The 70,872-nt window shown below is 44.4% G+C and overlaps 13 non-coding genes across 13 annotated transcripts; all 13 read right to left on the bottom strand.

Moving 5' to 3' along the window:
- Positions 1–1,285: 1,285 nt before the first annotated feature.
- On the bottom strand, positions 1,286–1,390 carry LOC138570792 (U6 spliceosomal RNA). The gene has a single exon (XR_011303820.1). It is a non-coding gene; the product is annotated as a U6 spliceosomal RNA (small nuclear RNA).
- A 5,478-nt stretch (positions 1,391–6,868) lies between these two features.
- On the bottom strand, positions 6,869–6,973 carry LOC138570793 (U6 spliceosomal RNA). The gene has a single exon (XR_011303821.1). It is a non-coding gene; the product is annotated as a U6 spliceosomal RNA (small nuclear RNA).
- A 5,487-nt stretch (positions 6,974–12,460) lies between these two features.
- Positions 12,461–12,565, bottom strand: LOC138570794 (U6 spliceosomal RNA). Its single transcript, XR_011303822.1, has one exon. It is a non-coding gene; the product is annotated as a U6 spliceosomal RNA (small nuclear RNA).
- Positions 12,566–18,034: 5,469 nt separating this feature from the next.
- LOC138570795 (U6 spliceosomal RNA) lies at positions 18,035–18,139 on the bottom strand. The gene has a single exon (XR_011303823.1). It is a non-coding gene; the product is annotated as a U6 spliceosomal RNA (small nuclear RNA).
- A 5,481-nt stretch (positions 18,140–23,620) lies between these two features.
- Positions 23,621–23,725, bottom strand: LOC138570796 (U6 spliceosomal RNA). Its single transcript, XR_011303824.1, has one exon. It is a non-coding gene; the product is annotated as a U6 spliceosomal RNA (small nuclear RNA).
- A 5,483-nt stretch (positions 23,726–29,208) lies between these two features.
- Positions 29,209–29,313, bottom strand: LOC138570797 (U6 spliceosomal RNA). Its single transcript, XR_011303825.1, has one exon. It is a non-coding gene; the product is annotated as a U6 spliceosomal RNA (small nuclear RNA).
- Positions 29,314–34,788: 5,475 nt separating this feature from the next.
- Positions 34,789–34,893, bottom strand: LOC138570798 (U6 spliceosomal RNA). Its single transcript, XR_011303826.1, has one exon. It is a non-coding gene; the product is annotated as a U6 spliceosomal RNA (small nuclear RNA).
- Positions 34,894–40,378: 5,485 nt separating this feature from the next.
- On the bottom strand, positions 40,379–40,483 carry LOC138570800 (U6 spliceosomal RNA). Its single transcript, XR_011303827.1, has one exon. It is a non-coding gene; the product is annotated as a U6 spliceosomal RNA (small nuclear RNA).
- Positions 40,484–45,956: 5,473 nt separating this feature from the next.
- Positions 45,957–46,061, bottom strand: LOC138570802 (U6 spliceosomal RNA). Its single transcript, XR_011303828.1, has one exon. It is a non-coding gene; the product is annotated as a U6 spliceosomal RNA (small nuclear RNA).
- A 5,508-nt stretch (positions 46,062–51,569) lies between these two features.
- On the bottom strand, positions 51,570–51,674 carry LOC138570803 (U6 spliceosomal RNA). The gene has a single exon (XR_011303829.1). It is a non-coding gene; the product is annotated as a U6 spliceosomal RNA (small nuclear RNA).
- Positions 51,675–57,172: 5,498 nt separating this feature from the next.
- On the bottom strand, positions 57,173–57,277 carry LOC138570804 (U6 spliceosomal RNA). The gene has a single exon (XR_011303830.1). It is a non-coding gene; the product is annotated as a U6 spliceosomal RNA (small nuclear RNA).
- Positions 57,278–62,780: 5,503 nt separating this feature from the next.
- LOC138570805 (U6 spliceosomal RNA) lies at positions 62,781–62,885 on the bottom strand. The gene has a single exon (XR_011303831.1). It is a non-coding gene; the product is annotated as a U6 spliceosomal RNA (small nuclear RNA).
- Positions 62,886–68,361: 5,476 nt separating this feature from the next.
- LOC138570806 (U6 spliceosomal RNA) lies at positions 68,362–68,466 on the bottom strand. Its single transcript, XR_011303832.1, has one exon. It is a non-coding gene; the product is annotated as a U6 spliceosomal RNA (small nuclear RNA).
- Between the last annotated feature and the right edge of the window lie 2,406 nt (positions 68,467–70,872).

A 70,872-nucleotide genomic window follows, 5' to 3' on the forward strand; every position in this document is an offset into this window, starting at 1 on the left:
GTGAGGCAGTGTGCAGTCACCCCGACCCTTCACGGCCCTGATCGGCCACGATCGGCCAAGGACCTCTCTATGAGAGCTGAGGGTGGAATTTTTCTGGACCTCGGTAACTTAGGGAGACATGGCTAAAGGGTTCCTCAATCAACGGCCCAGCCTTTGCTTTGTGGCCTGTCCGAATATTTCTGTTCTCCAAATTATGTGCCGCTGCTCGGGTGTCATTTGGTGGGATGGAATGACCTCCCAGGAATGATCCTGGCAGATGATTTGCATAGGCACACCCCTTCTCCCTCTCTCTTAGCCCTGCTTTCTGCACAGTAGCAAGTATCTGGGGAAAATATAGTGGTCGAGGTAGGGTAGCAGTAACTAGCAACTCTGAGAAAGTAAATCTGGGGAGCTTGGCGACTTGTGGGGAACAACTGCAGAGCTCAGGTACTTTGTGGCACACGGAGGAGGTCTGTGGGATTTCAGTAAATTAGAGACATGCAACCTGGTCGGGAGTGCTTCAGGTCACCTTTGTTGCATGTTCCAAGCAACTCAACAAAGCATCAACAGGCTGAGATACCAGCCACAGAGCCTCTTTCCACTTGATTAAAAGCCTAAAATCTTTTCCATGTAAAAACATAGCCCCCCCCGAATACCATATTTTCTTTGTTTTTTCTCTCTCTCTCTCTCTCTCTCTCTCTCTCTCTCTCTCTCTCTCCCTCCTTAACCTTCCCCCCTCCCGCCCGCTCTCTTTCTCCCCCCGCCCCCTCCCTCCCCCTCTCACAACCATTTATTTTAAGTTTTCATGCACTGTAGCACATTCTGACAACGGTATTTCACAATGGGACTCTTTGAAAGTTACAGAAATCAAAAAAGAAACCAACCAACTAAAAGCAGCCAAAGCCAGAGTACACTGCTTAGCCCCAATTAAAGATTAAGGCCTAGAAGCAAGTAAAGCTGTAGTTCAGAACAATGTTTGCAAATAGCACCTTAAAGCAGTTTACGCTGGAGTGCACAACAAGGTGGAAACTGATAATACCGAGTTTGGTAAAATGGGATAAAAAAACAAAAGAAGCGTGCCACTTCTAAAAGTACAAGTCAAGAAATTGAAGGAGAGGGGGCTGTTCATTCAGTCAATAGGACTCACAAGTAAAAGGCTCCTGAGGCATGAGTGTTGAATTTGGCGCAAAATGTATTGTGTTGTCGTGTAATATGTATGAACATACAATTTCAATCTTCATTAAAAAAACATGTATTAAAAAATAAAGACTTGCAAATTAAGAAAGTTTCTGTCCTGTCATGTGCCAAAAATAGTGAATGCTTTACGAATGTGCGTGTCATCCTTTAGAGCAGGGGACAATTTAATGTTCACATTATCATTCCAATATTAGTACATGTGTTGCTGAAGCAAGTGCAAAGGGAGAGTCAATCAAACCATTGATTAGGACATCTAGTCAAAGGTTTGCCATACCAAATGTCCTTATGTCAGAGGGTAGAAAGTCCAAACACCATTTAAATATCGGGTGGTATGAAATGAAGAGGGAAACAACAATGAATAAGCATTCTTTGCTGCTGTATTGATCTGGTCCTAAAGGGTTTGGTTTAATGCCAATTATATTTGAAGATATACAGATTCATGCTCCAGGGTGCTTGCAAAATGACACCCCTCCCCATCACAATGGCTGGGTGATGCAAGCCTGAGAGCATCACAATAGACCCATAGACATGAGAAAAACTCTGTACCACTGAGTGTATGTGGGCCCATGGCTGTATCAAGGACAAGGCAACAACAGGAGGTGGCTTAAGGCATCAGTGCCAGAAGCTGTCCGATTGAGCCCTGTAAGCAATAGATGTTGGACCATCCTTGAAGAGATTCTGAGGCTGATTTCAATGTTAACTTTACTGCTGATTTAAGGATTGCTGAACCTTCGACCCACGTCTAGTTTGCTCGGATAAGGCCTGGAAATCTTTTACAGCTTGTATTGGGGGGAGATGATGTGAGTTTATCAAGAGCAACGGGATATGAGGCATGTGTGCCACAAAAAGCAGGTCTAGGATTTTTTATAAGAAAGCCGCTTTAAGAAGAGAACTTTGGACAACCCTACTGAGAGCAAAAGTCTTACACAAAAGGTAAGGGGGTCAGTGGGTCAACGGATAGCACATTTGACTGTGAGTCCGTCTTTTGTAAGTCCAAATACTACCTGGTTCGACATTTTCCAGGCTTTTTGTTTCATTTCTTAACAGATCCATTCCTATGTACCTCTGTGCTTTCAACAGAGTTTTCATTGTAAGGGAGGGACATACAATATGCCTTAAACATTCCTGGGCAGGGAAGACTCTATGTAAAAGAAAGAGTAGCAGACAGTTTAATAAATCATCAGCAGGACCCTCTAGATCTTCCCCAAAAAACATAACATTATTTCTCTGCATGTATGTGTGTTGAACAGCGCAAGTAGTTTGACATTTATCCACTGACATTAACCACTTTCCCACAGCGCAGAACAAAATCACTTGTACTGGCCCCTTCTGCAAAAGCATTACCACTGTAGAAAGCAGTGAAAAGGTGAGGCAGTGTGCAGTCACCCCCGACCCTTTACTCCCCTGATCGGCCACGATCGGCCAAGGACCTCTCTATGAGAGCTGAGGGTGGAATTTTTCTGGACCTCGGTAACTTAGGGAGGCATGGCTAAAGGGATCCTCAATCAACGGCCCAACCTTTGCTTTGTGGCCTGTCCGTATATGTCTGTTCTCCAAATTACCTGCCGCTGCCCAGGTGTCAGCTGGTAAGATGGAATGACCTGCCAGGTAGGATCCTGGCAGATGATTTGCATAGGCAAACCCCCTCTCCCTCTTTATTAGCCCTGCTTACTCCACAGTAGCAAGTATCTGGGGAAAATATAGTGGTCGAGGTGGGGTAGCAGTCACTAGCAACTTTGAGAAAGTAAATCTGGGGTGCTTTGCGACTTGTGGGGAACTACAGAGCTCAGTGCCCAGAACTTTGTGGCACAGGGAGGAGGTCTGTGGGATTTCAGTAACTTGGAGACATGCAACCTGGTTGGGAGTGCTTCAGGTCTCCTTCCTTGCATGTTCCAAGCAACTCAACAAAGCATCAACAGGCTGAGATACCAGCCACAGAGCCATTTCCACTTGATTAAAAGCCTAAAATCTTTTCCATGTAAAAACATAGCCCCCCAACCCCCGAATACCATATTTTCTTTGTTTCCTCTCTCTCTGTCTCTCTCTCTCTCTCCCTTCCTCCTTCCCTCCCTCCTTCCTCCCTCCCGCCCGCTCTCTTTCTCCCCCCGCCCCCTCCCTCCCCCTCTCCCTCTCCCAACCATTTATTTTAAGTTTTCATGCACTGTAGCATATTCTGACAATGGTATTTCACAATGGGACTCTTTGAAGGTTACAGAAATCAAAAAAGAAATCAACCAACTAAAAGCAGCCAAATCCAGAGTACACTGCTCAGCCCCAATTAAAGATAAAGGCCTAGAAGCAAATAAAGCTGTAGTTCAGAGCGATGTTTGCAAATAGCACCTTAAAGCAGTTTACGCTGGCGTGCACAACAATGGGGAAAGTGATAATACTGAATTTGGTCGAATGGGAACCGTGCCACTTCTAAAAGTACAAGTCAAGAAATTGAAGGGGACGGGGCTGTTCATTCAGTCACTAGGACTCACAAGTAAAAGGCTCCTGAGGCATTAGTGTTGAATTTGGCGCAAAATGTATTGTGTTGTTGTTTAATATGTATGAATAATATTTCTGTTCTCCAAATTGCCTGCCGCTGCCCAGGCGTCAGCCCCTATGAACATACAATTTCAATCTTCATCAAAAAAGATGAATTAAAAAATAAAGACTTGCAAATTAACAAAGTTTCTGTCCCGTCATGTGCTAAAAATAGTGAATGCTTTACAAATGTACGTGTCATCCTTCAGAGCAGGGGCCAATTCAATGTTCCCATTATCATTCCAATATTAGTACATGTGTTGCTGAGCTACATAGGAATGGATCTGTTAAGAAATTAAACAAAAAGCCTGGAAAAATGTTGAAACAGGTAGGATTTGGACTAACAATAAACTGACTCACAGTCAGATGTGCTATCCCTTGACCCACTGACCCCCTTATCTTTTGTGTAATCCTTTTGCTCTCAGCAGGGCTGTCCATCCAAAGTTCCCTACTTAAAGGGGCTTTCTTATTAAAAGAAAATCCCAGAGCTGTTTTTTATGGCCCACATGCCTCATATCCCGTTGCTCTCGATAAACTCACATCATCTCCCACCAATGCAAGCTGTAAAAGATGTCAAGGGCATAGCCAAGGAAACTAGACGTGGGTCGAAGGTTGAGCAATCGTTAAATCAGCAGCAAAAATAACATTGAAATCAGCCTCAGAATCTCTTAAAGGATGGGTCAACATTGGTTGCTTTCAGGGCGCAATCGGGCAGCCTCTGGTGCTGGCGCCTTAAGGCAAGCGCAAAGGGAGAGCCAACCAAACCATTGATTAGGACCTCTGAACTTTCTGCCTGTGACATAAGGACATTTGATATGGCAAATCATTGACCAAACACCATTTATATGTTGGATGGTATGAAATTAAGAGGCAAACAGCAATACATCAGCATTCTTTTTCTGCCGTATTGATCCGGTCCTAAAGGGTTTGGTTTAATAGCAATTATATTTAAAGATAAACAGATTCATGCTGCAGGGTGCTTGCAAATTGACACACCCTCCCCATCACGAAGGCTGGGTGATGCAAGCGTGAGAGCATCACGGCAGACCCATAGACACGAGAAACACTCTATTCCTCTGAGTGCATGTGGGCCCATGGCAGGATCAAGGACAAGGCAAGAACAGGAGCTGGCTTAAGCTGTCAGCACCCAGGCTGCCCCATTGCGTGCTGCAAGCAACAGATGTTGGACCATCCTTTAAGAGATTCTGAGGCTGATTTCAATGTTAACTCTGCTGCTGATTTAAGGATTGCTTAACCTTCGACCCAAGTCTAGTTTGCTTGGCTAAGCCCTGAAAACCTTTTACAGCTTGTATTGGTGGGAGATGATGTGAATTTATAAAGAGCAACGGGATATGAGGCTTGTGTGCCACAAAATGCAGGTCTATGATCTTTTATATGAAAGCCACTTTGGAAAATCCTATTGAGAGCAAAAGGATTACACAAAAGGAAAGGGGGTCAGTGGGTGAAGAGATACAATTAACTGACTCACAGTCAGATGTGCTAAGTCCAAATCCTACCCGTTTCGACATTTTGTCCAGGTTTTTCGTTTCATTTCTTAACAGATCCATTCCTATGTACCTCTGTGCTTTTAACAGAGTTTTCATTGTAAGGGAGGGATATACAGTATGCCTTAAACATTCCTGGGCAGGGAAGACTCTCTGTAAAAGCAAGAGTAGCGTACAGCTTCATAAATAATCAGCAAGACCCTCTAGACCTTCCCCAAAAAACATGAAATGATTTCTCTGCATGTATGTGCGTTGAGCAGCGCAAGTCGTTTGGTTAATGCCAGTGGTTAAATGTCACTTTCCCACAGCGCAGAATAAAATCACTTGTACAGGTCCCTTCTGCAAAAGCATTACCGCTGTAGAAAGCAGTGAAAAGGTGAGGCAGTGTGCAGTCACCCCGACCCTTCACGGCCCTGATCGGCCACGATCGGCCAAGGACCTCTCTATGAGAGCTGAGGGTGGAATTTTTCTGGACCTCGGTAACTTAGGGAGACATGGCTAAAGGGTTCCTCAATCAACGGCCCAGCCTTTGCTTTGTGGCCTGTCCGAATATTTCTGTTCTCCAAATTATGTGCCGCTGCTCGGGTGTCATTTGGTGGGATGGAATGACCTCCCAGGAATGATCCTGGCAGATGATTTGCATAGGCACACCCCTTCTCCCTCTCTCTTAGCCCTGCTTTCTGCACAGTAGCAAGTATCTGGGGAAAATATAGTGGTCGAGGTAGGGTAGCAGTAACTAGCAACTCTGAGAAAGTAAATCTGGGGAGCTTGGCGACTTGTGGGGAACAACTGCAGAGCTCAGGTACTTTGTGGCACACGGAGGAGGTCTGTGGGATTTCAGTAAATTAGAGACATGCAACCTGGTCGGGAGTGCTTCAGGTCACCTTTGTTGCATGTTCCAAGCAACTCAACAAAGCATCAACAGGCTGAGATACCAGCCACAGAGCCTCTTTCCACTTGATTAAAAGCCTAAAATCTTTTCCATGTAAAAACATAGCCCCCCCCGAATACCATATTTTCTTTGTTTTTTCTCTCTCTCTCTCTCTCTCTCTCTCTCTCTCTCTCTCCTCCCTCCTTAACCTTCCCCCCTCCCGCCCGCTCTCTTTCTCCCCCCGCCCCCTCCCTCCCCCTCTCACAACCATTTATTTTAAGTTTTCATGCACTGTAGCACATTCTGACAACGGTATTTCACAATGGGACTCTTTGAAAGTTACAGAAATCAAAAAAGAAACCAACCAACTAAAAGCAGCCAAAGCCAGAGTACACTGCTCAGCCCCAATTAAAGATTAAGGCCTAGAAGCAAGTAAAGCTGTAGTTCAGAACAATGTTTGCAAATAGCACCTTAAAGCAGTTTACGCTGGAGTGCACAACAAGGTGGAAACTGATAATACCGAGTTTGGTAAAATGGGATAAAAAAACAAAAGAAGCGTGCCACTTCTAAAAGTACAAGTCAAGAAATTGAAGGAGAGGGGGCTGTTCATTCAGTCAATAGGACTCACAAGTAAAAGGCTCCTGAGGCATGAGTGTTGAATTTGGCGCAAAATGTATTGTGTTGTCGTGTAATATGTATGAACATACAATTTCAATCTTCATTAAAAAAACATGTATTAAAAAATAAAGACTTGCAAATTAAGAAAGTTTCTGTCCTGTCATGTGCCAAAAATAGTGAATGCTTTACGAATGTGCGTGTCATCCTTTAGAGCAGGGGACAATTTAATGTTCACATTATCATTCCAATATTAGTACATGTGTTGCTGAAGCAAGTGCAAAGGGAGAGTCAATCAAACCATTGATTAGGACATCTAGTCAAAGGTTTGCCATACCAAATGTCCTTATGTCAGAGGGTAGAAAGTCCAAACACCATTTAAATATCGGGTGGTATGAAATGAAGAGGGAAACAACAATGAATAAGCATTCTTTGCTGCTGTATTGATCTGGTCCTAAAGGGTTTGGTTTAATGCCAATTATATTTGAAGATATACAGATTCATGCTCCAGGGTGCTTGCAAAATGACACCCCTCCCCATCACAATGGCTGGGTGATGCAAGCCTGAGAGCATCACAATAGACCCATAGACATGAGAAAAACTCTGTACCACTGAGTGTATGTGGGCCCATTGCTGTATCAAGGACAAGGCAACAACAGGAGGTGGCTGAAGGCATCAGTGCCAGAAGCTGTCCGATTGAGCCCTGTAAGCAATAGATGTTGGACCATCCTTGAAGAGATTCTGAGGCTGATTTCAATGTTAACTTTACTGCTGATTTAAGGATTGCTGAACCTTCGACCCACGTCTAGTTTGCTCGGATAAGGCCTGGAAATCTTTTACAGCTTGTATTGGGGGGAGATGATGTGAGTTTATCAAGAGCAACGGGATATGAGGCATGTGTGCCACAAAAAGCAGGTCTAGGATTTTTTATAAGAAAGCCGCTTTAAGAAGAGAACTTTGGACAACCCTACTGAGAGCAAAAGTCTTACACAAAAGGTAAGGGGGTCAGTGGGTCAACGGATAGCACATTTGACTGTGAGTCCGTCTTTTGTAAGTCCAAATACTACCTGGTTCGACATTTTCCAGGCTTTTTGTTTCATTTCTTAACAGATCCATTCCTATGTACCTCTGTGCTTTCAACAGAGTTTTCATTGTAAGGGAGGGACATACAATATGCCTTAAACATTCCTGGGCAGGGAAGACTCTATGTAAAAGAAAGAGTAGCAGACAGTTTAATAAATCATCAGCAGGACCCTCTAGATCTTCCCCAAAAAACATAACATTATTTCTCTGCATGTATGTGTGTTGAACAGCGCAAGTAGTTTGACATTTATCCACTGACATTAACCACTTTCCCACAGCGCAGAACAAAATCACTTGTACTGGCCCCTTCTGCAAAAGCATTACCACTGTAGAAAGCAGTGAAAAGGTGAGGCAGTGTGCAGTCACCCCCGACCCTTTACTCCCCTGATCGGCCACGATCGGCCAAGGACCTCTCTATGAGAGCTGAGGGTGGAATTTTTCTGGACCTCGGTAACTTAGGGAGGCATGGCTAAAGGGATCCTCAATCAACGGCCCAACCTTTGCTTTGTGGCCTGTCCGTATATGTCTGTTCTCCAAATTACCTGCCGCTGCCCAGGTGTCAGCTGGTAAGATGGAATGACCTGCCAGGTAGGATCCTGGCAGATGATTTGCATAGGCAAACCCCCTCTCCCTCTTTATTAGCCCTGCTTACTCCACAGTAGCAAGTATCTGGGGAAAATATAGTGGTCGAGGTGGGGTAGCAGTCACTAGCAACTTTGAGAAAGTAAATCTGGGGTGCTTTGCGACTTGTGGGGAACTACAGAGCTCAGTGCCCAGAACTTTGTGGCACAGGGAGGAGGTCTGTGGGATTTCAGTAACTTGGAGACATGCAACCTGGTTGGGAGTGCTTCAGGTCTCCTTCCTTGCATGTTCCAAGCAACTCAACAAAGCATCAACAGGCTGAGATACCAGCCACAGAGCCATTTCCACTTGATTAAAAGCCTAAAATCTTTTCCATGTAAAAACATAGCCCCCCAACCCCCGAATACCATATTTTCTTTGTTTCCTCTCTCTCTGTCTCTCTCTCTCTCTCCCTTCCTCCTTCCCTCCCTCCTTCCTCCCTCCCGCCCGCTCTCTTTCTCCCCCCGCCCCCTCCCTCCCCCTCTCCCTCTCCCAACCATTTATTTTAAGTTTTCATGCACTGTAGCATATTCTGACAATGGTATTTCACAATGGGACTCTTTGAAGGTTACAGAAATCAAAAAAGAAATCAACCAACTAAAAGCAGCCAAATCCAGAGTACACTGCTCAGCCCCAATTAAAGATAAAGGCCTAGAAGCAAATAAAGCTGTAGTTCAGAGCGATGTTTGCAAATAGCACCTTAAAGCAGTTTACGCTGGCGTGCACAACAATGGGGAAAGTGATAATACTGAATTTGGTCGAATGGGAACCGTGCCACTTCTAAAAGTACAAGTCAAGAAATTGAAGGGGACGGGGCTGTTCATTCAGTCACTAGGACTCACAAGTAAAAGGCTCCTGAGGCATTAGTGTTGAATTTGGCGCAAAATGTATTGTGTTGTTGTTTAATATGTATGAATAATATTTCTGTTCTCCAAATTGCCTGCCGCTGCCCAGGCGTCAGCCCCTATGAACATACAATTTCAATCTTCATCAAAAAAGATGAATTAAAAAATAAAGACTTGCAAATTAACAAAGTTTCTGTCCCGTCATGTGCTAAAAATAGTGAATGCTTTACAAATGTACGTGTCATCCTTCAGAGCAGGGGCCAATTCAATGTTCCCATTATCATTCCAATATTAGTACATGTGTTGCTGAGCTACATAGGAATGGATCTGTTAAGAAATTAAACAAAAAGCCTGGAAAAATGTTGAAACAGGTAGGATTTGGACTAACAATAAACTGACTCACAGTCAGATGTGCTATCCCTTGACCCACTGACCCCCTTATCTTTTGTGTAATCCTTTTGCTCTCAGCAGGGCTGTCCATCCAAAGTTCCCTACTTAAAGGGGCTTTCTTATTAAAAGAAAATCCCAGAGCTGTTTTTTATGGCCCACATGCCTCATATCCCGTTGCTCTCGATAAACTCACATCATCTCCCACCAATGCAAGCTGTAAAAGATGTCAAGGGCATAGCCAAGGAAACTAGACGTGGGTCGAAGGTTGAGCAATCGTTAAATCAGCAGCAAAAATAACATTGAAATCAGCCTCAGAATCTCTTAAAGGATGGGTCAACATTGGTTGCTTTCAGGGCGCAATCGGGCAGCCTCTGGTGCTGGCGCCTTAAGGCAAGCGCAAAGGGAGAGCCAACCAAACCATTGATTAGGACCTCTGAACTTTCTGCCTGTGACATAAGGACATTTGATATGGCAAATCATTGACCAAACACCATTTATATGTTGGATGGTATGAAATTAAGAGGCAAACAGCAATACATCAGCATTCTTTTTCTGCCGTATTGATCCGGTCCTAAAGGGTTTGGTTTAATAGCAATTATATTTAAAGATAAACAGATTCATGCTGCAGGGTGCTTGCAAATTGACACACCCTCCCCATCACGAAGGCTGGGTGATGCAAGCGTGAGAGCATCACGGCAGACCCATAGACACGAGAAACACTCTATTCCTCTGAGTGCATGTGGGCCCATGGCTGGATCAAGGACAAGGCAAGAACAGGAGCTGGCTTAAGCTGTCAGCACCCAGGCTGCCCCATTGCGTGCTGCAAGCAACAGATGTTGGACCATCCTTTAAGAGATTCTGAGGCTGATTTCAATGTTAACTCTGCTGCTGATTTAAGGATTGCTTAACCTTCGACCCAAGTCTAGTTTGCTTGGCTAAGCCCTGAAAACCTTTTACAGCTTGTATTGGTGGGAGATGATGTGAATTTATAAAGAGCAACGGGATATGAGGCTTGTGTGCCACAAAATGCAGGTCTATGATCTTTTATATGAAAGCCACTTTGGAAAATCCTATTGAGAGCAAAAGGATTACACAAAAGGAAAGGGGGTCAGTGGGTGAAGAGATACAATTAACTGACTCACAGTCAGATGTGCTAAGTCCAAATCCTACCCGTTTCGACATTTTGTCCAGGTTTTTCGTTTCATTTCTTAACAGATCCATTCCTATGTACCTCTGTGCTTTTAACAGAGTTTTCATTGTAAGGGAGGGATATACAGTATGCCTTAAACATTCCTGGGCAGGGAAGACTCTCTGTAAAAGCAAGAGTAGCGTACAGCTTCATAAATAATCAGCAAGACCCTCTAGACCTTCCCCAAAAAACATGAAATGATTTCTCTGCATGTATGTGCGTTGAGCAGCGCAAGTCGTTTGGTTAATGCCAGTGGTTAAATGTCACTTTCCCACAGCGCAGAATAAAATCACTTGTACAGGTCCCTTCTGCAAAAGCATTACCGCTGTAGAAAGCAGTGAAAAGGTGAGGCAGTGTGCAGTCACCCCGACCCTTCACGGCCCTGATCGGCCACGATCGGCCAAGGACCTCTCTATGAGAGCTGAGGGTGGAATTTTTCTGGACCTCGGTAACTTAGGGAGACATGGCTAAAGGGTTCCTCAATCAACGGCCCAGCCTTTGCTTTGTGGCCTGTCCGAATATTTCTGTTCTCCAAATTATGTGCCGCTGCTCGGGTGTCATTTGGTGGGATGGAATGACCTCCCAGGAATGATCCTGGCAGATGATTTGCATAGGCACACCCCTTCTCCCTCTCTCTTAGCCCTGCTTTCTGCACAGTAGCAAGTATCTGGGGAAAATATAGTGGTCGAGGTAGGGTAGCAGTAACTAGCAACTCTGAGAAAGTAAATCTGGGGAGCTTGGCGACTTGTGGGGAACAACTGCAGAGCTCAGGTACTTTGTGGCACACGGAGGAGGTCTGTGGGATTTCAGTAAATTAGAGACATGCAACCTGGTCGGGAGTGCTTCAGGTCACCTTTGTTGCATGTTCCAAGCAACTCAACAAAGCATCAACAGGCTGAGATACCAGCCACAGAGCCTCTTTCCACTTGATTAAAAGCCTAAAATCTTTTCCATGTAAAAACATAGCCCCCCCCGAATACCATATTTTCTTTGTTTTTTCTCTCTCTCTCTCTCTCTCTCTCTCTCTCTCTCTCTCTCTCTCTCTCTCCCTCCTTAACCTTCCCCCCTCCCGCCCGCTCTCTTTCTCCCCCCGCCCCCTCCCTCCCCCTCTCACAACCATTTATTTTAAGTTTTCATGCACTGTAGCACATTCTGACAACGGTATTTCACAATGGGACTCTTTGAAAGTTACAGAAATCAAAAAAGAAACCAACCAACTAAAAGCAGCCAAAGCCAGAGTACACTGCTTAGCCCCAATTAAAGATTAAGGCCTAGAAGCAAGTAAAGCTGTAGTTCAGAACAATGTTTGCAAATAGCACCTTAAAGCAGTTTACGCTGGAGTGCACAACAAGGTGGAAACTGATAATACCGAGTTTGGTAAAATGGGATAAAAAAACAAAAGAAGCGTGCCACTTCTAAAAGTACAAGTCAAGAAATTGAAGGAGAGGGGGCTGTTCATTCAGTCAATAGGACTCACAAGTAAAAGGCTCCTGAGGCATGAGTGTTGAATTTGGCGCAAAATGTATTGTGTTGTCGTGTAATATGTATGAACATACAATTTCAATCTTCATTAAAAAAACATGTATTAAAAAATAAAGACTTGCAAATTAAGAAAGTTTCTGTCCTGTCATGTGCCAAAAATAGTGAATGCTTTACGAATGTGCGTGTCATCCTTTAGAGCAGGGGACAATTTAATGTTCACATTATCATTCCAATATTAGTACATGTGTTGCTGAAGCAAGTGCAAAGGGAGAGTCAATCAAACCATTGATTAGGACATCTAGTCAAAGGTTTGCCATACCAAATGTCCTTATGTCAGAGGGTAGAAAGTCCAAACACCATTTAAATATCGGGTGGTATGAAATGAAGAGGGAAACAACAATGAATAAGCATTCTTTGCTGCTGTATTGATCTGGTCCTAAAGGGTTTGGTTTAATGCCAATTATATTTGAAGATATACAGATTCATGCTCCAGGGTGCTTGCAAAATGACACCCCTCCCCATCACAATGGCTGGGTGATGCAAGCCTGAGAGCATCACAATAGACCCATAGACATGAGAAAAACTCTGTACCACTGAGTGTATGTGGGCCCATGGCTGTATCAAGGACAAGGCAACAACAGGAGGTGGCTTAAGGCATCAGTGCCAGAAGCTGTCCGATTGAGCCCTGTAAGCAATAGATGTTGGACCATCCTTGAAGAGATTCTGAGGCTGATTTCAATGTTAACTTTACTGCTGATTTAAGGATTGCTGAACCTTCGACCCACGTCTAGTTTGCTCGGATAAGGCCTGGAAATCTTTTACAGCTTGTATTGGGGGGAGATGATGTGAGTTTATCAAGAGCAACGGGATATGAGGCATGTGTGCCACAAAAAGCAGGTCTAGGATTTTTTATAAGAAAGCCGCTTTAAGAAGAGAACTTTGGACAACCCTACTGAGAGCAAAAGTCTTACACAAAAGGTAAGGGGGTCAGTGGGTCAACGGATAGCACATTTGACTGTGAGTCCGTCTTTTGTAAGTCCAAATACTACCTGGTTCGACATTTTCCAGGCTTTTTGTTTCATTTCTTAACAGATCCATTCCTATGTACCTCTGTGCTTTCAACAGAGTTTTCATTGTAAGGGAGGGACATACAATATGCCTTAAACATTCCTGGGCAGGGAAGACTCTATGTAAAAGAAAGAGTAGCAGACAGTTTAATAAATCATCAGCAGGACCCTCTAGATCTTCCCCAAAAAACATAACATTATTTCTCTGCATGTATGTGTGTTGAACAGCGCAAGTAGTTTGACATTTATCCACTGACATTAACCACTTTCCCACAGCGCAGAACAAAATCACTTGTACTGGCCCCTTCTGCAAAAGCATTACCACTGTAGAAAGCAGTGAAAAGGTGAGGCAGTGTGCAGTCACCCCCGACCCTTTACTCCCCTGATCGGCCACGATCGGCCAAGGACCTCTCTATGAGAGCTGAGGGTGGAATTTTTCTGGACCTCGGTAACTTAGGGAGGCATGGCTAAAGGGATCCTCAATCAACGGCCCAACCTTTGCTTTGTGGCCTGTCCGTATATGTCTGTTCTCCAAATTACCTGCCGCTGCCCAGGTGTCAGCTGGTAAGATGGAATGACCTGCCAGGTAGGATCCTGGCAGATGATTTGCATAGGCAAACCCCCTCTCCCTCTTTATTAGCCCTGCTTACTCCACAGTAGCAAGTATCTGGGGAAAATATAGTGGTCGAGGTGGGGTAGCAGTCACTAGCAACTTTGAGAAAGTAAATCTGGGGTGCTTTGCGACTTGTGGGGAACTACAGAGCTCAGTGCCCAGAACTTTGTGGCACAGGGAGGAGGTCTGTGGGATTTCAGTAACTTGGAGACATGCAACCTGGTTGGGAGTGCTTCAGGTCTCCTTCCTTGCATGTTCCAAGCAACTCAACAAAGCATCAACAGGCTGAGATACCAGCCACAGAGCCATTTCCACTTGATTAAAAGCCTAAAATCTTTTCCATGTAAAAACATAGCCCCCCAACCCCCGAATACCATATTTTCTTTGTTTCCTCTCTCTCTGTCTCTCTCTCTCTCTCCCTTCCTCCTTCCCTCCCTCCTTCCTCCCTCCCGCCCGCTCTCTTTCTCCCCCCGCCCCCTCCCTCCCCCTCTCCCTCTCCCAACCATTTATTTTAAGTTTTCATGCACTGTAGCATATTCTGACAATGGTATTTCACAATGGGACTCTTTGAAGGTTACAGAAATCAAAAAAGAAATCAACCAACTAAAAGCAGCCAAATCCAGAGTACACTGCTCAGCCCCAATTAAAGATAAAGGCCTAGAAGCAAATAAAGCTGTAGTTCAGAGCGATGTTTGCAAATAGCACCTTAAAGCAGTTTACGCTGGCGTGCACAACAATGGGGAAAGTGATAATACTGAATTTGGTCGAATGGGAACCGTGCCACTTCTAAAAGTACAAGTCAAGAAATTGAAGGGGACGGGGCTGTTCATTCAGTCACTAGGACTCACAAGTAAAAGGCTCCTGAGGCATTAGTGTTGAATTTGGCGCAAAATGTATTGTGTTGTTGTTTAATATGTATGAATAATATTTCTGTTCTCCAAATTGCCTGCCGCTGCCCAGGCGTCAGCCCCTATGAACATACAATTTCAATCTTCATCAAAAAAGATGAATTAAAAAATAAAGACTTGCAAATTAACAAAGTTTCTGTCCCGTCATGTGCTAAAAATAGTGAATGCTTTACAAATGTACGTGTCATCCTTCAGAGCAGGGGCCAATTCAATGTTCCCATTATCATTCCAATATTAGTACATGTGTTGCTGAGCTACATAGGAATGGATCTGTTAAGAAATTAAACAAAAAGCCTGGAAAAATGTTGAAACAGGTAGGATTTGGACTAACAATAAACTGACTCACAGTCAGATGTGCTATCCCTTGACCCACTGACCCCCTTATCTTTTGTGTAATCCTTTTGCTCTCAGCAGGGCTGTCCATCCAAAGTTCCCTACTTAAAGGGGCTTTCTTATTAAAAGAAAATCCCAGATTATGGCCCACATGCCTCATATCCCGTTGCTCTCGATAAACTCACATCATCTCCCACCAATGCAAGCTGTAAAAGATGTCAAGGGCATAGCCAAGGAAACTAGACGTGGGTCGAAGGTTGAGCAATCGTTAAATCAGCAGCAAAAATAACATTGAAATCAGCCTCAGAATCTCTTAAAGGATGGGTCAACATTGGTTGCTTTCAGGGCGCAATCGGGCAGCCTCTGGTGCTGGCGCCTTAAGGCAAGCGCAAAGGGAGAGCCAACCAAACCATTGATTAGGACCTCTGAACTTTCTGCCTGTGACATAAGGACATTTGATATGGCAAATCATTGACCAAACACCATTTATATGTTGGATGGTATGAAATTAAGAGGCAAACAGCAATACATCAGCATTCTTTTTCTGCCGTATTGATCCGGTCCTAAAGGGTTTGGTTTAATAGCAATTATATTTAAAGATAAACAGATTCATGCTGCAGGGTGCTTGCAAATTGACACACCCTCCCCATCACGAAGGCTGGGTGATGCAAGCGTGAGAGCATCACGGCAGACCCATAGACACGAGAAACACTCTATTCCTCTGAGTGCATGTGGGCCCATGGCAGGATCAAGGACAAGGCAAGAACAGGAGCTGGCTTAAGCTGTCAGCACCCAGGCTGCCCCATTGCGTGCTGCAAGCAACAGATGTTGGACCATCCTTTAAGAGATTCTGAGGCTGATTTCAATGTTAACTCTGCTGCTGATTTAAGGATTGCTTAACCTTCGACCCAAGTCTAGTTTGCTTGGCTAAGCCCTGAAAACCTTTTACAGCTTGTATTGGTGGGAGATGATGTGAATTTATAAAGAGCAACGGGATATGAGGCTTGTGTGCCACAAAATGCAGGTCTATGATCTTTTATATGAAAGCCACTTTGGAAAATCCTATTGAGAGCAAAAGGATTACACAAAAGGAAAGGGGGTCAGTGGGTGAAGAGATACAATTAACTGACTCACAGTCAGATGTGCTAAGTCCAAATCCTACCCGTTTCGACATTTTGTCCAGGTTTTTCGTTTCATTTCTTAACAGATCCATTCCTATGTACCTCTGTGCTTTTAACAGAGTTTTCATTGTAAGGGAGGGATATACAGTATGCCTTAAACATTCCTGGGCAGGGAAGACTCTCTGTAAAAGCAAGAGTAGCGTACAGCTTCATAAATAATCAGCAAGACCCTCTAGACCTTCCCCAAAAAACATGAAATGATTTCTCTGCATGTATGTGCGTTGAGCAGCGCAAGTCGTTTGGTTAATGCCAGTGGTTAAATGTCACTTTCCCACAGCGCAGAATAAAATCACTTGTACAGGTCCCTTCTGCAAAAGCATTACCGCTGTAGAAAGCAGTGAAAAGGTGAGGCAGTGTGCAGTCACCCCGACCCTTCACGGCCCTGATCGGCCACGATCGGCCAAGGACCTCTCTATGAGAGCTGAGGGTGGAATTTTTCTGGACCTCGGTAACTTAGGGAGACATGGCTAAAGGGTTCCTCAATCAACGGCCCAGCCTTTGCTTTGTGGCCTGTCCGAATATTTCTGTTCTCCAAATTATGTGCCGCTGCTCGGGTGTCATTTGGTGGGATGGAATGACCTCCCAGGAATGATCCTGGCAGATGATTTGCATAGGCACACCCCTTCTCCCTCTCTCTTAGCCCTGCTTTCTGCACAGTAGCAAGTATCTGGGGAAAATATAGTGGTCGAGGTAGGGTAGCAGTAACTAGCAACTCTGAGAAAGTAAATCTGGGGAGCTTGGCGACTTGTGGGGAACAACTGCAGAGCTCAGGTACTTTGTGGCACACGGAGGAGGTCTGTGGGATTTCAGTAAATTAGAGACATGCAACCTGGTCGGGAGTGCTTCAGGTCACCTTTGTTGCATGTTCCAAGCAACTCAACAAAGCATCAACAGGCTGAGATACCAGCCACAGAGCCTCTTTCCACTTGATTAAAAGCCTAAAATCTTTTCCATGTAAAAACATAGCCCCCCCCGAATACCATATTTTCTTTGTTTTTTCTCTCTCTCTCTCTCTCTCTCTCTCTCTCTCTCTCCCTCCCTCCTTAACCTTCCCCCCTCCCGCCCGCTCTCTTTCTCCCCCCGCCCCCTCCCTCCCCCTCTCACAACCATTTATTTTAAGTTTTCATGCACTGTAGCACATTCTGACAACGGTATTTCACAATGGGACTCTTTGAAAGTTACAGAAATCAAAAAAGAAACCAACCAACTAAAAGCAGCCAAAGCCAGAGTACACTGCTCAGCCCCAATTAAAGATTAAGGCCTAGAAGCAAGTAAAGCTGTAGTTCAGAACAATGTTTGCAAATAGCACCTTAAAGCAGTTTACGCTGGAGTGCACAACAAGGTGGAAACTGATAATACCGAGTTTGGTAAAATGGGATAAAAAAACAAAAGAAGCGTGCCACTTCTAAAAGTACAAGTCAAGAAATTGAAGGAGAGGGGGCTGTTCATTCAGTCAATAGGACTCACAAGTAAAAGGCTCCTGAGGCATGAGTGTTGAATTTGGCGCAAAATGTATTGTGTTGTCGTGTAATATGTATGAACATACAATTTCAATCTTCATTAAAAAAACATGTATTAAAAAATAAAGACTTGCAAATTAAGAAAGTTTCTGTCCTGTCATGTGCCAAAAATAGTGAATGCTTTACGAATGTGCGTGTCATCCTTTAGAGCAGGGGACAATTTAATGTTCACATTATCATTCCAATATTAGTACATGTGTTGCTGAAGCAAGTGCAAAGGGAGAGTCAATCAAACCATTGATTAGGACATCTAGTCAAAGGTTTGCCATACCAAATGTCCTTATGTCAGAGGGTAGAAAGTCCAAACACCATTTAAATATCGGGTGGTATGAAATGAAGAGGGAAACAACAATGAATAAGCATTCTTTGCTGCTGTATTGATCTGGTCCTAAAGGGTTTGGTTTAATGCCAATTATATTTGAAGATATACAGATTCATGCTCCAGGGTGCTTGCAAAATGACACCCCTCCCCATCACAATGGCTGGGTGATGCAAGCCTGAGAGCATCACAATAGACCCATAGACATGAGAAAAACTCTGTACCACTGAGTGTATGTGGGCCCATTGCTGTATCAAGGACAAGGCAACAACAGGAGGTGGCTGAAGGCATCAGTGCCAGAAGCTGTCCGATTGAGCCCTGTAAGCAATAGATGTTGGACCATCCTTGAAGAGATTCTGAGGCTGATTTCAATGTTAACTTTACTGCTGATTTAAGGATTGCTGAACCTTCGACCCACGTCTAGTTTGCTCGGATAAGGCCTGGAAATCTTTTACAGCTTGTATTGGGGGGAGATGATGTGAGTTTATCAAGAGCAACGGGATATGAGGCATGTGTGCCACAAAAAGCAGGTCTAGGATTTTTTATAAGAAAGCCGCTTTAAGAAGAGAACTTTGGACAACCCTACTGAGAGCAAAAGTCTTACACAAAAGGTAAGGGGGTCAGTGGGTCAACGGATAGCACATTTGACTGTGAGTCCGTCTTTTGTAAGTCCAAATACTACCTGGTTCGACATTTTCCAGGCTTTTTGTTTCATTTCTTAACAGATCCATTCCTATGTACCTCTGTGCTTTCAACAGAGTTTTCATTGTAAGGGAGGGACATACAATATGCCTTAAACATTCCTGGGCAGGGAAGACTCTATGTAAAAGAAAGAGTAGCAGACAGTTTAATAAATCATCAGCAGGACCCTCTAGATCTTCCCCAAAAAACATAACATTATTTCTCTGCATGTATGTGTGTTGAACAGCGCAAGTAGTTTGACATTTATCCACTGACATTAACCACTTTCCCACAGCGCAGAACAAAATCACTTGTACTGGCCCCTTCTGCAAAAGCATTACCACTGTAGAAAGCAGTGAAAAGGTGAGGCAGTGTGCAGTCACCCCCGACCCTTTACTCCCCTGATCGGCCACGATCGGCCAAGGACCTCTCTATGAGAGCTGAGGGTGGAATTTTTCTGGACCTCGGTAACTTAGGGAGGCATGGCTAAAGGGATCCTCAATCAACGGCCCAACCTTTGCTTTGTGGCCTGTCCGTATATGTCTGTTCTCCAAATTACCTGCCGCTGCCCAGGTGTCAGCTGGTAAGATGGAATGACCTGCCAGGTAGGATCCTGGCAGATGATTTGCATAGGCAAACCCCCTCTCCCTCTTTATTAGCCCTGCTTACTCCACAGTAGCAAGTATCTGGGGAAAATATAGTGGTCGAGGTGGGGTAGCAGTCACTAGCAACTTTGAGAAAGTAAATCTGGGGTGCTTTGCGACTTGTGGGGAACTACAGAGCTCAGTGCCCAGAACTTTGTGGCACAGGGAGGAGGTCTGTGGGATTTCAGTAACTTGGAGACATGCAACCTGGTTGGGAGTGCTTCAGGTCTCCTTCCTTGCATGTTCCAAGCAACTCAACAAAGCATCAACAGGCTGAGATACCAGCCACAGAGCCATTTCCACTTGATTAAAAGCCTAAAATCTTTTCCATGTAAAAACATAGCCCCCCAACCCCCGAATACCATATTTTCTTTGTTTCCTCTCTCTCTGTCTCTCTCTCTCTCTCCCTTCCTCCTTCCCTCCCTCCTTCCTCCCTCCCGCCCGCTCTCTTTCTCCCCCCGCCCCCTCCCTCCCCCTCTCCCTCTCCCAACCATTTATTTTAAGTTTTCATGCACTGTAGCATATTCTGACAATGGTATTTCACAATGGGACTCTTTGAAGGTTACAGAAATCAAAAAAGAAATCAACCAACTAAAAGCAGCCAAATCCAGAGTACACTGCTCAGCCCCAATTAAAGATAAAGGCCTAGAAGCAAATAAAGCTGTAGTTCAGAGCGATGTTTGCAAATAGCACCTTAAAGCAGTTTACGCTGGCGTGCACAACAATGGGGAAAGTGATAATACTGAATTTGGTCGAATGGGAACCGTGCCACTTCTAAAAGTACAAGTCAAGAAATTGAAGGGGACGGGGCTGTTCATTCAGTCACTAGGACTCACAAGTAAAAGGCTCCTGAGGCATTAGTGTTGAATTTGGCGCAAAATGTATTGTGTTGTTGTTTAATATGTATGAATAATATTTCTGTTCTCCAAATTGCCTGCCGCTGCCCAGGCGTCAGCCCCTATGAACATACAATTTCAATCTTCATCAAAAAAGATGAATTAAAAAATAAAGACTTGCAAATTAACAAAGTTTCTGTCCCGTCATGTGCTAAAAATAGTGAATGCTTTACAAATGTACGTGTCATCCTTCAGAGCAGGGGCCAATTCAATGTTCCCATTATCATTCCAATATTAGTACATGTGTTGCTGAGCTACATAGGAATGGATCTGTTAAGAAATTAAACAAAAAGCCTGGAAAAATGTTGAAACAGGTAGGATTTGGACTAACAATAAACTGACTCACAGTCAGATGTGCTATCCCTTGACCCACTGACCCCCTTATCTTTTGTGTAATCCTTTTGCTCTCAGCAGGGCTGTCCATCCAAAGTTCCCTACTTAAAGGGGCTTTCTTATTAAAAGAAAATCCCAGAGCTGTTTTTTATGGCCCACATGCCTCATATCCCGTTGCTCTCGATAAACTCACATCATCTCCCACCAATGCAAGCTGTAAAAGATGTCAAGGGCATAGCCAAGGAAACTAGACGTGGGTCGAAGGTTGAGCAATCGTTAAATCAGCAGCAAAAATAACATTGAAATCAGCCTCAGAATCTCTTAAAGGATGGGTCAACATTGGTTGCTTTCAGGGCGCAATCGGGCAGCCTCTGGTGCTGGCGCCTTAAGGCAAGCGCAAAGGGAGAGCCAACCAAACCATTGATTAGGACCTCTGAACTTTCTGCCTGTGACATAAGGACATTTGATATGGCAAATCATTGACCAAACACCATTTATATGTTGGATGGTATGAAATTAAGAGGCAAACAGCAATACATCAGCATTCTTTTTCTGCCGTATTGATCCGGTCCTAAAGGGTTTGGTTTAATAGCAATTATATTTAAAGATAAACAGATTCATGCTGCAGGGTGCTTGCAAATTGACACACCCTCCCCATCACGAAGGCTGGGTGATGCAAGCGTGAGAGCATCACGGCAGACCCATAGACACGAGAAACACTCTATTCCTCTGAGTGCATGTGGGCCCATGGCTGGATCAAGGACAAGGCAAGAACAGGAGCTGGCTTAAGCTGTCAGCACCCAGGCTGCCCCATTGCGTGCTGCAAGCAACAGATGTTGGACCATCCTTTAAGAGATTCTGAGGCTGATTTCAATGTTAACTCTGCTGCTGATTTAAGGATTGCTTAACCTTCGACCCAAGTCTAGTTTGCTTGGCTAAGCCCTGAAAACCTTTTACAGCTTGTATTGGTGGGAGATGATGTGAATTTATAAAGAGCAACGGGATATGAGGCTTGTGTGCCACAAAATGCAGGTCTATGATCTTTTATATGAAAGCCACTTTGGAAAATCCTATTGAGAGCAAAAGGATTACACAAAAGGAAAGGGGGTCAGTGGGTGAAGAGATACAATTAACTGACTCACAGTCAGATGTGCTAAGTCCAAATCCTACCCGTTTCGACATTTTGTCCAGGTTTTTCGTTTCATTTCTTAACAGATCCATTCCTATGTACCTCTGTGCTTTTAACAGAGTTTTCATTGTAAGGGAGGGATATACAGTATGCCTTAAACATTCCTGGGCAGGGAAGACTCTCTGTAAAAGCAAGAGTAGCGTACAGCTTCATAAATAATCAGCAAGACCCTCTAGACCTTCCCCAAAAAACATGAAATGATTTCTCTGCATGTATGTGCGTTGAGCAGCGCAAGTCGTTTGGTTAATGCCAGTGGTTAAATGTCACTTTCCCACAGCGCAGAATAAAATCACTTGTACAGGTCCCTTCTGCAAAAGCATTACCGCTGTAGAAAGCAGTGAAAAGGTGAGGCAGTGTGCAGTCACCCCGACCCTTCACGGCCCTGATCGGCCACGATCGGCCAAGGACCTCTCTATGAGAGCTGAGGGTGGAATTTTTCTGGACCTCGGTAACTTAGGGAGACATGGCTAAAGGGTTCCTCAATCAACGGCCCAGCCTTTGCTTTGTGGCCTGTCCGAATATTTCTGTTCTCCAAATTATGTGCCGCTGCTCGGGTGTCATTTGGTGGGATGGAATGACCTCCCAGGAATGATCCTGGCAGATGATTTGCATAGGCACACCCCTTCTCCCTCTCTCTTAGCCCTGCTTTCTGCACAGTAGCAAGTATCTGGGGAAAATATAGTGGTCGAGGTAGGGTAGCAGTAACTAGCAACTCTGAGAAAGTAAATCTGGGGAGCTTGGCGACTTGTGGGGAACAACTGCAGAGCTCAGGTACTTTGTGGCACACGGAGGAGGTCTGTGGGATTTCAGTAAATTAGAGACATGCAACCTGGTCGGGAGTGCTTCAGGTCACCTTTGTTGCATGTTCCAAGCAACTCAACAAAGCATCAACAGGCTGAGATACCAGCCACAGAGCCTCTTTCCACTTGATTAAAAGCCTAAAATCTTTTCCATGTAAAAACATAGCCCCCCCCGAATACCATATTTTCTTTGTTTTTTCTCTCTCTCTCTCTCTCTCTCTCTCTCTCTCTCTCTCTCCCTCCCTCCTTAACCTTCCCCCCTCCCGCCCGCTCTCTTTCTCCCCCCGCCCCCTCCCTCCCCCTCTCACAACCATTTATTTTAAGTTTTCATGCACTGTAGCACATTCTGACAACGGTATTTCACAATGGGACTCTTTGAAAGTTACAGAAATCAAAAAAGAAACCAACCAACTAAAAGCAGCCAAAGCCAGAGTACACTGCTCAGCCCCAATTAAAGATTAAGGCCTAGAAGCAAGTAAAGCTGTAGTTCAGAACAATGTTTGCAAATAGCACCTTAAAGCAGTTTACGCTGGAGTGCACAACAAGGTGGAAACTGATAATACCGAGTTTGGTAAAATGGGATAAAAAAACAAAAGAAGCGTGCCACTTCTAAAAGTACAAGTCAAGAAATTGAAGGAGAGGGGGCTGTTCATTCAGTCAATAGGACTCACAAGTAAAAGGCTCCTGAGGCATGAGTGTTGAATTTGGCGCAAAATGTATTGTGTTGTCGTGTAATATGTATGAACATACAATTTCAATCTTCATTAAAAAAACATGTATTAAAAAATAAAGACTTGCAAATTAAGAAAGTTTCTGTCCTGTCATGTGCCAAAAATAGTGAATGCTTTACGAATGTGCGTGTCATCCTTTAGAGCAGGGGACAATTTAATGTTCACATTATCATTCCAATATTAGTACATGTGTTGCTGAAGCAAGTGCAAAGGGAGAGTCAATCAAACCATTGATTAGGACATCTAGTCAAAGGTTTGCCATACCAAATGTCCTTATGTCAGAGGGTAGAAAGTCCAAACACCATTTAAATATCGGGTGGTATGAAATGAAGAGGGAAACAACAATGAATAAGCATTCTTTGCTGCTGTATTGATCTGGTCCTAAAGGGTTTGGTTTAATGCCAATTATATTTGAAGATATACAGATTCATGCTCCAGGGTGCTTGCAAAATGACACCCCTCCCCATCACAATGGCTGGGTGATGCAAGCCTGAGAGCATCACAATAGACCCATAGACATGAGAAAAACTCTGTACCACTGAGTGTATGTGGGCCCATGGCTGTATCAAGGACAAGGCAACAACAGGAGGTGGCTTAAGGCATCAGTGCCAGAAGCTGTCCGATTGAGCCCTGTAAGCAATAGATGTTGGACCATCCTTGAAGAGATTCTGAGGCTGATTTCAATGTTAACTTTACTGCTGATTTAAGGATTGCTGAACCTTCGACCCACGTCTAGTTTGCTCGGATAAGGCCTGGAAATCTTTTACAGCTTGTATTGGGGGGAGATGATGTGAGTTTATCAAGAGCAACGGGATATGAGGCATGTGTGCCACAAAAAGCAGGTCTAGGATTTTTTATAAGAAAGCCGCTTTAAGAAGAGAACTTTGGACAACCCTACTGAGAGCAAAAGTCTTACACAAAAGGTAAGGGGGTCAGTGGGTCAACGGATAGCACATTTGACTGTGAGTCCGTCTTTTGTAAGTCCAAATACTACCTGGTTCGACATTTTCCAGGCTTTTTGTTTCATTTCTTAACAGATCCATTCCTATGTACCTCTGTGCTTTCAACAGAGTTTTCATTGTAAGGGAGGGACATACAATATGCCTTAAACATTCCTGGGCAGGGAAGACTCTATGTAAAAGAAAGAGTAGCAGACAGTTTAATAAATCATCAGCAGGACCCTCTAGATCTTCCCCAAAAAACATAACATTATTTCTCTGCATGTATGTGTGTTGAACAGCGCAAGTAGTTTGACATTTATCCACTGACATTAACCACTTTCCCACAGCGCAGAACAAAATCACTTGTACTGGCCCCTTCTGCAAAAGCATTACCACTGTAGAAAGCAGTGAAAAGGTGAGGCAGTGTGCAGTCACCCCCGACCCTTTACTCCCCTGATCGGCCACGATCGGCCAAGGACCTCTCTATGAGAGCTGAGGGTGGAATTTTTCTGGACCTCGGTAACTTAGGGAGGCATGGCTAAAGGGATCCTCAATCAACGGCCCAACCTTTGCTTTGTGGCCTGTCCGTATATGTCTGTTCTCCAAATTACCTGCCGCTGCCCAGGTGTCAGCTGGTAAGATGGAATGACCTGCCAGGTAGGATCCTGGCAGATGATTTGCATAGGCAAACCCCCTCTCCCTCTTTATTAGCCCTGCTTACTCCACAGTAGCAAGTATCTGGGGAAAATATAGTGGTCGAGGTGGGGTAGCAGTCACTAGCAACTTTGAGAAAGTAAATCTGGGGTGCTTTGCGACTTGTGGGGAACTACAGAGCTCAGTGCCCAGAACTTTGTGGCACAGGGAGGAGGTCTGTGGGATTTCAGTAACTTGGAGACATGCAACCTGGTTGGGAGTGCTTCAGGTCTCCTTCCTTGCATGTTCCAAGCAACTCAACAAAGCATCAACAGGCTGAGATACCAGCCACAGAGCCATTTCCACTTGATTAAAAGCCTAAAATCTTTTCCATGTAAAAACATAGCCCCCCAACCCCCGAATACCATATTTTCTTTGTTTCCTCTCTCTCTGTCTCTCTCTCTCTCTCCCTTCCTCCTTCCCTCCCTCCTTCCTCCCTCCAGCCCGCTCTCTTTCTCCCCCCGCCCCCTCCCTCCCCCTCTCCCTCTCCCTCTCACAACCATTTATTTTAAGTTTTCATGCACTGTAGCATATTCTGACAATGGTATTTCACAATGGGACTCTTTGAAGGTTACAGAAATCAAAAAAGAAATCAACCAACTAAAAGCAGCCAAATCCAGAGTACACTGCTCAGCCCCAATTAAAGATAAAGGCCTAGAAGCAAATAAAGCTGTAGTTCAGAGCGATGTTTGCAAATAGCACCTTAAAGCAGTTTACGCTGGCGTGCACAACAATGGGGAAAGTGATAATACTGAATTTGGTCGAATGGGAACCGTGCCACTTCTAAAAGTACAAGTCAAGAAATTGAAGGGGACGGGGCTGTTCATTCAGTCACTAGGACTCACAAGTAAAAGGCTCCTGAGGCATTAGTGTTGAATTTGGCGCAAAATGTATTGTGTTGTTGTTTAATATGTATGAATAATATTTCTGTTCTCCAAATTGCCTGCCGCTGCCCAGGCGTCAGCCCCTATGAACATACAATTTCAATCTTCATCAAAAAAGATGAATTAAAAAATAAAGACTTGCAAATTAACAAAGTTTCTGTCCCGTCATGTGCTAAAAATAGTGAATGCTTTACAAATGTACGTGTCATCCTTCAGAGCAGGGGCCAATTCAATGTTCCCATTATCATTCCAATATTAGTACATGTGTTGCTGAGCTACATAGGAATGGATCTGTTAAGAAATTAAACAAAAAGCCTGGAAAAATGTTGAAACAGGTAGGATTTGGACTAACAATAAACTGACTCACAGTCAGATGTGCTATCCCTTGACCCACTGACCCCCTTATCTTTTGTGTAATCCTTTTGCTCTCAGCAGGGCTGTCCATCCAAAGTTCCCTACTTAAAGGGGCTTTCTTATTAAAAGAAAATCCCAGAGCTGTTTTTTATGGCCCACATGCCTCATATCCCGTTGCTCTCGATAAACTCACATCATCTCCCACCAATGCAAGCTGTAAAAGATGTCAAGGGCATAGCCAAGGAAACTAGACGTGGGTCGAAGGTTGAGCAATCGTTAAATCAGCAGCAAAAATAACATTGAAATCAGCCTCAGAATCTCTTAAAGGATGGGTCAACATTGGTTGCTTTCAGGGCGCAATCGGGCAGCCTCTGGTGCTGGCGCCTTAAGGCAAGCGCAAAGGGAGAGCCAACCAAACCATTGATTAGGACCTCTGAACTTTCTGCCTGTGACATAAGGACATTTGATATGGCAAATCATTGACCAAACACCATTTATATGTTGGATGGTATGAAATTAAGAGGCAAACAGCAATACATCAGCATTCTTTTTCTGCCGTATTGATCCGGTCCTAAAGGGTTTGGTTTAATAGCAATTATATTTAAAGATAAACAGATTCATGCTGCAGGGTGCTTGCAAATTGACACACCCTCCCCATCACGAAGGCTGGGTGATGCAAGCGTGAGAGCATCACGGCAGACCCATAGACACGAGAAACACTCTATTCCTCTGAGTGCATGTGGGCCCATGGCTGGATCAAGGACAAGGCAAGAACAGGAGCTGGCTTAAGCTGTCAGCACCCAGGCTGCCCCATTGCGTGCTGCAAGCAACAGATGTTGGACCATCCTTTAAGAGATTCTGAGGCTGATTTCAATGTTAACTCTGCTGCTGATTTAAGGATTGCTTAACCTTCGACCCAAGTCTAGTTTGCTTGGCTAAGCCCTGAAAACCTTTTACAGCTTGTATTGGTGGGAGATGATGTGAATTTATAAAGAGCAACGGGATATGAGGCTTGTGTGCCACAAAATGCAGGTCTATGATCTTTTATATGAAAGCCACTTTGGAAAATCCTATTGAGAGCAAAAGGATTACACAAAAGGAAAGGGGGTCAGTGGGTGAAGAGATACAATTAACTGACTCACAGTCAGATGTGCTAAGTCCAAATCCTACCCGTTTCGACATTTTGTCCAGGTTTTTCGTTTCATTTCTTAACAGATCCATTCCTATGTACCTCTGTGCTTTTAACAGAGTTTTCATTGTAAGGGAGGGATATACAGTATGCCTTAAACATTCCTGGGCAGGGAAGACTCTCTGTAAAAGCAAGAGTAGCGTACAGCTTCATAAATAATCAGCAAGACCCTCTAGACCTTCCCCAAAAAACATGAAATGATTTCTCTGCATGTATGTGCGTTGAGCAGCGCAAGTCGTTTGGTTAATGCCAGTGGTTAAATGTCACTTTCCCACAGCGCAGAATAAAATCACTTGTACAGGTCCCTTCTGCAAAAGCATTACCGCTGTAGAAAGCAGTGAAAAGGTGAGGCAGTGTGCAGTCACCCCGACCCTTCACGGCCCTGATCGGCCACGATCGGCCAAGGACCTCTCTATGAGAGCTGAGGGTGGAATTTTTCTGGACCTCGGTAACTTAGGGAGACATGGCTAAAGGGTTCCTCAATCAACGGCCCAGCCTTTGCTTTGTGGCCTGTCCGAATATTTCTGTTCTCCAAATTATGTGCCGCTGCTCGGGTGTCATTTGGTGGGATGGAATGACCTCCCAGGAATGATCCTGGCAGATGATTTGCATAGGCACACCCCTTCTCCCTCTCTCTTAGCCCTGCTTTCTGCACAGTAGCAAGTATCTGGGGAAAATATAGTGGTCGAGGTAGGGTAGCAGTAACTAGCAACTCTGAGAAAGTAAATCTGGGGAGCTTGGCGACTTGTGGGGAACAACTGCAGAGCTCAGGTACTTTGTGGCACACGGAGGAGGTCTGTGGGATTTCAGTAAATTAGAGACATGCAACCTGGTCGGGAGTGCTTCAGGTCACCTTTGTTGCATGTTCCAAGCAACTCAACAAAGCATCAACAGGCTGAGATACCAGCCACAGAGCCTCTTTCCACTTGATTAAAAGCCTAAAATCTTTTCCATGTAAAAACATAGCCCCCCCCGAATACCATATTTTCTTTGTTTTTTCTCTCTCTCTCTCTCTCTCTCTCTCTCTCTCTCTCCCTCCCTCCTTAACCTTCCCCCCTCCCGCCCGCTCTCTTTCTCCCCCCGCCCCCTCCCTCCCCCTCTCACAACCATTTATTTTAAGTTTTCATGCACTGTAGCACATTCTGACAACGGTATTTCACAATGGGACTCTTTGAAAGTTACAGAAATCAAAAAAGAAACCAACCAACTAAAAGCAGCCAAAGCCAGAGTACACTGCTCAGCCCCAATTAAAGATTAAGGCCTAGAAGCAAGTAAAGCTGTAGTTCAGAACAATGTTTGCAAATAGCACCTTAAAGCAGTTTACGCTGGAGTGCACAACAAGGTGGAAACTGATAATACCGAGTTTGGTAAAATGGGATAAAAAAACAAAAGAAGCGTGCCACTTCTAAAAGTACAAGTCAAGAAATTGAAGGAGAGGGGGCTGTTCATTCAGTCAATAGGACTCACAAGTAAAAGGCTCCTGAGGCATGAGTGTTGAATTTGGCGCAAAATGTATTGTGTTGTCGTGTAATATGTATGAACATACAATTTCAATCTTCATTAAAAAAACATGTATTAAAAAATAAAGACTTGCAAATTAAGAAAGTTTCTGTCCTGTCATGTGCCAAAAATAGTGAATGCTTTACGAATGTGCGTGTCATCCTTTAGAGCAGGGGACAATTTAATGTTCACATTATCATTCCAATATTAGTACATGTGTTGCTGAAGCAAGTGCAAAGGGAGAGTCAATCAAACCATTGATTAGGACATCTAGTCAAAGGTTTGCCATACCAAATGTCCTTATGTCAGAGGGTAGAAAGTCCAAACACCATTTAAATATCGGGTGGTATGAAATGAAGAGGGAAACAACAATGAATAAGCATTCTTTGCTGCTGTATTGATCTGGTCCTAAAGGGTTTGGTTTAATGCCAATTATATTTGAAGATATACAGATTCATGCTCCAGGGTGCTTGCAAAATGACACCCCTCCCCATCACAATGGCTGGGTGATGCAAGCCTGAGAGCATCACAATAGACCCATAGACATGAGAAAAACTCTGTACCACTGAGTGTATGTGGGCCCATTGCTGTATCAAGGACAAGGCAACAACAGGAGGTGGCTGAAGGCATCAGTGCCAGAAGCTGTCCGATTGAGCCCTGTAAGCAATAGATGTTGGACCATCCTTGAAGAGATTCTGAGGCTGATTTCAATGTTAACTTTACTGCTGATTTAAGGATTGCTGAACCTTCGACCCACGTCTAGTTTGCTCGGATAAGGCCTGGAAATCTTTTACAGCTTGTATTGGGGGGAGATGATGTGAGTTTATCAAGAGCAACGGGATATGAGGCATGTGTGCCACAAAAAGCAGGTCTAGGATTTTTTATAAGAAAGCCGCTTTAAGAAGAGAACTTTGGACAACCCTACTGAGAGCAAAAGTCTTACACAAAAGGTAAGGGGGTCAGTGGGTCAACGGATAGCACATTTGACTGTGAGTCCGTCTTTTGTAAGTCCAAATACTACCTGGTTCGACATTTTCCAGGCTTTTTGTTTCATTTCTTAACAGATCCATTCCTATGTACCTCTGTGCTTTCAACAGAGTTTTCATTGTAAGGGAGGGACATACAATATGCCTTAAACATTCCTGGGCAGGGAAGACTCTATGTAAAAGAAAGAGTAGCAGACAGTTTAATAAATCATCAGCAGGACCCTCTAGATCTTCCCCAAAAAACATAACATTATTTCTCTGCATGTATGTGTGTTGAACAGCGCAAGTAGTTTGACATTTATCCACTGACATTAACCACTTTCCCACAGCGCAGAACAAAATCACTTGTACTGGCCCCTTCTGCAAAAGCATTACCACTGTAGAAAGCAGTGAAAAGGTGAGGCAGTGTGCAGTCACCCCCGACCCTTTACTCCCCTGATCGGCCACGATCGGCCAAGGACCTCTCTATGAGAGCTGAGGGTGGAATTTTTCTGGACCTCGGTAACTTAGGGAGGCATGGCTAAAGGGATCCTCAATCAACGGCCCAACCTTTGCTTTGTGGCCTGTCCGTATATGTCTGTTCTCCAAATTACCTGCCGCTGCCCAGGTGTCAGCTGGTAAGATGGAATGACCTGCCAGGTAGGATCCTGGCAGATGATTTGCATAGGCAAACCCCCTCTCCCTCTTTATTAGCCCTGCTTACTCCACAGTAGCAAGTATCTGGGGAAAATATAGTGGTCGAGGTGGGGTAGCAGTCACTAGCAACTTTGAGAAAGTAAATCTGGGGTGCTTTGCGACTTGTGGGGAACTACAGAGCTCAGTGCCCAGAACTTTGTGGCACAGGGAGGAGGTCTGTGGGATTTCAGTAACTTGGAGACATGCAACCTGGTTGGGAGTGCTTCAGGTCTCCTTCCTTGCATGTTCCAAGCAACTCAACAAAGCATCAACAGGCTGAGATACCAGCCACAGAGCCATTTCCACTTGATTAAAAGCCTAAAATCTTTTCCATGTAAAAACATAGCCCCCCAACCCCCGAATACCATATTTTCTTTGTTTCCTCTCTCTCTGTCTCTCTCTCTCTCTCCCTTCCTCCTTCCCTCCCTCCTTCCTCCCTCCCGCCCGCTCTCTTTCTCCCCCCGCCCCCTCCCTCCCCCTCTCCCTCTCCCAACCATTTATTTTAAGTTTTCATGCACTGTAGCATATTCTGACAATGGTATTTCACAATGGGACTCTTTGAAGGTTACAGAAATCAAAAAAGAAATCAACCAACTAAAAGCAGCCAAATCCAGAGTACACTGCTCAGCCCCAATTAAAGATAAAGGCCTAGAAGCAAATAAAGCTGTAGTTCAGAGCGATGTTTGCAAATAGCACCTTAAAGCAGTTTACGCTGGCGTGCACAACAATGGGGAAAGTGATAATAGTGAATTTGGTCGAATGGGAACCGTGCCACTTCTAAAAGTACAAGTCAAGAAATTGAAGGGGACGGGGCTGTTCATTCAGTCACTAGGACTCACAAGTAAAAGGCTCCTGAGGCATTAGTGTTGAATTTGGCGCAAAATGTATTGTGTTGTTGTTTAATATGTATGAATAATATTTCTGTTCTCCAAATTGCCTGCCGCTGCCCAGGCGTCAGCCCCTATGAACATACAATTTCAATCTTCATCAAAAAAGATGAATTAAAAAATAAAGACTTGCAAATTAACAAAGTTTCTGTCCCGTCATGTGCTAAAAATAGTGAATGCTTTACAAATGTACGTGTCATCCTTCAGAGCAGGGGCCAATTCAATGTTCCCATTATCATTCCAATATTAGTACATGTGTTGCTGAGCTACATAGGAATGGATCTGTTAAGAAATTAAACAAAAAGCCTGGAAAAATGTTGAAACAGGTAGGATTTGGACTAACAATAAACTGACTCACAGTCAGATGTGCTATCCCTTGACCCACTGACCCCCTTATCTTTTGTGTAATCCTTTTGCTCTCAGCAGGGCTGTCCATCCAAAGTTCCCTACTTAAAGGGGCTTTCTTATTAAAAGAAAATCCCAGAGCTGTTTTTTATGGCCCACATGCCTCATATCCCGTTGCTCTCGATAAACTCACATCATCTCCCACCAATGCAAGCTGTAAAAGATGTCAAGGGCATAGCCAAGGAAACTAGACGTGGGTCGAAGGTTGAGCAATCGTTAAATCAGCAGCAAAAATAACATTGAAATCAGCCTCAGAATCTCTTAAAGGATGGGTCAACATTGGTTGCTTTCAGGGCGCAATCGGGCAGCCTCTGGTGCTGGCGCCTTAAGGCAAGCGCAAAGGGAGAGCCAACCAAACCATTGATTAGGACCTCTGAACTTTCTGCCTGTGACATAAGGACATTTGATATGGCAAATCATTGACCAAACACCATTTATATGTTGGATGGTATGAAATTAAGAGGCAAACAGCAATACATCAGCATTCTTTTTCTGCCGTATTGATCCGGTCCTAAAGGGTTTGGTTTAATAGCAATTATATTTAAAGATAAACAGATTCATGCTGCAGGGTGCTTGCAAATTGACACACCCTCCCCATCACGAAGGCTGGGTGATGCAAGCGTGAGAGCATCACGGCAGACCCATAGACACGAGAAACACTCTATTCCTCTGAGTGCATGTGGGCCCATGGCTGGATCAAGGACAAGGCAAGAACAGGAGCTGGCTTAAGCTGTCAGCACCCAGGCTGCCCCATTGCGTGCTGCAAGCAACAGATGTTGGACCATCCTTTAAGAGATTCTGAGGCTGATTTCAATGTTAACTCTGCTGCTGATTTAAGGATTGCTTAACCTTCGACCCAAGTCTAGTTTGCTTGGCTAAGCCCTGAAAACCTTTTACAGCTTGTATTGGTGGGAGATGATGTGAATTTATAAAGAGCAACGGGATATGAGGCTTGTGTGCCACAAAATGCAGGTCTATGATCTTTTATATGAAAGCCACTTTGGAAAATCCTATTGAGAGCAAAAGGATTACACAAAAGGAAAGGGGGTCAGTGGGTGAAGAGATACAATTAACTGACTCACAGTCAGATGTGCTAAGTCCAAATCCTACCCGTTTCGACATTTTGTCCAGGTTTTTCGTTTCATTTCTTAACAGATCCATTCCTATGTACCTCTGTGCTTTTAACAGAGTTTTCATTGTAAGGGAGGGATATACAGTATGCCTTAAACATTCCTGGGCAGGGAAGACTCTCTGTAAAAGCAAGAGTAGCGTACAGCTTCATAAATAATCAGCAAGACCCTCTAGACCTTCCCCAAAAAACATGAAATGATTTCTCTGCATGTATGTGCGTTGAGCAGCGCAAGTCGTTTGGTTAATGCCAGTGGTTAAATGTCACTTTCCCACAGCGCAGAATAAAATCACTTGTACAGGTCCCTTCTGCAAAAGCATTACCGCTGTAGAAAGCAGTGAAAAGGTGAGGCAGTGTGCAGTCACCCCGACCCTTCACGGCCCTGATCGGCCACGATCGGCCAAGGACCTCTCTATGAGAGCTGAGGGTGGAATTTTTCTGGACCTCGGTAACTTAGGGAGACATGGCTAAAGGGTTCCTCAATCAACGGCCCAGCCTTTGCTTTGTGGCCTGTCCGAATATTTCTGTTCTCCAAATTATGTGCCGCTGCTCGGGTGTCATTTGGTGGGATGGAATGACCTCCCAGGAATGATCCTGGCAGATGATTTGCATAGGCACACCCCTTCTCCCTCTCTCTTAGCCCTGCTTTCTGCACAGTAGCAAGTATCTGGGGAAAATATAGTGGTCGAGGTAGGGTAGCAGTAACTAGCAACTCTGAGAAAGTAAATCTGGGGAGCTTGGCGACTTGTGGGGAACAACTGCAGAGCTCAGGTACTTTGTGGCACACGGAGGAGGTCTGTGGGATTTCAGTAAATTAGAGACATGCAACCTGGTCGGGAGTGCTTCAGGTCACCTTTGTTGCATGTTCCAAGCAACTCAACAAAGCATCAACAGGCTGAGATACCAGCCACAGAGCCTCTTTCCACTTGATTAAAAGCCTAAAATCTTTTCCATGTAAAAACATAGCCCCCCCCGAATACCATATTTTCTTTGTTTTTTCTCTCTCTCTCTCTCTCTCTCTCTCTCTCTCTCCCTCCCTCCTTAACCTTCCCCCCTCCCGCCCGCTCTCTTTCTCCCCCCGCCCCCTCCCTCCCCCTCTCACAACCATTTATTTTAAGTTTTCATGCACTGTAGCACATTCTGACAACGGTATTTCACAATGGGACTCTTTGAAAGTTACAGAAATCAAAAAAGAAACCAACCAACTAAAAGCAGCCAAAGCCAGAGTACACTGCTCAGCCCCAATTAAAGATTAAGGCCTAGAAGCAAGTAAAGCTGTAGTTCAGAACAATGTTTGCAAATAGCACCTTAAAGCAGTTTACGCTGGAGTGCACAACAAGGTGGAAACTGATAATACCGAGTTTGGTAAAATGGGATAAAAAAACAAAAGAAGCGTGCCACTTCTAAAAGTACAAGTCAAGAAATTGAAGGAGAGGGGGCTGTTCATTCAGTCAATAGGACTCACAAGTAAAAGGCTCCTGAGGCATGAGTGTTGAATTTGGCGCAAAATGTATTGTGTTGTCGTGTAATATGTATGAACATACAATTTCAATCTTCATTAAAAAAACATGTATTAAAAAATGAAGACTTGCAAATTAAGAAAGTTTCTGTCCTGTCATGTGCCAAAAATAGTGAATGCTTTACGAATGTGCGTGTCATCCTTTAGAGCAGGGGACAATTTAATGTTCACATTATCATTCCAATATTAGTACATGTGTTGCTGAAGCAAGTGCAAAGGGAGAGTCAATCAAACCATTGATTAGGACATCTAGTCAAAGGTTTGCCATACCAAATGTCCTTATGTCAGAGGGTAGAAAGTCCAAACACCATTTAAATATCGGGTGGTATGAAATGAAGAGGGAAACAACAATGAATAAGCATTCTTTGCTGCTGTATTGATCTGGTCCTAAAGGGTTTGGTTTAATGCCAATTATATTTGAAGATATACAGATTCATGCTCCAGGGTGCTTGCAAAATGACACCCCTCCCCATCACAATGGCTGGGTGATGCAAGCCTGAGAGCATCACAATAGACCCATAGACATGAGAAAAACTCTGTACCACTGAGTGTATGTGGGCCCATGGCTGTATCAAGGACAAGGCAACAACAGGAGGTGGCTTAAGGCATCAGTGCCAGAAGCTGTCCGATTGAGCCCTGTAAGCAATAGATGTTGGACCATCCTTGAAGAGATTCTGAGGCTGATTTCAATGTTAACTTTACTGCTGATTTAAGGATTGCTGAACCTTCGACCCACGTCTAGTTTGCTCGGATAAGGCCTGGAAATCTTTTACAGCTTGTATTGGGGGGAGATGATGTGAGTTTATCAAGAGCAACGGGATATGAGGCATGTGTGCCACAAAAAGCAGGTCTAGGATTTTTTATAAGAAAGCCGCTTTAAGAAGAGAACTTTGGACAACCCTACTGAGAGCAAAAGTCTTACACAAAAGGTAAGGGGGTCAGTGGGTCAACGGATAGCACATTTGACTGTGAGTCCGTCTTTTGTAAGTCCAAATACTACCTGGTTCGACATTTTCCAGGCTTTTTGTTTCATTTCTTAACAGATCCATTCCTATGTACCTCTGTGCTTTCAACAGAGTTTTCATTGTAAGGGAGGGACATACAATATGCCTTAAACATTCCTGGGCAGGGAAGACTCTATGTAAAAGAAAGAGTAGCAGACAGTTTAATAAATCATCAGCAGGACCCTCTAGATCTTCCCCAAAAAACATAACATTATTTCTCTGCATGTATGTGTGTTGAACAGCGCAAGTAGTTTGACATTTATCCACTGACATTAACCACTTTCCCACAGCGCAGAACAAAATCACTTGTACTGGCCCCTTCTGCAAAAGCATTACCACTGTAGAAAGCAGTGAAAAGGTGAGGCAGTGTGCAGTCACCCCCGACCCTTTACTCCCCTGATCGGCCACGATCGGCCAAGGACCTCTCTATGAGAGCTGAGGGTGGAATTTTTCTGGACCTCGGTAACTTAGGGAGGCATGGCTAAAGGGATCCTCAATCAACGGCCCAACCTTTGCTTTGTGGCCTGTCCGTATATGTCTGTTCTCCAAATTACCTGCCGCTGCCCAGGTGTCAGCTGGTAAGATGGAATGACCTGCCAGGTAGGATCCTGGCAGATGATTTGCATAGGCAAACCCCCTCTCCCTCTTTATTAGCCCTGCTTACTCCACAGTAGCAAGTATCTGGGGAAAATATAGTGGTCGAGGTGGGGTAGCAGTCACTAGCAACTTTGAGAAAGTAAATCTGGGGTGCTTTGCGACTTGTGGGGAACTACAGAGCTCAGTGCCCAGAACTTTGTGGCACAGGGAGGAGGTCTGTGGGATTTCAGTAACTTGGAGACATGCAACCTGGTTGGGAGTGCTTCAGGTCTCCTTCCTTGCATGTTCCAAGCAACTCAACAAAGCATCAACAGGCTGAGATACCAGCCACAGAGCCATTTCCACTTGATTAAAAGCCTAAAATCTTTTCCATGTAAAAACATAGCCCCCCAACCCCCGAATACCATATTTTCTTTGTTTCCTCTCTCTCTGTCTCTCTCTCTCTCTCCCTTCCTCCTTCCCTCCCTCCTTCCTCCCTCCAGCCCGCTCTCTTTCTCCCCCCGCCCCCTCCCTCCCCCTCTCCCTCTCCCTCTCACAACCATTTATTTTAAGTTTTCATGCACTGTAGCATATTCTGACAATGGTATTTCACAATGGGACTCTTTGAAGGTTACAGAAATCAAAAAAGAAATCAACCAACTAAAAGCAGCCAAATCCAGAGTACACTGCTCAGCCCCAATTAAAGATAAAGGCCTAGAAGCAAATAAAGCTGTAGTTCAGAGCGATGTTTGCAAATAGCACCTTAAAGCAGTTTACGCTGGCGTGCACAACAATGGGGAAAGTGATAATACTGAATTTGGTCGAATGGGAACCGTGCCACTTCTAAAAGTACAAGTCAAGAAATTGAAGGGGACGGGGCTGTTCATTCAGTCACTAGGACTCACAAGTAAAAGGCTCCTGAGGCATTAGTGTTGAATTTGGCGCAAAATGTATTGTGTTGTTGTTTAATATGTATGAATAATATTTCTGTTCTCCAAATTGCCTGCCGCTGCCCAGGCGTCAGCCCCTATGAACATACAATTTCAATCTTCATCAAAAAAGATGAATTAAAAAATAAAGACTTGCAAATTAACAAAGTTTCTGTCCCGTCATGTGCTAAAAATAGTGAATGCTTTACAAATGTACGTGTCATCCTTCAGAGCAGGGGCCAATTCAATGTTCCCATTATCATTCCAATATTAGTACATGTGTTGCTGAGCTACATAGGAATGGATCTGTTAAGAAATTAAACAAAAAGCCTGGAAAAATGTTGAAACAGGTAGGATTTGGACTAACAATAAACTGACTCACAGTCAGATGTGCTATCCCTTGACCCACTGACCCCCTTATCTTTTGTGTAATCCTTTTGCTCTCAGCAGGGCTGTCCATCCAAAGTTCCCTACTTAAAGGGGCTTTCTTATTAAAAGAAAATCCCAGAGCTGTTTTTTATGGCCCACATGCCTCATATCCCGTTGCTCTCGATAAACTCACATCATCTCCCACCAATGCAAGCTGTAAAAGATGTCAAGGGCATAGCCAAGGAAACTAGACGTGGGTCGAAGGTTGAGCAATCGTTAAATCAGCAGCAAAAATAACATTGAAATCAGCCTCAGAATCTCTTAAAGGATGGGTCAACATTGGTTGCTTTCAGGGCGCAATCGGGCAGCCTCTGGTGCTGGCGCCTTAAGGCAAGCGCAAAGGGAGAGCCAACCAAACCATTGATTAGGACCTCTGAACTTTCTGCCTGTGACATAAGGACATTTGATATGGCAAATCATTGACCAAACACCATTTATATGTTGGATGGTATGAAATTAAGAGGCAAACAGCAATACATCAGCATTCTTTTTCTGCCGTATTGATCCGGTCCTAAAGGGTTTGGTTTAATAGCAATTATATTTAAAGATAAACAGATTCATGCTGCAGGGTGCTTGCAAATTGACACACCCTCCCCATCACGAAGGCTGGGTGATGCAAGCGTGAGAGCATCACGGCAGACCCATAGACACGAGAAACACTCTATTCCTCTGAGTGCATGTGGGCCCATGGCTGGATCAAGGACAAGGCAAGAACAGGAGCTGGCTTAAGCTGTCAGCACCCAGGCTGCCCCATTGCGTGCTGCAAGCAACAGATGTTGGACCATCCTTTAAGAGATTCTGAGGCTGATTTCAATGTTAACTCTGCTGCTGATTTAAGGATTGCTTAACCTTCGACCCAAGTCTAGTTTGCTTGGCTAAGCCCTGAAAACCTTTTACAGCTTGTATTGGTGGGAGATGATGTGAATTTATAAAGAGCAACGGGATATGAGGCTTGTGTGCCACAAAATGCAGGTCTATGATCTTTTATATGAAAGCCACTTTGGAAAATCCTATTGAGAGCAAAAGTATTACACAAAAGGAAAGGGGGTCAGTGGGTGAAGAGATACAATTAACTGACTCACAGTCAGATGTGCTAAGTCCAAATCCTACCCGTTTCGACATTTTGTCCAGGTTTTTCGTTTCATTTCTTAACAGATCCATTCCTATGTACCTCTGTGCTTTTAACAGAGTTTTCATTGTAAGGGAGGGATATACAGTATGCCTTAAACATTCCTGGGCAGGGAAGACTCTCTGTAAAAGCAAGAGTAGCGTACAGCTTCATAAATAATCAGCAAGACCCTCTAGACCTTCCCCAAAAAACATGAAATGATTTCTCTGCATGTATGTGCGTTGAGCAGCGCAAGTCGTTTGGTTAATGCCAGTGGTTAAATGTCACTTTCCCACAGCGCAGAATAAAATCACTTGTACAGGTCCCTTCTGCAAAAGCATTACCGCTGTAGAAAGCAGTGAAAAGGTGAGGCAGTGTGCAGTCACCCCGACCCTTCACGGCCCTGATCGGCCACGATCGGCCAAGGACCTCTCTATGAGAGCTGAGGGTGGAATTTTTCTGGACCTCGGTAACTTAGGGAGACATGGCTAAAGGGTTCCTCAATCAACGGCCCAGCCTTTGCTTTGTGGCCTGTCCGAATATTTCTGTTCTCCAAATTATGTGCCGCTGCTCGGGTGTCATTTGGTGGGATGGAATGACCTCCCAGGAATGATCCTGGCAGATGATTTGCATAGGCACACCCCTTCTCCCTCTCTCTTAGCCCTGCTTTCTGCACAGTAGCAAGTATCTGGGGAAAATATAGTGGTCGAGGTAGGGTAGCAGTAACTAGCAACTCTGAGAAAGTAAATCTGGGGAGCTTGGCGACTTGTGGGGAACAACTGCAGAGCTCAGGTACTTTGTGGCACACGGAGGAGGTCTGTGGGATTTCAGTAAATTAGAGACATGCAACCTGGTCGGGAGTGCTTCAGGTCACCTTTGTTGCATGTTCCAAGCAACTCAACAAAGCATCAACAGGCTGAGATACCAGCCACAGAGCCTCTTTCCACTTGATTAAAAGCCTAAAATCTTTTCCATGTAAAAACATAGCCCCCCCCGAATACCATATTTTCTTTGTTTTTTCTCTCTCTCTCTCTCTCTCTCTCTCTCTCTCTCTCTCCCTCCCTCCTTAACCTTCCCCCCTCCCGCCCGCTCTCTTTCTCCCCCCGCCCCCTCCCTCCCCCTCTCACAACCATTTATTTTAAGTTTTCATGCACTGTAGCACATTCTGACAACGGTATTTCACAATGGGACTCTTTGAAAGTTACAGAAATCAAAAAAGAAACCAACCAACTAAAAGCAGCCAAAGCCAGAGTACACTGCTTAGCCCCAATTAAAGATTAAGGCCTAGAAGCAAGTAAAGCTGTAGTTCAGAACAATGTTTGCAAATAGCACCTTAAAGCAGTTTACGCTGGAGTGCACAACAAGGTGGAAACTGATAATACCGAGTTTGGTAAAATGGGATAAAAAAACAAAAGAAGCGTGCCACTTCTAAAAGTACAAGTCAAGAAATTGAAGGAGAGGGGGCTGTTCATTCAGTCAATAGGACTCACAAGTAAAAGGCTCCTGAGGCATGAGTGTTGAATTTGGCGCAAAATGTATTGTGTTGTCGTGTAATATGTATGAACATACAATTTCAATCTTCATTAAAAAAACATGTATTAAAAAATAAAGACTTGCAAATTAAGAAAGTTTCTGTCCTGTCATGTGCCAAAAATAGTGAATGCTTTACGAATGTGCGTGTCATCCTTTAGAGCAGGGGACAATTTAATGTTCACATTATCATTCCAATATTAGTACATGTGTTGCTGAAGCAAGTGCAAAGGGAGAGTCAATCAAACCATTGATTAGGACATCTAGTCAAAGGTTTGCCATACCAAATGTCCTTATGTCAGAGGGTAGAAAGTCCAAACACCATTTAAATATCGGGTGGTATGAAATGAAGAGGGAAACAACAATGAATAAGCATTCTTTGCTGCTGTATTGATCTGGTCCTAAAGGGTTTGGTTTAATGCCAATTATATTTGAAGATATACAGATTCATGCTCCAGGGTGCTTGCAAAATGACACCCCTCCCCATCACAATGGCTGGGTGATGCAAGCCTGAGAGCATCACAATAGACCCATAGACATGAGAAAAACTCTGTACCACTGAGTGTATGTGGGCCCATGGCTGTATCAAGGACAAGGCAACAACAGGAGGTGGCTTAAGGCATCAGTGCCAGAAGCTGTCCGATTGAGCCCTGTAAGCAATAGATGTTGGACCATCCTTGAAGAGATTCTGAGGCTGATTTCAATGTTAACTTTACTGCTGATTTAAGGATTGCTGAACCTTCGACCCACGTCTAGTTTGCTCGGATAAGGCCTGGAAATCTTTTACAGCTTGTATTGGGGGGAGATGATGTGAGTTTATCAAGAGCAACGGGATATGAGGCATGTGTGCCACAAAAAGCAGGTCTAGGATTTTTTATAAGAAAGCCGCTTTAAGAAGAGAACTTTGGACAACCCTACTGAGAGCAAAAGTCTTACACAAAAGGTAAGGGGGTCAGTGGGTCAACGGATAGCACATTTGACTGTGAGTCCGTCTTTTGTAAGTCCAAATACTACCTGGTTCGACATTTTCCAGGCTTTTTGTTTCATTTCTTAACAGATCCATTCCTATGTACCTCTGTGCTTTCAACAGAGTTTTCATTGTAAGGGAGGGACATACAATATGCCTTAAACATTCCTGGGCAGGGAAGACTCTATGTAAAAGAAAGAGTAGCAGACAGTTTAATAAATCATCAGCAGGACCCTCTAGATCTTCCCCAAAAAACATAACATTATTTCTCTGCATGTATGTGTGTTGAACAGCGCAAGTAGTTTGACATTTATCCACTGACATTAACCACTTTCCCACAGCGCAGAACAAAATCACTTGTACTGGCCCCTTCTGCAAAAGCATTACCACTGTAGAAAGCAGTGAAAAGGTGAGGCAGTGTGCAGTCACCCCCGACCCTTTACTCCCCTGATCGGCCACGATCGGCCAAGGACCTCTCTATGAGAGCTGAGGGTGGAATTTTTCTGGACCTCGGTAACTTAGGGAGGCATGGCTAAAGGGATCCTCAATCAACGGCCCAACCTTTGCTTTGTGGCCTGTCCGTATATGTCTGTTCTCCAAATTACCTGCCGCTGCCCAGGTGTCAGCTGGTAAGATGGAATGACCTGCCAGGTAGGATCCTGGCAGATGATTTGCATAGGCAAACCCCCTCTCCCTCTTTATTAGCCCTGCTTACTCCACAGTAGCAAGTATCTGGGGAAAATATAGTGGTCGAGGTGGGGTAGCAGTCACTAGCAACTTTGAGAAAGTAAATCTGGGGTGCTTTGCGACTTGTGGGGAACTACAGAGCTCAGTGCCCAGAACTTTGTGGCACAGGGAGGAGGTCTGTGGGATTTCAGTAACTTGGAGACATGCAACCTGGTTGGGAATGATTCAGGTCTCCTTCCTTGCATGTTCCAAGCAACTCAACAAAGCATCAACAGGCTGAGATACCAGCCACAGAGCCATTTCCACTTGATTAAAAGCCTAAAATCTTTTCCATGTAAAAACATAGCCCCCCAACCCCCGAATACCATATTTTCTTTGTTTCCTCTCTCTCTGTCTCTCTCTCTCTCTCCCTTCCTCCTTCCCTCCCTCCTTCCTCCCTCCCGCCCGCTCTCTTTCTCCCCCCGCCCCCTCCCTCCCCCTCTCCCTCTCCCTCTCACAACCATTTATTTTAAGTTTTCATGCACTGTAGCATATTCTGACAATGGTATTTCACAATGGGACTCTTTGAAGGTTACAGAAATCAAAAAAGAAATCAACCAACTAAAAGCAGCCAAATCCAGAGTACACTGCTCAGCCCCAATTAAAGATAAAGGCCTAGAAGCAAATAAAGCTGTAGTTCAGAGCGATGTTTGCAAATAGCACCTTAAAGCAGTTTACGCTGGCGTGCACACCAATGGGGAAAGTGATAATACTGAATTTGGTCGAATGGGAACCGTGCTACTTCTAAAAGTACAAGTCAAGAAATTGAAGGGGACGGGGCTGTTCATTCAGTCACTAGGACTCACAAGTAAAAGGCTCCTGAGGCATTAGTGTTGAATTTGGCGCAAAATGTATTGTGTTGTTGTTTAATATGTATGAATAATATTTCTGTTCTCCAAATTGCCTGCCGCTGCCCAGGCGTCAGCCCCTATGAACATACAATTTCAATCTTCATCAAAAAAGATGAATTAAAAAATAAAGACTTGCAAATTAACAAAGTTTCTGTCCCGTCATGTGCTAAAAATAGTGAATGCTTTACAAATGTACGTGTCATCCTTCAGAGCAGGGGCCAATTCAATGTTCCCATTATCATTCCAATATTAGTACATGTGTTGCTGAGCTACATAGGAATGGATCTGTTAAGAAATTAAACAAAAAGCCTGGAAAAATGTTGAAACAGGTAGGATTTGGACTAACAATAAACTGACTCACAGTCAGATGTGCTATCCCTTGACCCACTGACCCCCTTATCTTTTGTGTAATCCTTTTGCTCTCAGCAGGGCTGTCCATCCAAAGTTCCCTACTTAAAGGGGCTTTCTTATTAAAAAAAAATCCCAGAGCTGTTTTTTATGGCCCACATGCCTCATATCCCGTTGCTCTCGATAAACTCACATCATCTCCCACCAATGCAAGCTGTAAAAGATGTCAAGGGCATAGCCAAGGAAACTAGACGTGGGTCGAAGGTTGAGCAATCGTTAAATCAGCAGCAAAAATAACATTGAAATCAGCCTCAGAATCTCTTAAAGGATGGGTCAACATTGGTTGCTTTCAGGGCGCAATCGGGCAGCCTCTGGTGCTGGCGCCTTAAGGCAAGCGCAAAGGGAGAGCCAACCAAACCATTGATTAGGACCTCTGAACTTTCTGCCTGTGACATAAGGACATTTGATATGGCAAATCATTGACCAAACACCATTTATATGTTGGATGGTATGAAATTAAGAGGCAAACAGCAATACATCAGCATTCTTTTTCTGCCGTATTGATCCGGTCCTAAAGGGTTTGGTTTAATAGCAATTATATTTAAAGATAAACAGATTCATGCTGCAGGGTGCTTGCAAATTGACACACCCTCCCCATCACGAAGGCTGGGTGATGCAAGCGTGAGAGCATCACGGCAGACCCATAGACACGAGAAACACTCTATTCCTCTGAGTGCATGTGGGCCCATGGCTGGATCAAGGACAAGGCAAGAACAGGAGCTGGCTTAAGCTGTCAGCACCCAGGCTGCCCCATTGCGTGCTGCAAGCAACAGATGTTGGACCATCCTTTAAGAGATTCTGAGGCTGATTTCAATGTTAACTCTGCTGCTGATTTAAGGATTGCTTAACCTTCGACCCAAGTCTAGTTTGCTTGGCTAAGCCCTGAAAACCTTTTACAGCTTGTATTGGTGGGAGATGATGTGAATTTATAAAGAGCAACGGGATATGAGGCTTGTGTGCCACAAAATGCAGGTCTATGATCTTTTATATGAAAGCCACTTTGGAAAATCCTATTGAGAGCAAAAGGATTACACAAAAGGAAAGGGGGTCAGTGGGTGAAGAGATACAATTAACTGACTCACAGTCAGATGTGCTAAGTCCAAATCCTACCCGTTTCGACATTTTGTCCAGGTTTTTCGTTTCATTTCTTAACAGATCCATTCCTATGTACCTCTGTGCTTTTAACAGAGTTTTCATTGTAAGGGAGGGATATACAGTATGCCTTAAACATTCCTGGGCAGGGAAGACTCTCTGTAAAAGCAAGAGTAGCGTACAGCTTCATAAATAATCAGCAAGACCCTCTAGACCTTCCCCAAAAAACATGAAATGATTTCTCTGCATGTATGTGCGTTGAGCAGCGCAAGTCGTTTGGTTAATGCCAGTGGTTAAATGTCACTTTCCCACAGCGCAGAATAAAATCACTTGTACAGGTCCCTTCTGCAAAAGCATTACCGCTGTAGAAAGCAGTGAAAAGGTGAGGCAGTGTGCAGTCACCCCGACCCTTCACGGCCCTGATCAGCCACGATCGGCCAAGGACCTCTCTATGAGAGCTGAGGGTGGAATTTTTCTGGACCTCGGTAACTTAGGGAGACATGGCTAAAGGGTTCCTCAATCAACGGCCCAGCCTTTGCTTTGTGGCCTGTCCGAATATTTCTGTTCTCCAAATTATGTGCCGCTGCTCGGGTGTCATTTGGTGGGATGGAATGACCTCCCAGGAATGATCCTGGCAGATGATTTGCATAGGCACACCCCTTCTCCTTCTCTCTTAGCCCTGCTTTCTGCACAGTAGCAAGTATCTGGGGAAAATATAGTGGTCGAGGTAGGGTAGCAGTAACTAGCAACTCTGAGAAAGTAAATCTGGGGAGCTTGGCGACTTGTGGGGAACAACTGCAGAGCTCAGGTACTTTGTGGCACACGGAGGAGGTCTGTGGGATTTCAGTAAATTAGAGACATGCAACCTGGTCGGGAGTGCTTCAGGTCACCTTTGTTGCATGTTCCAAGCAACTCAACAAAGCATCAACAGGCTGAGATACCAGCCACAGAGCCTCTTTCCACTTGATTAAAAGCCTAAAATCTTTTCCATGTAAAAACATAGCCCCCCCCGAATACCATATTTTCTTTGTTTTTTCTCTCTCTCTCTCTCTCTCCCTCCCTCCTTAACCTTCCCCCCTCCCGCCCGCTCTCTTTCTCCCCCCGCCCCCTCCCTCCCCCTCTCCCTCTCACAACCATTTATTTTAAGTTTTCATGCACTGTAGCACATTCTGACAACGGTATTTCACAATGGGACTCTTTGAAAGTTACAGAAATCAAAAAAGAAACCAACCAACTAAAAGCAGCCAAAGCCAGAGTACACTGCTCAGCCCCAATTAAAGATTAAGGCCTAGAAGCAAGTAAAGCTGTAGTTCAGAACAATGTTTGCAAATAGCACCTTAAAGCAGTTTACGCTGGAGTGCACAACAAGGTGGAAACTGATAATACCGAGTTTGGTAAAATGGGATAAAAAAACAAAAGAAGCGTGCCACTTCTAAAAGTACAAGTCAAGAAATTGAAGGAGAGGGGGCTGTTCATTCAGTCAATAGGACTCACAAGTAAAAGGCTCCTGAGGCATGAGTGTTGAATTTGGCGCAAAATGTATTGTGTTGTCGTGTAATATGTATGAACATACAATTTCAATCTTCATTAAAAAAACATGTATTAAAAATTAAAGACTTGCAAATTAAGAAAGTTTCTGTCCTGTCATGTGCCAAAAATAGTGAATGCTTTACGAATGTGCGTGTCATCCTTTAGAGCAGGGGACAATTTAATGTTCACATTATCATTCCAATATTAGTACATGTGTTGCTGAAGCAAGTGCAAAGGGAGAGTCAATCAAACCATTGATTAGGACATCTAGTCAAAGGTTTGCCATACCAAATGTCCTTATGTCAGAGGGTAGAAAGTCCAAACACCATTTAAATATCGGGTGGTATGAAATGAAGAGGGAAACAACAATGAATAAGCATTCTTTGCTGCTGTATTGATCTGGTCCTAAAGGGTTTGGTTTAATGCCAATTATATTTGAAGATATACAGATTCATGCTCCAGGGTGCTTGCAAAATGACACCCCTCCCCATCACAATGGCTGGGTGATGCAAGCCTGAGAGCATCACAATAGACCCATAGACATGAGAAAAACTCTGTACCACTGAGTGTATGTGGGCCCATGGCTGTATCAAGGACAAGGCAACAACAGGAGGTGGCTTAAGGCATCAGTGCCAGAAGCTGTCCGATTGAGCCCTGTAAGCAATAGATGTTGGACCATCCTTGAAGAGATTCTGAGGCTGATTTCAATGTTAACTTTACTGCTGATTTAAGGATTGCTGAACCTTCGACCCACGTCTAGTTTGCTCGGATAAGGCCTGGAAATCTTTTACAGCTTGTATTGGGGGGAGATGATGTGAGTTTATCAAGAGCAACGGGATATGAGGCATGTGTGCCACAAAAAGCAGGTCTAGGATTTTTTATAAGAAAGCCGCTTTAAGAAGAGAACTTTGGACAACCCTACTGAGAGCAAAAGTCTTACACAAAAGGTAAGGGGGTAAGTGGGTCAACGGATAGCACATTTGACTGTGAGTCCGTCTTTTGTAAGTCCAAATACTACCTAGTTCGACATTTTCCAGGCTTTTTGTTTCATTTCTTAACAGATCCATTCCTATGTACCTCTGTGCTTTCAACAGAGTTTTCATTGTAAGGGAGGGACATACAATATGCCTTAAACATTCCTGGGCAGGGAAGACTCTATGTAAAAGAAAGAGTAGCAGACAGTTTAATAAATCATCAGCAGGACCCTCTAGATCTTCCCCAAAAAACATAACATTATTTCTCTGCATGTATGTGTGTTGAACAGCGCAAGTAGTTTGACATTTATCCACTGACATTAACCACTTTCCCACAGCGCAGAACAAAATCACTTGTACTGGCCCCTTCTGCAAAAGCATTACCACTGTAGAAAGCAGTGAAAAGGTGAGGCAGTGTGCAGTCACCCCTGACCCTTTACTCCCCTGATCGGCCACGATCGGCCAAGGACCTCTCTATGAGAGCTGAGGGTGGAATTTTTCTGGACCTCGGTAACTTAGGGAGGCATGGCTAAAGGGATCCTCAATCAACGGCCCAACCTTTGCTTTGTGGCCTGTCCGTATATGTCTGTTCTCCAAATTACCTGCCGCTGCCCAGGTGTCAGCTGGTAAGATGGAATGACCTGCCAGGTAGGATCCTGGCAGATGATTTGCATAGGCAAACCCCCTCTCCCTCTTTATTAGCCCTGCTTACTCCACAGTAGCAAGTATCTGGGGAAAATATAGTGGTCGAGGTGGGGTAGCAGTCACTAGCAACTTTGAGAAAGTAAATCTGGGGTGCTTTGCGACTTGTGGGGAACTACAGAGCTCAGTGCCCAGAACTTTGTGGCACAGGGAGGAGGTCTGTGGGATTTCAGTAACTTGGAGACATGCAACCTGGTTGGGAGTGCTTCAGGTCTCCTTCCTTGCATGTTCCAAGCAACTCAACAAAGCATCACCAGGCTGAGATACCAGCCACAGAGCCATTTCCACTTGATTAAAAGCCTAAAATCTTTTCCATGTAAAAACATAGCCCCCCAACCCCCGAATACCATATTTTCTTTGTTTCCTCTCTCTCTGTCTCTCTCTCTCTCTCCCTTCCTCCTTCCCTCCCTCCTTCCTCCCTCCCGCCCGCTCTCTTTCTCCCCCCGCCCCCTCCCTCCCCCTCTCCCTCTCCCTCTCACAACCATTTATTTTAAGTTTTCATGCACTGTAGCATATTCTGACAATGGTATTTCACAATGGGACTCTTTGAAGGTTACAGAAATCGAAAAAGAAATCAACCAACTAAAAGCAGCCAAATCCAGAGTACACTGCTCAGCCCCAATTAAAGATAAAGGCCTAGAAGCAAATAAAGCTGTAGTTCAGAGCGATGTTTGCAAATAGCACCTTAAAGCAGTTTACGCTGGCGTGCACAACAATGGGGAAAGTGATAATACTGAATTTGGTCGAATGGGAACCGTGCCACTTCTAAAAGTACAAGTCAAGAAATTGAAGGGGACGGGGCTGTTCATTCAGTCACTAGGACTCACAAGTAAAAGGCTCCTGAGGCATTAGTGTTGAATTTGGCGCAAAATGTATTGTGTTGTTGTTTAATATGTATGAATAATATTTCTGTTCTCCAAATTGCCTGCCGCTGCACAGGCGTCAGCCCCTATGAACATACAATTTCAATCTTCATCAAAAAAGATGAATTAAAAAATAAAGACTTGCAAATTAACAAAGTTTCTGTCCCGTCATGTGCTAAAAATAGTGAATGCTTTACAAATGTACGTGTCATCCTTCAGAGCAGGGGCCAATTCAATGTTCCCATTATCATTCCAATATTAGTACATGTGTTGCTGAGCTACATAGGAATGGATCTGTTAAGAAATTAAACAAAAAGCCTGGAAAAATGTTGAAACAGGTAGGATTTGGACTAACAATAAACTGACTCACAGTCAGATGTGCTATCCCTTGACCCACTGACCCCCTTATCTTTTGTGTAATCCTTTTGCTCTCAGCAGGGCTGTCCATCCAAAGTTCCCTACTTAAAGGGGCTTTCTTATTAAAAGAAAATCCCAGAGCTGTTTTTTATGGCCCACATGCCTCATATCCCGTTGCTCTCGATAAACTCACATCATCTCCCACCAATGCAAGCTGTAAAAGATGTCAAGGGCATAGCCAAGGAAACTAGACGTGGGTCGAAGGTTGAGCAATCGTTAAATCAGCAGCAAAAATAACATTGAAATCAGCCTCAGAATCTCTTAAAGGATGGGTCAACATTGGTTGCTTTCAGGGCGCAATCGGGCAGCCTCTGGTGCTGGCGCCTTAAGGCAAGCGCAAAGGGAGAGCCAACCAAACCATTGATTAGGACCTCTGAACTTTCTGCCTGTGACATAAGGACATTTGATATGGCAAATCATTGACCAAACACCATTTATATGTTGGATGGTATGAAATTAAGAGGCAAACAGCAATACATCAGCATTCTTTTTCTGCCGTATTGATCCGGTCCTAAAGGGTTTGGTTTAATGGCAATTATATTTAAAGATAAACAGATTCATGCTGCAGGGTGCTTGCAAATTGACACACCCTCCCCATCACGAAGGCTGGGTGATGCAAGCGTGAGAGCATCACGGCAGACCCATAGACACGAGAAACACTATTCCTCTGAGTGCATGTGGGCCCATGGCTGGATCAAGGACAAGGCAAGAACAGGAGCTGGCTTAAGCTGTCAGCACCCAGGCTGCCCCATTGCGTGCTGCAAGCAACAGATGTTGGACCATCCTTTAAGAGATTCTGAGGCTGATTTCAATGTTAACTCTGCTGCTGATTTAAGGATTGCTTAACCTTCGACCCAAGTCTAGTTTGCTTGGCTAAGCCCTGAAAACCTTTTACAGCTTGTATTGGTGGGAGATGATGTGAATTTATAAAGAGCAACGGGATATGAGGCTTGTGTGCCACAAAATGCAGGTCTATGATCTTTTATATGAAAGCCACTTTGGAAAATCCTATTGAGAGCAAAAGGATTACACAAAAGGAAAGGGGTCAGTGGGTGAAGAGATACAATTAACTGACTCACAGTCAGATGTGCTAAGTCCAAATCCTACCCGTTTCGACATTTTGTCCAGGTTTTTCGTTTCATTTCTTAACAGATCCATTCCTATGTACCTCTGTGCTTTTAACAGAGTTTTCATTGTAAGGGAGGGATATACAGTATGCCTTAAACATTCCTGGGCAGGGAAGACTCTCTGTAAAAGCAAGAGTAGCGTACAGCTTCATAAATAATCAGCAGGACCCTCTAGACCTTCCCCAAAAAACATGAAATGATTTCTCTGCATGTATGTGCGTTAAGCAGCGCAAGTCGTTTGGTTAATGCCAGTGGTTAAATGTCACTTTCCCACAGCGCAGAATAAAATCACTTGTACAGGTCCCTTCTGCAAAAGCATTACCGCTGTAGAAAGCAGTGAAAAGGTGAGGCAGTGTGCAGTCACCCCGACCCTTCACGGCCCTGATCGGCCACGATCGGCCAATGACCTCTCTATGAGAGCTGAGGGTGGAATTTTTCTGGACCTCGGTAACTTAGGGAGACATGGCTAAAGGGTTCCTCAATCAACGGCCCAGCCTTTGCTTTGTGGCCTGTCCGAATATTTCTGTTCTCCAAATTATGTGCCGCTGCTCGGGTGTCATTTGGTGGGATGGAATGACCTCCCAGGAATGATCCTGGCAGATGATTTGCATAGGCACACCCCTTCTCCCTCTCTCTTAGCCCTGCTTTCTGCACAGTAGCAAGTATCTGGGGAAAATATAGTGGTCGAGGTGGGGCAGCAGTAACTAGCAACTCTGAGAAAGTAAATCTGGGGAGCTTGGCGACTTGTGGGGAACAACTGCAGAGCTCAGGTACTTTGTGGCACACGGAGGAGGTCTGTGGGATTTCAGTAAATTAGAGACATGCAACCTGGTCGGGAGTGCTTCAGGTCACCTTTGTTGCATGTTCCAAGCAACTCAACAAAGCATCAACAGGCTGAGATACCAGCCACAGAGCCTCTTTCCACTTGATTAAAAGCCTAAAATCTTTTCCATGTAAAAACATAGCCCCCCCCGAATACCATATTTTCTTTGTTTTTTCTCTCTCTCTCTCTCTCTCTCTCTCTCTCTCTCTCTCTCTCTCTCTCTCTCTCTCTCCCTCCCTCCTTAACCTTCCCCCCTCCCGCCCGCTCTCTTTCTCCCCCCGCCCCCTCCCTCCCCCTCTCCCTCTCACAACCATTTATTTTAAGTTTTCATGCACTGTAGCACATTCTGACAACGGTATTTCACAATGGGACTCTTTGAAAGTTACAGAAATCAAAAAAGAAACCAACCAACTAAAAGCAGCCAAAGCCAGAGTACACTGCTCAGCCCCAATTAAAGACTAAGGCCTAGAAGCAAGTAAAGCTGTAGTTCAGAACAATGTTTGCAAATAGCACCTTAAAGCAGTTTACGCTGGAGTGCACAACAAGGTGGAAACTGATAATACGGAGTTTGGTAAAATGGGATAAAATAACAAAAGAAGCGTGCCACTTCTAAAAGTACAAGTCAAGAAATTGAAGGAGAGGGGGCTGTTCATTCAGTCAATAGGACTCACAAGTAAAAGGCTCCTGAGGCATGAGTGTTGAATTTGGCGCAAAATGTATTGTGTTGTCGTGTAATATGTATGAACATACAATTTCAATCTTCATTAAAAAAACATGTATTAAAAAATAAAGACTTGCAAATTAAGAAAGTTTCTGTCCTGTCATGTGCCAAAAATAGTGAATGCTTTACGAATGTGCGTGTCATCCTTTAGAGCAGGGGACAATTTAATGTTCACATTATCATTCCAATATTAGTACATGTGTTGCTGAAGCAAGTGCAAAGGGAGAGTCAATCAAACCATTGATTAGGACATCTAGTCAAAGGTTTGCCATACCAAATGTCCTTATGTCAGAGGGTAGAAAGTCCAAACACCATTTAAATATCGGGTGGTATGAAATGAAGAGGCAAACAACAATGAATAAGCATTCTTTGCTGCTGTATTGATCTGGTCCTAAAGGGTTTGGTTTAATGCCAATTATATTTGAAGATATACAGATTCATGCTCCAGGGTGCTTGCAAAATGACACCCCTCCCCATCACAATGGCTGGGTGATGCAAGCCTGAGAGCATCACAATAGACCCATAGACATGAGAAAAACTCTGTACCACTGAGTGTATGTGGGCCCATGGCTGTATCAAGGACAAGGCAACAACAGGAGGTGGCTTAAGGCATCAGTGCCAGAAGCTGTCCGATTGAGCCCTGTAAGCAATAGATGTTGGACCATCCTTGAAGAGATTCTGAGGCTGATTTCAATGTTAACTTTACTGCTGATTTAAGGATTGCTGAACCTTCGACCCACGTCTAGTTTGCTCGGATAAGGCCTGGAAATCTTTTACAGCTTGTATTGGGGGGAGATGATGTGAGTTTATCAAGAGCAACGGGATATGAGGCATGTGTGCCACAAAAAGCAGGTCTAGGATTTTTTATAAGAAAGCCGCTTTAAGAAGAGAACTTTGGACAACCCTACTGAGAGCAAAAGTATTACACAAAAGGTAAGGGGGTCAGTGGGTCAACGGATAGCACATTTGACTGTGAGTCCGTCTTTTGTAAGTCCAAATACTACCTGGTTCGACATTTTCCAGGCTTTTTGTTTCATTTCTTAACAGATCCATTCCTATGTACCTCTGTGCTTTCAACAGAGTTTTCATTGTAAGGGAGGGACATACAATATGCCTTAAACATTCCTGGGCAGGGAAGACTATGTAAAAGAAAGAGTAGCAGACAGTTTAATAAATCATCAGCAGGACCCTCAAGATCTTCCCCAAGAAACATAACATTATTTCTCTGCATGTATGTGTGTTGAACAGCGCAAGTAGTTTGACATTTATCCACTGACATTAACCACTTTCCCACAGCGCAGAACAAAATCACTTGTACTGGCCCCTTCTGCAAAAGCATTACCACTGTAGAAAGCAGTGAAAAGGTGAGGCAGTGTGCAGTCACCCCCGACCCTTTACTCCCCTGATCGGCCACGATCGGCCAAGGACCTCTCTATGAGAGCTGAGGGTGGAATTTTTCTGGACCTCGGTAACTTAGGGAGGCATGGCTAAAGGGATCCTCAATCAACGGCCCAACCTTTGCTTTGTGGCCTGTCCGTATATGTCTGTTCTCCAAATTACCTCCCGCTGCCCAGGTGTCAGCTGGTAAGATGGAATGACCTGCCAGGTAGGATCCTGGCAGATGATTTGCATAGGCAAACCCCCTCTCCCTCTTTATTAGCCCTGCTTACTCCACAGTAGCAAGTATCTGGGGAAAATATAGTGGTCGAGGTGGGGTAGCAGTCACTAGCAACTTTGAGAAAGTAAATCTGGGGTGCTTTGCGACTTGTGGGGAACTACAGAGCTCAGTGCCCAGAACTTTGTGGCACAGGGAGGAGGTCTGTGGGATTTCAGTAACTTGGAGACATGCAACCTGGTTGGGAGTGCTTCAGGTCTCCTTCCTTGCATGTTCCAAGCAACTCAACAAAGCATCAACAGGCTGAGATACCAGCCACAGAGCCATTTCCACTTGATTAAAAGCCTAAAATCTTTTCCATGTAAAAACATAGCCCCCCAACCCCCGAATACCATATTTTCTTTGTTTCCTCTCTCTCTGTCTCTCTCTCTCTCTCCCTTCCTCCTTCCCTCCCTCCTTCCTCCATCCCGCCCGCTCTCTTTCTCCCCCCGCCCCCTCCCTCCCCCTCTCCCTCTCACAACCATTTATTTTAAGTTTTCATGCACTGTAGCATATTCTGACAATGGTATTTCACAACGGGACTCTTTGAAGGTTACAGAAATCAAAAAAGAAATCAACCAACTAAAAGCAGCCAAATCCAGAGTACACTACTCAGCCCCAATTAAAGATAAATGCCTAGAAGCAAATACAGCTGTAGTTCAGAGCGATGTTTGCAAATAGCACCTTAAAGCAGTTTACGCTGGCGTGCACAACAATGGGGAAAGTGATAATACTGAATTTGGTCGAATGGGAACCGTGCCACTTCTAAAAGTACAAGTCAAGAAATTGAAGGGGACGGGGCTGTTCATTCAGTCACTAGGACTCACAAGTAAAAGGCTCCTGAGGCATTAGTGTTGAATTTGGCGCAAAATGTATTGTGTTGTTGTTTAATATGTATGAATAATATTTCTGTTCTCCAAATTGCCTGCCGCTGCCCAGGCGTCAGCCCCTATGAACATACAATTTCAATCTTCATCAAAAAAGATGAATTACAAAATAAAGACTTGCAAATTAACAAAGTTTCTGTCCCGTCATGTGCTAAAAATAGTGAATGCTTTACAAATGTACGTGTCATCCTTCAGAGCAGGGGCCAATTCAATGTTCCCATTATCATTCCAATATTAGTACATGTGTTGCTGAGCTACATAGGAATGGATCTGTTAAGAAATTAAACAAAAAGCCTGGAAAAATGTTGAAACAGGTAGGATTTGGACTAACAATAAACTGACTCACAGTCAGATGTGCTATCCCTTGACCCACTGACCCCCTTATCTTTTGTGTAATCCTTTTGCTCTCAGCAGGGCTGTCCATCCAAAGTTCCCTACTTAAAGGGGCTTTCTTATTAAAAAAAAATCCCAGAGCTGTTTTTTATGGCCCACATGCCTCATATCCCGTTGCTCTCGATAAACTCACATCATCTCCCACCAATGCAAGCTGTAAAAGATGTCAAGGGCATAGCCAAGGAAACTAGACGTGGGTCGAAGGTTGAGCAATCGTTAAATCAGCAGCAAAAATAACATTGAAATCAGCCTCAGAATCTCTTAAAGGATGGGTCAACATTGGTTGCTTTCAGGGCGCAATCGGGCAGCCTCTGGTGCTGGCGCCTTAAGGCAAGCGCAAAGGGAGAGCCAACCAAACCAATGATTAGGACCTCTGAACTTTCTGCCTGTGACATAAGGACATTTGATATGGCAAATCATTGACCAAACACCATTTATATGTTGGATGGTATGAAATTAAGAGGCAAACAGCAATACATCAGCATTCTTTTTCTGCCGTATTGATCCGGTCCTAAAGGGTTGGTTTAATGGCAATTATATTTAAAGATAAACAGATTCATGCTGCAGGGTGCTTGCAAATTGACACACCCTCCCCATCACGAAGGCTGGGTGATGCAAGCGTGAGAGCATCACGGCAGACCCATAGACACGAGAAACACTCTATTCCTCTGAGTGCATGTGGGCCCATGGCTGGATCAAGGACAAGGCAAGAACAGGAGCTGGCTTAAGCTGTCAGCACCCAGGTTGCCCCATTGCGTGCTGCAAGCAACAGATGTTGGACCATCCTTTAAGAGATTCTGAGGCTGATTTCAATGTTAACTCTGCTGCTGATTTAAGGATTGCTTAACCTTCGACCCAAGTCTAGTTTGCTTGGCTAAGCCCTGAAAACCTTTTACAGCTTGTATTGGTGGGAGATGATGTGAATTTATAAAGAGCAACGGGATATGAGGCTTGTGTGCCACAAAATGCAGGTCTATGATCTTTTATATGAAAGCCACTTTGGAAAATCCTATTGAGAGCAAAAGGATTACACAAAAGGAAAGGGGGTCAGTGGGTGAAGAGATACAATTAACTGACTCACAGTCAGATGTGCTAAGTCCAAATCCTACCCGTTTCGACATTTTGTCCAGTTTTTTCGTTTCATTTCTTAACAGATCCATTCCTATGTACCTCTGTGCTTTTAACAGAGTTTTCATTGTAAGGGAGGGATATACAGTATGCCTTAAACATTCCTGGGCAGGGAAGACTCTCTGTAAAAGCAAGAGTAGCGTACAGCTTCATAAATAATCAGCAGGACCCTCTAGACCTTCCCCAAAAAACATGAAATGATTTCTCTGCATGTATGTGCGTTGAGCAGCGCAAGTCGTTTGGTTAATGCCAGTGGTTAAATGTCACTTTCCCACAGCGCAGAATAAAATCACTTGTACAGGTCCCTTCTGCAAAAGCATTACCGCTGTAGAAAGCAGTGAAAAGGTGAGGCAGTGTGCAGTCACCCCGACCCTTCACGGCCCTGATCGGCCACGATCGGCCAATGACCTCTCTATGAGAGCTGAGGGTGGAATTTTTCTGGACCTCGGTAACTTAGGGAGACATGGCTAAAGGGTTCCTCAATCAACGGCCCAGCCTTTGCTTTGTGGCCTGTCCGAATATTTCTGTTCTCCAAATTATGTGCCGCTGCTCGGGTGTCATTTGGTGGGATGGAATGACCTCCCAGGAATGATCCTGGCAGATGATTTGCATAGGCACACCCCTTCTCCCTCTCTCTTAGCCCTGCTTTCTGCACAGTAGCAAGTATCTGGGGAAAATATAGTGGTCGAGGTGGGGCAGCAGTAACTAGCAACTCTGAGAAAGTAAATCTGGGGAGCTTGGCGACTTGTGGGGAACAACTGCAGAGCTCAGGTACTTTGTGGCACACGGAGGAGGTCTGTGGGATTTCAGTAAATTAGAGACATGCAACCTGGTCGGGAGTGCTTCAGGTCACCTTTGTTGCATGTTCCAAGCAACTCAACAAAGCATCAACAGGCTGAGATACCAGCCACAGAGCCTCTTTCCACTTGATTAAAAGCCTAAAATCTTTTCCATGTAAAAACATAGCCCCCCCCGAATACCATATTTTCTTTGTTTTTTCTCTCTCTCTCTCTCTCTCTCTCTCTCTCTCTCTCTCTCTCTCTCTCTCTCTCCCTCCCTCCTTAACCTTCCCCCCTCCCGCCCGCTCTCTTTCTCCCCCCGCCCCCTCCCTCCCCCTCTCCCTCTCACAACCATTTATTTTAAGTTTTCATGCACTGTAGCACATTCTGACAACGGTATTTCACAATGGGACTCTTTGAAAGTTACAGAAATCAAAAAAGAAACCAACCAACTAAAAGCAGCCAAAGCCAGAGTACACTGCTCAGCCCCAATTAAAGACTAAGGCCTAGAAGCAAGTAAAGCTGTAGTTCAGAACAATGTTTGCAAATAGCACCTTAAAGCAGTTTACGCTGGAGTGCACAACAAGGTGGAAACTGATAATACGGAGTTTGGTAAAATGGGATAAAAAAACAAAAGAAGCGTGCCACTTCTAAAAGTACAAGTCAAGAAATTGAAGGAGAGGGGGCTGTTCATTCAGTCAATAGGACTCACAAGTAAAAGGCTCCTGAGGCATGAGTGTTGAATTTGGCGCAAAATGTATTGTGTTGTCGTGTAATATGTATGAACATACAATTTCAATCTTCATTAAAAAAACATGTATTAAAAAATAAAGACTTGCAAATTAAGAAAGTTTCTGTCCTGTCATGTGCCAAAAATAGTGAATGCTTTACGAATGTGCGTGTCATCCTTTAGAGCAGGGGACAATTTAATGTTCACATTATCATTCCAATATTAGTACATGTGTTGCTGAAGCAAGTGCAAAGGGAGAGTCAATCAAACCATTGATTAGGACATCTAGTCAAAGGTTTGCCATACCAAATGTCCTTATGTCAGAGGGTAGAAAGTCCAAACACCATTTAAATATCGGGTGGTATGAAATGAAGAGGCAAACAACAATGAATAAGCATTCTTTGCTGCTGTATTGATCTGGTCCTAAAGGGTTTGGTTTAATGCCAATTATATTTGAAGATATACAGATTCATGCTCCAGGGTGCTTGCAAAATGACACCCCTCCCCATCACAATGGCTGGGTGATGCAAGCCTGAGAGCATCACAATAGACCCATAGACATGAGAAAAACTCTGTACCACTGAGTGTATGTGGGCCCATGGCTGTATCAAGGACAAGGCAACAACAGGAGGTGGCTTAAGGCATCAGTGCCAGAAGCTGTCCGATTGAGCCCTGTAAGCAATAGATGTTGGACCATCCTTGAAGAGATTCTGAGGCTGATTTCAATGTTAACTTTACTGCTGATTTAAGGATTGCTGAACCTTCGACCCACGTCTAGTTTGCTCGGATAAGGCCTGGAAATCTTTTACAGCTTGTATTGGGGGGAGATGATGTGAGTTTATCAAGAGCAACGGGATATGAGGCATGTGTGCCACAAAAAGCAGGTCTAGGATTTTTTATAAGAAAGCCGCTTTAAGAAGAGAACTTTGGACAACCCTACTGAGAGCAAAAGTATTACACAAAAGGTAAGGGGGTCAGTGGGTCAACGGATAGCACATTTGACTGTGAGTCCGTCTTTTGTAAGTCCAAATACTACCTGGTTCGACATTTTCCAGGCTTTTTGTTTCATTTCTTAACAGATCCATTCCTATGTACCTCTGTGCTTTCAACAGAGTTTTCATTGTAAGGGAGGGACATACAATATGCCTTAAACATTCCTGGGCAGGGAAGACTATGTAAAAGAAAGAGTAGCAGACAGTTTAATAAATCATCAGCAGGACCCTCAAGATCTTCCCCAAGAAACATAACATTATTTCTCTGCATGTATGTGTGTTGAACAGCGCAAGTAGTTTGACATTTATCCACTGACATTAACCACTTTCCCACAGCGCAGAACAAAATCACTTGTACTGGCCCCTTCTGCAAAAGCATTACCACTGTAGAAAGCAGTGAAAAGGTGAGGCAGTGTGCAGTCACCCCCGACCCTTTACTCCCCTGATCGGCCACGATCGGCCAAGGACCTCTCTATGAGAGCTGAGGGTGGAATTTTTCTGGACCTCGGTAACTTAGGGAGGCATGGCTAAAGGGATCCTCAATCAACGGCCCAACCTTTGCTTTGTGGCCTGTCCGTATATGTCTGTTCTCCAAATTACCTCCCGCTGCCCAGGTGTCAGCTGGTAAGATGGAATGACCTGCCAGGTAGGATCCTGGCAGATGATTTGCATAGGCAAACCCCCTCTCCCTCTTTATTAGCCCTGCTTACTCCACAGTAGCAAGTATCTGGGGAAAATATAGTGGTCGAGGTGGGGTAGCAGTCACTAGCAACTTTGAGAAAGTAAATCTGGGGTGCTTTGCGACTTGTGGGGAACTACAGAGCTCAGTGCCCAGAACTTTGTGGCACAGGGAGGAGGTCTGTGGGATTTCAGTAACTTGGAGACATGCAACCTGGTTGGGAGTGCTTCAGGTCTCCTTCCTTGCATGTTCCAAGCAACTCAACAAAGCATCAACAGGCTGAGATACCAGCCACAGAGCCATTTCCACTTGATTAAAAGCCTAAAATCTTTTCCATGTAAAAACATAGCCCCCCAACCCCCGAATACCATATTTTCTTTGTTTCCTCTCTCTCTGTCTCTCTCTCTCTCTCCCTTCCTCCTTCCCTCCCTCCTTCCTCCATCCCGCCCGCTCTCTTTCTCCCCCCGCCCCCTCCCTCCCCCTCTCCCTCTCCCTCTCACAACCATTTATTTTAAGTTTTCATGCACTGTAGCATATTCTGACAATGGTATTTCACAACGGGACTCTTTGAAGGTTACAGAAATCAAAAAAGAAATCAACCAACTAAAAGCAGCCAAATCCAGAGTACACTGCTCAGCCCCAATTAAAGATAAATGCCTAGAAGCAAATACAGCTGTAGTTCAGAGCGATGTTTGCAAATAGCACCTTAAAGCAGTTTACGCTGGCGTGCACAACAATGGGGAAAGTGATAATACTGAATTTGGTCGAATGGGAACCGTGCCACTTCTAAAAGTACAAGTCAAGAAATTGAAGGGGACGGGGCTGTTCATTCAGTCACTAGGACTCACAAGTAAAAGGCTCCTGAGGCATTAGTGTTGAATTTGGCGCAAAATGTATTGTGTTGTTGTTTAATATGTATGAATAATATTTCTGTTCTCCAAATTGCCTGCCGCTGCCCAGGCGTCAGCCCCTATGAACATACAATTTCAATCTTCATCAAAAAAGATGAATTACAAAATAAAGACTTGCAAATTAACAAAGTTTCTGTCCCGTCATGTGCTAAAAATAGTGAATGCTTTACAAATGTACGTGTCATCCTTCAGAGCAGGGGCCAATTCAATGTTCCCATTATCATTCCAATATTAGTACATGTGTTGCTGAGCTACATAGGAATGGATCTGTTAAGAAATTAAACAAAAAGCCTGGAAAAATGTTGAAACAGGTAGGATTTGGACTAACAATAAACTGACTCACAGTCAGATGTGCTATCCCTTGACCCACTGACCCCCTTATCTTTTGTGTAATCCTTTTGCTCTCAGCAGGGCTGTCCATCCAAAGTTCCCTACTTAAAGGGGCTTTCTTATTAAAAAAAAATCCCAGAGCTGTTTTTTATGGCCCACATGCCTCATATCCCGTTGCTCTCGATAAACTCACATCATCTCCCACCAATGCAAGCTGTAAAAGATGTCAAGGGCATAGCCAAGGAAACTAGACGTGGGTCGAAGGTTGAGCAATCGTTAAATCAGCAGCAAAAATAACATTGAAATCAGCCTCAGAATCTCTTAAAGGATGGGTCAACATTGGTTGCTTTCAGGGCGCAATCGGGCAGCCTCTGGTGCTGGCGCCTTAAGGCAAGCGCAAAGGGAGAGCCAACCAAACCAATGATTAGGACCTCTGAACTTTCTGCCTGTGACATAAGGACATTTGATATGGCAAATCATTGACCAAACACCATTTATATGTTGGATGGTATGAAATTAAGAGGCAAACAGCAATACATCAGCATTCTTTTTCTGCCGTATTGATCCGGTCCTAAAGGGTTGGTTTAATGGCAATTATATTTAAAGATAAACAGATTCATGCTGCAGGGTGCTTGCAAATTGACACACCCTCCCCATCACGAAGGCTGGGTGATGCAAGCGTGAGAGCATCACGGCAGACCCATAGACACGAGAAACACTCTATTCCTCTGAGTGCATGTGGGCCCATGGCTGGATCAAGGACAAGGCAAGAACAGGAGCTGGCTTAAGCTGTCAGCACCCAGGTTGCCCCATTGCGTGCTGCAAGCAACAGATGTTGGACCATCCTTTAAGAGATTCTGAGGCTGATTTCAATGTTAACTCTGCTGCTGATTTAAGGATTGCTTAACCTTCGACCCAAGTCTAGTTTGCTTGGCTAAGCCCTGAAAACCTTTTACAGCTTGTATTGGTGGGAGATGATGTGAATTTATAAAGAGCAACGGGATATGAGGCTTGTGTGCCACAAAATGCAGGTCTATGATCTTTTATATGAAAGCCACTTTGGAAAATCCTATTGAGAGCAAAAGGATTACACAAAAGGAAAGGGGGTCAGTGGGTGAAGAGATACAATTAACTGACTCACAGTCAGATGTGCTAAGTCCAAATCCTACCCGTTTCGACATTTTGTCCAGTTTTTTCGTTTCATTTCTTAACAGATCCATTCCTATGTACCTCTGTGCTTTTAACAGAGTTTTCATTGTAAGGGAGGGATATACAGTATGCCTTAAACATTCCTGGGCAGGGAAGACTCTCTGTAAAAGCAAGAGTAGCGTACAGCTTCATAAATAATCAGCAGGACCCTCTAGACCTTCCCCAAAAAACATGAAATGATTTCTCTGCATGTATGTGCGTTGAGCAGCGCAAGTCGTTTGGTTAATGCCAGTGGTTAAATGTCACTTTCCCACAGCGCAGAATAAAATCACTTGTACAGGTCCCTTCTGCAAAAGCATTACCGCTGTAGAAAGCAGTGAAAAGGTGAGGCAGTGTGCAGTCACCCCGACCCTTCACGGCCCTGATCGGCCACGATCGGCCAATGACCTCTCTATGAGAGCTGAGGGTGGAATTTTTCTGGACCTCGGTAACTTAGGGAGACATGGCTAAAGGGTTCCTCAATCAACGGCCCAGCCTTTGCTTTGTGGCCTGTCCGAATATTTCTGTTCTCCAAATTATGTGCCGCTGCTCGGGTGTCATTTGGTGGGATGGAATGACCTCCCAGGAATGATCCTGGCAGATGATTTGCATAGGCACACCCCTTCTCCCTCTCTCTTAGCCCTGCTTTCTGCACAGTAGCAAGTATCTGGGGAAAATATAGTGGTCGAGGTGGGGCAGCAGTAACTAGCAACTCTGAGAAAGTAAATCTGGGGAGCTTGGCGACTTGTGGGGAACAACTGCAGAGCTCAGGTACTTTGTGGCACACGGAGGAGGTCTGTGGGATTTCAGTAAATTAGAGACATGCAACCTGGTCGGGAGTGCTTCAGGTCACCTTTGTTGCATGTTCCAAGCAACTCAACAAAGCATCAACAGGCTGAGATACCAGCCACAGAGCCTCTTTCCACTTGATTAAAAGCCTAAAATCTTTTCCATGTAAAAACATAGCCCCCCCCGAATACCATATTTTCTTTGTTTTTCTCTCTCTCTCTCTCTCTCTCTCTCTCTCTCTCTCTCTCTCTCTCTCTCTCTCCCTCCCTCCTTAACCTTCCCCCCTCCCGCCCGCTCTCTTTCTCCCCCCGCCCCCTCCCTCCCCCTCTCCCTCTCACAACCATTTATTTTAAGTTTTCATGCACTGTAGCACATTCTGACAACGGTATTTCACAATGGGACTCTTTGAAAGTTACAGAAATCAAAAAAGAAACCAACCAACTAAAAGCAGCCAAAGCCAGAGTACACTGCTCAGCCCCAATTAAAGACTAAGGCCTAGAAGCAAGTAAAGCTGTAGTTCAGAACAATGTTTGCAAATAGCACCTTAAAGCAGTTTACGCTGGAGTGCACAACAAGGTGGAAACTGATAATACGGAGTTTGGTAAAATGGGATAAAAAAACAAAAGAAGCGTGCCACTTCTAAAAGTACAAGTCAAGAAATTGAAGGAGAGGGGGCTGTTCATTCAGTCAATAGGACTCACAAGTAAAAGGCTCCTGAGGCATGAGTGTTGAATTTGGCGCAAAATGTATTGTGTTGTCGTGTAATATGTATGAACATACAATTTCAATCTTCATTAAAAAAACATGTATTAAAAAATAAAGACTTGCAAATTAAGAAAGTTTCTGTCCTGTCATGTGCCAAAAATAGTGAATGCTTTACGAATGTGCGTGTCATCCTTTAGAGCAGGGGACAATTTAATGTTCACATTATCATTCCAATATTAGTACATGTGTTGCTGAAGCAAGTGCAAAGGGAGAGTCAATCAAACCATTGATTAGGACATCTAGTCAAAGGTTTGCCATACCAAATGTCCTTATGTCAGAGGGTAGAAAGTCCAAACACCATTTAAATATCGGGTGGTATGAAATGAAGAGGCAAACAACAATGAATAAGCATTCTTTGCTGCTGTATTGATCTGGTCCTAAAGGGTTTGGTTTAATGCCAATTATATTTGAAGATATACAGATTCATGCTCCAGGGTGCTTGCAAAATGACACCCCTCCCCATCACAATGGCTGGGTGATGCAAGCCTGAGAGCATCACAATAGACCCATAGACATGAGAAAAACTCTGTACCACTGAGTGTATGTGGGCCCATGGCTGTATCAAGGACAAGGCAACAACAGGAGGTGGCTTAAGGCATCAGTGCCAGAAGCTGTCCGATTGAGCCCTGTAAGCAATAGATGTTGGACCATCCTTGAAGAGATTCTGAGGCTGATTTCAATGTTAACTTTACTGCTGATTTAAGGATTGCTGAACCTTCGACCCACGTCTAGTTTGCTCGGATAAGGCCTGGAAATCTTTTACAGCTTGTATTGGGGGGAGATGATGTGAGTTTATCAAGAGCAACGGGATATGAGGCATGTGTGCCACAAAAAGCAGGTCTAGGATTTTTTATAAGAAAGCCGCTTTAAGAAGAGAACTTTGGACAACCCTACTGAGAGCAAAAGTATTACACAAAAGGTAAGGGGGTCAGTGGGTCAACGGATAGCACATTTGACTGTGAGTCCGTCTTTTGTAAGTCCAAATACTACCTGGTTCGACATTTTCCAGGCTTTTTGTTTCATTTCTTAACAGATCCATTCCTATGTACCTCTGTGCTTTCAACAGAGTTTTCATTGTAAGGGAGGGACATACAATATGCCTTAAACATTCCTGGGCAGGGAAGACTATGTAAAAGAAAGAGTAGCAGACAGTTTAATAAATCATCAGCAGGACCCTCAAGATCTTCCCCAAGAAACATAACATTATTTCTCTGCATGTATGTGTGTTGAACAGCGCAAGTAGTTTGACATTTATCCACTGACATTAACCACTTTCCCACAGCGCAGAACAAAATCACTTGTACTGGCCCCTTCTGCAAAAGCATTACCACTGTAGAAAGCAGTGAAAAGGTGAGGCAGTGTGCAGTCACCCCCGACCCTTTACTCCCCTGATCGGCCACGATCGGCCAAGGACCTCTCTATGAGAGCTGAGGGTGGAATTTTTCTGGACCTCGGTAACTTAGGGAGGCATGGCTAAAGGGATCCTCAATCAACGGCCCAACCTTTGCTTTGTGGCCTGTCCGTATATGTCTGTTCTCCAAATTACCTCCCGCTGCCCAGGTGTCAGCTGGTAAGATGGAATGACCTGCCAGGTAGGATCCTGGCAGATGATTTGCATAGGCAAACCCCCTCTCCCTCTTTATTAGCCCTGCTTACTCCACAGTAGCAAGTATCTGGGGAAAATATAGTGGTCGAGGTGGGGTAGCAGTCACTAGCAACTTTGAGAAAGTAAATCTGGGGTGCTTTGCGACTTGTGGGGAACTACAGAGCTCAGTGCCCAGAACTTTGTGGCACAGGGAGGAGGTCTGTGGGATTTCAGTAACTTGGAGACATGCAACCTGGTTGGGAGTGCTTCAGGTCTCCTTCCTTGCATGTTCCAAGCAACTCAACAAAGCATCAACAGGCTGAGATACCAGCCACAGAGCCATTTCCACTTGATTAAAAGCCTAAAATCTTTTCCATGTAAAAACATAGCCCCCCAACCCCCGAATACCATATTTTCTTTGTTTCCTCTCTCTCTGTCTCTCTCTCTCTCTCCCTTCCTCCTTCCCTCCCTCCTTCCTCCATCCCGCCCGCTCTCTTTCTCCCCCCGCCCCCTCCCTCCCCCTCTCCCTCTCCCTCTCCCTCTCACAACCATTTATTTTAAGTTTTCATGCACTGTAGCATATTCTGACAATGGTATTTCACAACGGGACTCTTTGAAGGTTACAGAAATCAAAAAAGAAATCAACCAACTAAAAGCAGCCAAATCCAGAGTACACTGCTCAGCCCCAATTAAAGATAAATGCCTAGAAGCAAATACAGCTGTAGTTCAGAGCGATGTTTGCAAATAGCACCTTAAAGCAGTTTACGCTGGCGTGCACAACAATGGGGAAAGTGATAATACTGAATTTGGTCGAATGGGAACCGTGCCACTTCTAAAAGTACAAGTCAAGAAATTGAAGGGGACGGGGCTGTTCATTCAGTCACTAGGACTCACAAGTAAAAGGCTCCTGAGGCATTAGTGTTGAATTTGGCGCAAAATGTATTGTGTTGTTGTTTAATATGTATGAATAATATTTCTGTTCTCCAAATTGCCTGCCGCTGCCCAGGCGTCAGCCCCTACGAACATACAATTTCAATCTTCATCAAAAAAGATGAATTACAAAATAAAGACTTGCAAATTAACAAAGTTTCTGTCCCGTCATGTGCTAAAAATAGTGAATGCTTTACAAATGTACGTGTCATCCTTCAGAGCAGGGGCCAATTCAATGTTCCCATTATCATTCCAATATTAGTACATGTGTTGCTGAGCTACATAGGAATGGATCTGTTAAGAAATTAAACAAAAAGCCTGGAAAAATGTTGAAACAGGTAGGATTTGGACTAACAATAAACTGACTCACAGTCAGATGTGCTATCCCTTGACCCACTGACCCCCTTATCTTTTGTGTAATCCTTTTGCTCTCAGCAGGGCTGTCCATCCAAAGTTCCCTACTTAAAGGGGCTTTCTTATTAAAAAAAAATCCCAGAGCTGTTTTTTATGGCCCACATGCCTCATATCCCGTTGCTCTCGATAAACTCACATCATCTCCCACCAATGCAAGCTGTAAAAGATGTCAAGGGCATAGCCAAGGAAACTAGACGTGGGTCGAAGGTTGAGCAATCGTTAAATCAGCAGCAAAAATAACATTGAAATCAGCCTCAGAATCTCTTAAAGGATGGGTCAACATTGGTTGCTTTCAGGGCGCAATCGGGCAGCCTCTGGTGCTGGCGCCTTAAGGCAAGCGCAAAGGGAGAGCCAACCAAACCAATGATTAGGACCTCTGAACTTTCTGCCTGTGACATAAGGACATTTCATATGGCAAATCATTGACCAAACACCATTTATATGTTGGATGGTATGAAATTAAGAGGCAAACAGCAATACATCAGCATTCTTTTTCTGCCGTATTGATCCGGTCCTAAAGGGTTGGTTTAATGGCAATTATATTTAAAGATAAACAGATTCATGCTGCAGGGTGCTTGCAAATTGACACACCCTCCCCATCACGAAGGCTGGGTGATGCAAGCGTGAGAGCATCACGGCAGACCCATAGACACGAGAAACACTCTATTCCTCTGAGTGCATGTGGGCCCATGGCTGGATCAAGGACAAGGCAAGAACAGGAGCTGGCTTAAGCTGTCAGCACCCAGGTTGCCCCATTGCGTGCTGCAAGCAACAGATGTTGGACCATCCTTTAAGAGATTCTGAGGCTGATTTCAATGTTAACTCTGCTGCTGATTTAAGGATTGCTTAACCTTCGACCCAAGTCTAGTTTGCTTGGCTAAGCCCTGAAAACCTTTTACAGCTTGTATTGGTGGGAGATGATGTGAATTTATAAAGAGCAACGGGATATGAGGCTTGTGTGCCACAAAATGCAGGTCTATGATCTTTTATATGAAAGCCACTTTGGAAAATCCTATTGAGAGCAAAAGGATTACACAAAAGGAAAGGGGGTCAGTGGGTGAAGAGATACAATTAACTGACTCACAGTCAGATGTGCTAAGTCCAAATCCTACCCGTTTCGACATTTTGTCCAGTTTTTTCGTTTCATTTCTTAACAGATCCATTCCTATGTACCTCTGTGCTTTTAACAGAGTTTTCATTGTAAGGGAGGGATATACAGTATGCCTTAAACATTCCTGGGCAGGGAAGACTCTCTGTAAAAGCAAGAGTAGCGTACAGCTTCATAAATAATCAGCAGGACCCTCTAGACCTTCCCCAAAAAACATGAAATGATTTCTCTGCATGTATGTGCGTTGAGCAGCGCAAGTCGTTTGGTTAATGCCAGTGGTTAAATGTCACTTTCCCACAGCGCAGAATAAAATCACTTGTACAGGTCCCTTCTGCAAAAGCATTACCGCTGTAGAAAGCAGTGAAAAGGTGAGGCAGTGTGCAGTCACCCCGACCCTTCACGGCCCTGATCGGCCACGATCGGCCAAGGACCTCTCTATGAGAGCTGAGGGTGGAATTTTTCTGGACCTCGGTAACTTAGAGAGACATGGCTAAAGGGTTTCTCAATCAACGGCCCAGCCTTTGCTTTGTGGCCTGTCCGAATATTTCTGTTCTCCAAATTATGTGCCGCTGCTCGGGTGTCATTTGGTGGGATGGAATGACCTCCCAGGAATGATCCTGGCAGATGATTTGCATAGGCACACCCCTTCTCCCTCTCTCTTAGCCCTGCTTTCTGCACAGTAGCAAGTATCTGGGGAAAATATAGTGGTCGAGGTGGGGTAGCAGTAACTAGCAACTCTGAGAAAGTAAATCTGGGGAGCTTGGCGACTTGTGGGGAACAACTGCAGAGCTCAGGTACTTTGTGGCACACGGAGGTCTGTGGGATTTCAGTAAATTAGAGACATGCAACCTGGTCGGGAGTGCTTCAGGTCACCTTTGTTGCATGTTCCAAGCAACTCAACAAAGCATCAACAGGCTGAGATACCAGCCACAGAGCCTCTTTCCACTTGATTAAAAGCCTAAAATCTTTTCCATGTAAAAACATAGCCCCCCCGAATACCATATTTTCTTTGTTTTTTCTCTCTCTCTCTCTCTCTCTCTCCCTCCCTCCTTAACCTTCCCCCCTCCCGCCCGCTCTCTTTCTCCCCCCGCCCCCTCCCTCCCCCTCTCCCTCTCACAACCATTTATTTTAAGTTTTCATGCACTGAAGCACATTCTGACAACGGTATTTCACAATGGGACTCTTTGAAAGTTACAGAAATCAAAAAAGAAACCAACCAACTAAAAGCAGCCAAAGCCAGAGTACACTGCTCAGCCCCAATTAAAGATTAAGGCCTAGAAGCAAGTAAAGCTGTAGTTCAGAACAATGTTTGCAAATAGCACCTTAAAGCAGTTTACGCTGGAGTGCACAACAAGGTGGAAACTGATAATACGGAGTTTGGTAAAATGGGATAAAAAAACAAAAGAAGCGTGCCACTTCTAAAAGTACAAGTCAAGAAATTGAAGGAGAGGGGGCTGTTCATTCAGTCAATAGGACTCACAAGTAAAAGGCTCCTGAGGCATGAGTGTTGAATTTGGCGCAAAATGTATTGTGTTGTCGTGTAATATGTATGAACATACAATTTCAATCTTCATTAAAAAAACATGTATTAAAAAATAAAGACTTGCAAATTAAGAAAGTTTCTGTCCTGTCATGTGCCAAAAATAGTGAATGCTTTACGAATGTGCGTGTCATCCTTTAGAGCAGGGGACAATTTAATGTTCACATTATCATTCCAATATTAGTACATGTGTTGCTGAAGCAAGTGCAAAGGGAGAGTCAATCAAACCATTGATTAGGACATCTAGTCAAAGGTTTGCCATACCAAATGTCCTTATGTCAGAGGGTAGAAAGTCCAAACACCATTTAAATATCGGGTGGTATGAAATGAAGAGGGAAACAACAATGAATAAGCATTCTTTGCTGCTGTATTGATCTGGTCCTAAAGGGTTTGGTTTAATGCCAATTATATTTGAAGATATACAGATTCATGCTCCAGGGTGCTTGCAAAAAGACACCCCTCCCCATCACAATGGCTGGGTGATGCAAGCCTGAGAGCATCACAATAGACCCATAGACATGAGAAAAACTCTGTACCACTGAGTGTATGTGGGCCCATGGCTGTATCAAGGACAAGGCAACAACAGGAAGTGGCTTAAGGCATCAGTGCCAGAAGCTGTCCGATTGAGCCCTGTAAGCAATAGATGTTGGACCATCCTTGAAGAGATTCTGAGGCTGATTTCAATGTTAACTTTACTGCTGATTTAAGGATTGCTGAACCTTCGACCCACGTCTAGTTTGCTCGGATAAGGCCTGGAAATCTTTTACAGCTTGTATTGGGGGGAGATGATGTGAGTTTATCAAGAGCAACGGGATATGAGGCATGTGTGCCACAAAAAGCAGGTCTAGGATTTTTTATAAGAAAGCCGCTTTAAGAAGAGAACTTTGGACAACCCTACTGAGAGCAAAAGTATTACACAAAAGGTAAGGGGGTCAGTGGGTCAACGGATAGCACATTTGACTGTGAGTCCGTCTTTTGTAAGTCCAAATACTACCTGGTTCGACATTTTCCAGGCTTTTTGTTTCATTTCTTAACAGATCCATTCCTATGTACCTCTGTGCTTTCAACAGAGTTTTCATTGTAAGGGAGGGACATACAATATGCCTTAAACATTCCTGGGCAGGGAAGACTCTATGTAAAAGAAAGAGTAGCAGACAGTTTAATAAATCATCAGCAGGACCCTCTAGATCTTCCCCAAAAAACATAACATTATTTCTCTGCATGTATGTGTGTTGAACAGCGCAAGTAGTTTGACATTTATCCACTGACATTAACCACTTTCCCACAGCGCAGAACAAAATCACTTGTACTGGCCCCTTCTGCAAAAGCATTACCACTGTAGAAAGCAGTGAAAAGGTGAGGCAGTGTGCAGTCACCCCCGACCCTTTACTCCCCTGATCGGCCACGATCGGCCAAGGACCTCTCTATGAGAGCTGAGGGTGGAATTTTTCTGGACCTCGGTAACTTAGGGAGGCATGGCTAAAGGGATCCTCAATCAACGGCCCAACCTTTGCTTTGTGGCCTGTCCGTATATGTCTGTTCTCCAAATTACCTGCCGCTGCCCAGGTGTCAGCTGGTAAGATGGAATGACCTGCCAGGTAGGATCCTGGCAGATGATTTGCATAGGCAAACCCCCTCTCCCTCTTTATTAGCCCTGCTTACTCCACAGTAGCAAGTATCTGGGGAAAATATAGTGGTCGAGGTGGGGTAGCAGTCACTAGCAACTTTGAGAAAGTAAATCTGGGGTGCTTTGCGACTTGTGGGGAACTACAGAGCTCAGTGCCCAGAACTTTGTGGCACAGGGAGGAGGTCTGTGGGATTTCAGTAACTTGGAGACATGCAACCTGGTTGGGAGTGCTTCAGGTCTCCTTCCTTGCATGTTCCAAGCAACTCAACAAAGCATCAACAGGCAGAGCCATTTCCACTTGATTAAAAGCCTAAAATCTTTTCCATGTAAAAACATAGCCCCCCAACCCCCGAATACCATATTTTCTTTGTTTCCTCTCTCTCTGTCTCTCTCTCTCTCCCTTCCTCCTTCCCTCCCTCCTTCCTCCCTCCCGACCGCTCTCTTTCTCCCCCCGCCCCCTCCCTCCCCCTCTCCCTCTCCCTCTCCCTCTCACAACCATTTATTTTAAGTTTTCATGCACTGTAGCATATTCTGACAATGGTGGGGGAACAACTTCAGAGCTCAGGTACTTTGTGGCACACGGAGGAGGTCTGTGGGATTTCAGTAAATTAGAGACATGCAACCTGGTCGGGAGTGCTTCAGGTCACCTTTGTTGCATGTTCCAAGCAACTCAACAAAGCATCAACAGGCTGAGATACCAGCCTCTGTCATGTCTTCGGTTAGTTCCTACGGCCATGTCCCGACACCCAGTCCAGTGACCTACCCCTCCCATTCACTTGTCTCCCGGGGCTCACGCAGGCAACCCAGTTTGGCTCGCGCGCTAGCCAAACAAACGCCATGCACCTTACAGTCACGACTGCGGCCGTTTCTCCATTGGCAGTTGCCATGGAGATTAGGCCACCGCACGAGCAGGAACACACTCGCTCGTACCGTTGTGGCCCGATCACGTGACCCGAGGAAACGGTCACGTGCCCCGGGTTCGC

Source organism: Ambystoma mexicanum, chromosome 2q (assembly GCF_040938575.1).
Source record: "Ambystoma mexicanum isolate Mex_15411 chromosome 2q, UKY_AmexF1_1, whole genome shotgun sequence".
Classification (NCBI taxonomy): domain Eukaryota; kingdom Metazoa; phylum Chordata; class Amphibia; order Caudata; family Ambystomatidae; genus Ambystoma; species Ambystoma mexicanum.